We start from the raw sequence: 72,089 nt of genomic DNA, 5'->3' as shown, positions 1-72,089 counted from the left end.
AAAAACATTTATCAAATCATTTATCCTTTCAACTTCATCAACCAAAATACCCTGTATATTTTCTTTTTATAAAATTTAAATATAAAAAGACATTTATGTAATTTAACTAAAATAACCAATTTTTTCAAACAAGCTCATTGTGTTCATTGTTTTGTATGGATGAAAGATTCTAGATTTCAAAAATTTGTTGTTTGACTGGTTCAGTATTCTCTCTTGCAACAAGAAACAAGCAACCGCAATCGAAAGCCAATTGAATCAAATTGCAAGAGCAATGTACAGCAAACCTCCTGCTCATGGCATGATACTAGTTTCCAGAATCCTCAGTGATCCAAAATTACGACTCCTTTGGGAATCTGAGATGAAGGTAAAGGCCCTCTCTCGAGTCTAACATTGATTTTGAAATCATAATCTGAAAAATCATTTCGAATTCTCCTTGGAAGGTAATGACTAATCGTATAATGAGAATGCGAGCTTGTTTACGTAGGAATTTGGAGAAATTAGGCTCTCATATAAACTGGGAACACATAACCAACCAGGTTAGTAAATTCATATGACTTTTGTTAGTCAAATGTTGTTTTAAGATAGATCCTACTGACAAAAAAAACTGCAGGTTGGGATGTTTTGCTACTCTGGCCTATCAATTGATCAAGTAGTTTACATTGCGAAAAAATTTCATGTGTATATAACCCATGATGGCCGAATAAGGTAAAGTCGATGTATTTAATCAAAATTAATGGTTGGTTTTAATGGGTACTAGAAATTGAGATTTTGATTTTTTTTCTTGAGAAGTATGGCCGGTGTAACGGCAGAAAACGTCGAATATTTAGCGGAAGCAATACATGAAGCTACCAGAGTTAACAAATGAGGATGTTTGTACAATATTATTATCAATAATCTTACTGTGTACCCGTTTCATTATTCACTGTGTAACTTGAATAGTATTATTGTTTTTGATTGTTAGATAATCGATGCCAAATGAACAATTTAATTGTGCAGGACATGTGACTCTTTGAGTTTCTCATATTGAGAAATGAAGAAATTGAGAGGAACAAATCTTAAATATATTTGTCTAAAAAAGAAGATAGAAGTTGATAAAAATGAAAACTCAATGAGTGAACTTAAAAGATAAGAATTGTGAGACATTTCCTCTCCAAGAGAAGATGGACGATCCGCTGATATTTAGGTAGAGAAGATGAAAAAAGGAATGTGAGGATTTGTATGGGTTTCATAGACTCACATTGAATTACTATATTGCATCTATTTTACTGCCCTCTACCTGATTAACTCCACAAGTTGTATGATGATATATTTTGATCTTATTTTCTTTGAAGTAGACAAAGCTAATTTCTATTTAAGAGTTCATCAATGATGTAATATATTTTGATCTTATTTTCTTTGAAGTAGACAAAACTAATTTCTATTTAAGAGTTCATCAAGGATGTAATTTATTATTTGTTTAATGAGAGTACAATTACAAAAACAAAATTAAAGTTGAAAGTGAACCCTTTTTATGTTCACTTGAATATGGCCTTCTTGATCTGTTGCAACTCCCTAACAACATCGGTCATGTTCATCCTATTTTGGGGTAGCTCTTCCGTGCAAGCCAAACCAATCTTCACCATTGCAATCAGACAATTGTCCCTCTGACCAATAACAATGTCACTTTTTAAAATTACTGGATCCATTACAAACTCAATTGCGTTTCCTGTTAAGGCTTGACTAGTAAAGTTACGAATGTTAAAACCATCCACAAACATCAAATCAGTAGGCCTCTTTCCCGTTAACATCTCTAGTAACAAAACCCCGTAGCTGTAAACATCTCCTTTCATAGACATTTCACTTCCAAGACCGTACTCTGATTAAGATTATAAAATAAATTAGGCCAACAAAAAAATAAAGACAGGATTTGTTCTATTATCGGTTAACATACCTGGTGCTGCATATCCGACAGTGCCCAACACTCCCATCGAACTACTGTGATGGGAAATACCTATTTCTGGATAAAAAAGTCTGGCCAGTCCAAAATCTCCAACATGTGCAACCATTTGTTGGTCAAGAAGAATGTTACTTGGCTTCAGATCACAATGAATAACTGTGAGTTCGCACTGATTATGAAGATAATCGAGTGCAGAAGCCACATCAATCGCAACTCTTAAACGCTGGAGTAGATTAAATTCAGGTCTGCTAGTGTCTTGAGATGGATGCAGCCATTTCTCCAGATTCCCATTCATCATGAGTTCGTAAACTAAAGCTTTGAATTCGTTACCTTGAAAATCAATGCTTGAACAACATGTTACGATCTTGATCAGGTTCCGGTGTCTAATGCTCTTTAACGCTTTACATTCTGCAATGAAGCTCCTCGTGGCACCTGGGTTTACAAGGTTAAGTACTTTGATCGCAACATCTCCGATCTGATCAAGAACTCCTCTGTAGACGAAGCCGAAACCGCCAGCACCAATCAAATTGCTGGAAGAGAACCCATCCGTTGCAATGAGGAGCTCGCCGTAGGATATTTGCACAAAAGACTCCTTGGGCAGCAAATCCAAAGAGGTGGATTCCCTTTTCCTTTTCCGCAAGTAAAACACCAAGCTTGAAATTATGATTAGTATTCCTAGTATTGAAGCACCCACGATTGCATAGATGCGTTTGGATGAAAAGAAGAAGTTACGATTCAGTTTCTTGACCGGACATCTTGGAAGTTGTAGAGAAGGTATTCCGCCGCATAACTTATCGTTCCCATACACGGATACTGAACTCGAGTTTGCAAAAGCCCCATGTAAAGGCAATTCTCCATTGAAATCATTGAAGGACAGGTTAAGGTTGATCAAGGAAAGTTTCTCCAAGAAAGTTGGGATTTGTCCCGATAGATTATTGCTCGACAGGTCAATGATTTGAAGTCCTCTCATGAATTCCATCGACATGGGAATAGATCCTTGGAGCATGTTTCCTTGCAGGAATAGTGATTCGAGGCTGGTACAACTGCTTATAGTGCTAGGTATCTCGCCGGACAAGTCATTATTGTTTGATATGTCTAACGCCACCAAACTTTTGAGTTCTCCGATCTCTGAAGGAAGTGGGCCGGACAGATGATTGTGAGATAAGTCGAGAACAATCGATAGAGATGAAACTTGGAAAAGTTCTTTGGGAATGGTTCCACTCAAGTTGTTTTGTTGAAGAGTCAATGATGTTAATCTTTGGCAGTTGCCAAAACTGGAAGGTATCTTCCCCTCTAGGTTATTGTTACTGAAATCGATCAAATTTACCAAAGAAAGATTTCCAATTGAATCCGGAATAGTACCCGAAAGCTGATTTCCATGGAGGACAATTCTCTGCAATTTTTGAAGTTTACCTATGGTACTAGGTATCGGCCCAGTGAATCTGTTATTAAACAAGCCTAACAAAGACAAGTTAATAAGCTTTCCGATGGTTGGAGGAATCATACCTTGCAGTTGGTTACCACCAAGGGCGAAGAAATGCATATTTGATGATAGATTCCCTACAGAATCGGGAAGCACTCCTCCAAACTGGTTCATAATTGTGTTCAACCGTTCCAAACTGCTGCAATTAGTAAGCGACTCGAGGAAATGCATTTCGTCAAAATCTCCACTCCCTAAATTGTTATACATTAAACTAAGTATCTCAAGATTCACTAATTTGCTGAAATCAACTGTCAGTTTCCCACTGAATTCGTTATGGGAAAAAGCTAGCGTCTTGGCTTTGGTAAGATTCCCTATTGAATTTGGAAGTTGTCCGGTAAAGCTGTTAATTTGGAGTTGAAGGACTTTCAAATGCGGAAACATGTTGCCAATGTAGGGCTGAAGACTCCCGTGAAGATCATTAAATGATAAAGATAATGTATTCAAGTTGGAGAGGTTATACAATGATGAAGGGATCATACCAGAGATCTGATTACCACCCAATCCAAGTTCTACGAGGTTCTTTAATTGCCCCAAGTTATTTGGAATAGTTCCACCAAAGTGATTATATGCAGCAGACAATACTTCAAGAGAAGTGATATTGCCCAGAGATTTTGGAATTGCTCCAGTTAAATTGTTTTCATATGCGGAGATCCTCTTGAGCATCGACAAGGAGCTTAATTCTTCAGGGATGGTTCCCACCAGATTATTGTTTGCAATATATAGATACACGAGGCTAGAGCAGCGCGACAGGCTGGAAGGAATCCTTCCCTGGAAACTGTTCGTTTGGAGCACCAATACTTTCAGCCTGTACAAGCCACCTATTTCATTTGGGATTTCCCCGTGGAAAGTATTGTTGTATAGCACCAGTCGTCTAAGAAAGGTGAGATTTCCTACATGAGGAGACAAGGTGCCCGACAAACCCAAAGAGGTTAGATCAATGAGAGTGACCCTCTTGTGCCTTTTACCGCAGACCACGCCTTCCCAATTGCAGAAATGGGAAGACTCATTCCATGAACTCAAAGCTCCCCCACCAAAAGGCTCCAGGATCTTGGACTTCATAGCCAATAGTGCAACATGATCGGTTTCGTTATTATTAAGAGCATCAGTAGTAATAAATATTATGATGATGAGTGCCCATTGTTGTAGCACCAACAAGAACCTCATTTTTTGAAGTGTAAGAGTATGCATCACACATCAGCAGACTATGGTAATAAATACTAATTGAGAAGTTAAAGCTTAAGAAGTTTTTTACACGAAACAAAGTAAGATGGGGGAGACTTGACTTTTGACTAATTGGAAATTTGTAATAACAAGAGAAACTACAAGCTTGTGTTGATTTGTTGACATAGAAAATTTGAAATCACAGTCACACATGAAGGCAATGCGTAAGGTAAGGTTGATCAATTTAGGCATACATGATGTTTTTTTTTGTGTACTATTCAAATGGATTGGTAATTAAGTTGAAACTTTCTGACAATTAACAATCTTAAGAATATTGACCAACTCAAACTCCACGCTAGTGTTAGTTCAAATTAGCTGGATAGTTCACAATTTGTTTTTTAAGTTCTTCGATCTTAAAGTTTTCAAAAACCAATATATATTCTATGTCATTTTACATTTATTTAAATTAAATATTAAATTTACTATTTATTGTTTCTAGTTGCAATTTTTTTTTTATTAGAAAATATGTAAAATTTACAAGTTGTTTATCATTTTTCTATGTTGAAAACTAGCCGATATTAAATCCTATCTTAAATACATTTAGGTGATAATCATTAAATCTTTATTCAATGTATTATTCACAGTACTTTTTTAAAGTTATTCAATCTTTGTCAGGTTGTAGAGAATGCATTATTAGTGTGTATATATATAATCAAAATTTATTCTAATAATATGTCATTTTACATTTATTTAAAATATATATTAAATTTATATATTTATTGTTTCTTATTAAAGAACCATTGTTTTGTACCCTTAAGCCATATTTATTAACCTAAATTGTTTGGTTAAAATATTTTATATAAACAGTATTAAATGTGATATAATTTATAAATCAAACTAGATAAACCAGTTACAAAGAAGGATACAAATAATAGTTTCATATTAAAATTTTTATTTTCAAAAACTTTATCCACCTCTAGAAACCTCATCCACCTTTTTCAATTATTCTCATAAGAGAATTGCCATAACGTCCATTTAATCAAATGGACAACATAAAACAAACAAGCTGTTGAAAATTATTTGGCCGGGTATTATGTGGATTTCTGAATACTTCTTTAATCTAAATTGTCACAATAAATAAATAATCCTCAAAGCATGACATTACCCAACTTCTCTCATAACTGGAGAGGTTTATGAAATGATTTTGAAGATTCATTCACCAAGATACCGAACCTATTAGACAAACCACATTGTCATGTAACTCCTTATATGGTGGATGCATTAACTGATAGGTCAAGAAAGGATTAAACATCTTAGTTCCCCTGTTACATACTCTTGTTTCTGAGGAAGAACTTTCTCCTTTGTGAATAGAGAGAAAAAATAATTACATATTTCAGCAAAAGACCACCAACTAACAATGCCGAATTAAAATACCAAGATGGAAATATATAAGTATTTTGTGAGAAAGAGATCATCACTAAAGAAATAAATTTAGATAATGGCAAACACAGCTAGATTTTGTTTTAAGTTTCAATAATAAAAATGCATTAAGTGAAAAGTACAAATAAGCAATGATAAAGAGAAATGGGGAGACAATTCCTCAAATTCCAAGCACAGTATGTGGCAACAAATAGAAACCAAACATCAAACAAAATGTAATAAGATGCATTCAAGCTTTAAGTCTTTTGGCAAATAAATCTTCCTATTTTTGGAAGTCACCCAGCTTCCAGATGAGGGAGTGTCAATTCATATGCCATATAAATATAGAGAAATAAAAAATTAAGTAAATATTAATTTAACAATTAAATTAAATATATATAAATATAAAAGACAAAAATATTTTTAACATTTTATACAATATTTTTATACTACCAACCAAACACAAAATTAAAAAATCTATATAATTTATACCCTCCTATACTTTCAACCAAATACAAATAACATATCTATATATATCTAATAACGCTTAATTTAAAAGGTTGGAGGTGTACATCACGCTCCCTCCAAAATTATTCACATCATCATAGTATTTTCTCTTTCTTAGATATATATATATATATATTTCTCTCTCTTCATTTATCTTTATCAATTAATTGTTTTTCTATCTCTTACCATATATTCACACTAATAATATATAAAATATATATTTTTTCATCAATTGTATTAACTTTCATCATTAATTATTCTATGTCTGTTACTCTTTTATATATATATATATTAATATTTTTTTATTAATTATTTTAAAAATAAACCTAATGATTCTCGTCTAAAATATTATATATATTAATCACGGCTCTCTCTAAAATGATCAACATCATCATCATATGCATTTTCTCTTTCTTAAATATATATATATTTCTCTCTCTTCTTTCTTTATTTGTTATAGAAAGTGGTTGATTATACATATTCTGAAAAAGTTTTTATTTGTTATTGATGCAATGGCTATTTTTTTCTTGAGTTTTTGTAGACGTAATGTTGTCATTTTCATAGGGAGAACGAGGCTTTCAGTTATTTCAAAGAAGATCCATATTTGTGTAATGTGGTATGAACTCTTGAGCTCAAGTCTAAACTTCTTATCATATATTTTTATTAGTTCTTGAAATATAACTTTTCTTCTCTATTATATATGTTTCGTCTCTCCTTAAGTCTTATTTTGTTATTCAAAAACAGATGAGAGCAAAGTTATCTAGAGACTATATATATATATATATATATATATATAATTCCCGATTTGTTTGGTTGGTTTCAAGTCCTTTTGGTCATCACTTTAATATGTTGATTTTTAATATTTCAATTGATGTTTTGATGGAGATGATGGGTTCATTGGATTCAAGATTAAACAACTTTGATTTTTTTTATTAGGTTTTGGCGATAATGGTGCTATCATGGTTATGCAAAGTTGTTTTTGGTGATAATCGTGTTATCATGCCTGAAGGTGTGAGCATTGGTAAGTCAGTGAAATTTAGATCATTTTATCATAAAATTTATTTGTAAAAAGATTTTTTAATTTTTCTATTACATTAATTCTTGATTTTATTTGGTTTATTTCAGGTACTTTCAGACATTATATGTCATTATACTTCTAGATGCAAGCTATTGTCTGAATGTTTGTTTACTTAAAATATTTTAATTTTGAGATAATTGTGTTTAGCTTTAGATTTCTTATGTATACACTAACTTGGAATAATTTGTTTAATACTCATAATTTTAATAAAATAATAATGTGTTTTATGAATTTAATTTTATTGTGCAACTACTATTTTTATCTACTAATTTTATGGTATATTTTAGTTTTTTATACTCCTATTTTTATTAAAAAAATGTTAATAAAAATAAACTCAATAAATATAACCTACTATCTATATATATTAATATTTTTTATTAAATATTTCATCTAAATAATTTGATTATTTATAAAAAATTCAAATATAATAAACCCTTCTCATCTAAAAAGTCATTTGAGATTTGTATTAAATATTAATATTAATTATGAAAACAATATATGGAGATTTAAATTGTAAAAAAATATACTTACATTACATTGAATATGTTCACACTAATGGATAATAAATATTATTATAACCTCTAATTAATTCAGTTTTATTCTAATTTATAACTAATTATTATAAATAAAATTAACTGATAATAAATATTATTATAACCTTAAGAAGATCCATATTTGTGTAATGTGGTATGAACTCTTGAGCTCAAGTCTAAACTTCTTATCATATATTTTTATTAGGTCTTAAAATATAACTTTTCTTCTCTATTATGTTTCGTCTCTTTTAAGTCTTATTTTGTTATTCAAAGACAGATGAGAGCAAAGTTATCTATAGACTATATATATATATATATATATATATATAATAATTCCCGATTTGTTTGGTTGGTTTCAAGTCCTTTTAGTCGTCACTTTAATATGTTGATTTTTAATATTTCAATTGATGTTTTGATGGAGATGATGGGTTCATTGGATTCAAGATTAAACAACTTTGATTTTTTTTATTAGGTTTTGGCGATAATGGTGCTATCAATCATATCAATCATGGTTATGCAAAGTTGTTTTTTTTGGTGATATATAGTTATTTTGTGTATTAATTTTAAAAAAATTATTATTATTTTAAACAGTCATCAAGACTATTTCTAAAATGATTTTTAAGAAATAAAAATTGAAGGATTACTTTTTAAATGTAAAAAAAAGTCTTTTTTTTTTACATTTCAATCATATTTTCAATAATTCTTAAATGTAATTAACGATAATTATGATGAAATATATTTTTATTAATAAAATTCACTTTTTATTTTATGACAGTCTTATCTAGAAAAATTATATATTTCTTAAAACAGATTAATAAGGATAATTTTTATTGAGATTATAAAGTACAAATCAATAACCATAACTTTTAACATAATTGTTTTAATGGAAAATTAACAACAATCTTTATCCGTTTAAAAAAAAGTCAATAATGTTTTTATTATCGTATTGATTGTGGATTATGTGGAGTGATTAATTAATGGTATTTTAATTTTCATATAATTATTTGTTGGGTATAAAATAAATAATTAAAATTATGGAACTTGTATTTAATGTAAAAAAATCAAATTATTGTTAAGGGACTTAAATTGGTCTAATTTATTTTATATAAATATGTATTAGAAAGAAATGAACCCAAACAACTATATTATTATTATTATTTTTAAAAATTTGGGATATATATATAATAACTTGTAGAACACCTACATTTGGGTAGAGTCGGATCTAAGCGTTGGCTAGGGAAGCGTCCCTTAGTAAGAGGAGTATTTATGAACCCTGTAGACCATCCCCATGGGGGTGGGAAGGGAGAACCCCAATTGGTAGAAAAAAAATCCACAACCCCTTGGGGTTATCCTGCACTTGGAAGAAGAAGTAGAAAAATGAGCAGTTAATCCTGTTGTGAACAGAGCTATTATTGCAAACATATGTGAATACAACCAACTATCATTAAGAATTTCATCTTTAGACCAAAAACAAGCAAGGGGTGGAAAACCACAAAGAGAAGGTGTACCTAAAAAAAAAGCGTTTTTTTTATAATTGGCACGTGTTTTGTTAAACCCCCCAATAAGAATCATATTCTGACTTTTATCTGACGAATATCCAACAATAGCTTCCATTGAATGAATAACCGAACCAGATGCTAAAAACAATAATGCTTTCGAATAAGCATGAGTAATTAAATGAAATAAAGCAATTCGATAGGATCCCATACCTAAAGTAAACATCATATAACCCAATTGAGACATTGTAGAATAGGCTAAACCCCTCTTAATGTCTTTTTGAGCCAGAGCTAAAGTGACTCCTAAAAATAATGTTATTATACCAATTAACGAGATTAAATTCATTATATAAGGTATGGTTATGAAAAGAGGAAGAATACGAGCTACAAGAAAAATGCCCGCTGCTAGCAGCATGGATAAACGCTGAAATAGGAGTAGATCCCTCCATAGCATCGGGTAACCACACATGAAGAGGGAATTGTGCAGATTTAGCAACTGCGCCGGCAAATAATTGAACAACACACAAAATAACCAATAAAACATCAACCTCATTATTTAAAATATTGAATATTTCGAATAAATCCTGAAATTCAAAACTACCTATTATCCAATAAAAACCTTAATTTTTTTTTTATATTTTCACACAAAGAAATTTTATATTTTTTTTAATAAAATAAAAAATTATATGTATTTTTTATTTATTTAAAAATTAAATATTTTAAAAACAAATAACATTTCTCTCACCTATAATTTATATATATTAATTTACTTTCCTAATTTTTTTTCTTTCTCATCTTTTATATATATATATATATATTTATATTTATATATATATATATATATTAAATTAGTAATTATATAAGAGAAAATTTGAGAATTATTATTATTATTATCATAATTATTTTTATATATATTAATTTTTTCTTTCTAATTAATATTTTTTTATTTTCTTTTTATAACTTTAATAATTAATTTATATTTTATTTTCTCTTTATATTATTGGATAGATTTCTCGGGGCTCCAATTATTTTTAATGTTTAATTCAATCCAGATGAGATTGATGCACAAGAGGATGTGACGTTCGTCGCGTCGTCTTCTACTAACCTTCCACGCTGTAACTACATATATCTTTAAGTAATAATTAATTTATATTTTATTTTCTCTTTATATTATTGGATAGATTTCTCGGGGCTCTAATTATTTTTAATGTTTAATTCAATCCAGATGAGATTGATGCACAGGAGGATGTGACGTTCGTCGCATTATCTTCTAATAACCTTCCACGCTGTAACTACATATATCTTTAAGTTACACATTGATTTTTCTGAGTTTCGATTGATCTTGTATTCTGTTACACTTTTTGGTAGACGACATACCAGAAAATTGTTTTGTTGCAGGACATTGTAGATGGTGAGTGCATCGTCTTCTTCCCCTGATGAGACGACGATGGCGATGAAAACGACGAGGAAGAGGAGAGATGAGAAGAATCGGAGGAGTGACGTGATAGTTGTAGGATACCAAGTGTTCGACGAAATGACAAAGAGAGATTCTTACTTTCTCATCTCCTTTAATAAATAAAACTTTTATATAATTTTCAGAGGAGAGTGCACCTTCCACCATTTTCTCAACTTTTAATTTCTAAAAGTTGTCTAAATAAATTTTATTCTTCCTAATTGCTTAAAGTTTGAGCCAATTTTAAACCTTTTTATAATTGAATCTAGGGTTAATTATGAGATTATATAAAAATTCATCACTTTACTTCCAACTCTAGGCATTGTTTAATTCGATTATGACATAACAATTGTTGTCACAGATTTGTCTGGTTTACTCGAGGGAGCTCAGCAAGGTTTTGGTTTAATCCATGAATTTCTTAGTCACATAGAAAGATGTTTTGTTTTGGTAAAATGAAACTATATATTCATTAATGTCATCATACTGTGCTGCTGCTTATTTATAACCATTATGAAAACCAGGTACAAGTTATTGATGGTTCATCTGAACAGCCAGAATACGAATATGATTCAGTTCGGCTTAAAATATAATTGTTTATTCTAGAACTTTCTGAAAAACCATGTTGGGTAGATTATAAATAAATTGATCTTCCCGAAGCATATGAGAAATGGGCATAAAATAAATTAAATTAAAACGGTTAAAAATAAAATTAAAAATGCTAGAGGTATGTTTCGAACTTGCAACCTAACAGAACAAGTACAACTCTTTAACCAACTAGGCTACAAAGACTTTATATTTTAAATTCAACACCAAATTTGATAAACGCGGGACATTTTAACATTAATATAAGTTCAACATTTTAACTAACTAATCTATATATATAATGATGCTTAATTTTTAAAGTGTCCGGATTGCCGGGTCGAGAGCTGTGGTTAATTTGGATACTTGGGTCGGATTGTGGGTTTACCCGTTTTTAAATTTAAAACGGTTAAAAATAAAATTAAAAATGCTAGAGGTATGTTTCGAACTTGCAACATAACAAAACAAGTACAACTCTTTAACCAACTAGGCTACAAAGACTTTATATTTTAAATTCAACACCAAATTTGATAAACGCGGGACGTTTTAACATTAATATAAGTTCAACTTTTTAACTAACTAATCTATATATATATAATGATGCTTAATTTTTAAAGTGTCAGGATTGCCGGGTCGAGAGCTGTGGTTAATTTGGATACTTGGGTCGGATTGTGGGTTTACCCGTTTTTAAATTTAAAACGGTTAAAAATAAAATTAAAAATGCTAGAGGTATGTTTCGAACTTGCAACCTAACAAAACAAGTACAACTTTTTAACCAACTAGGCTACAAAGACTTTATATTTTAAATTCAACACCAAATTTGATAAACGCGGGACGTTTTAACATTAATATAAGTTGAACTTTTTAACAAACTAATTTATATATATATAATGATGCTTAATTTTTAAAGTGTCCGGATTGCCGGGTCGAGAGCTGTGGTTAATTTGGATATATATGTGAGAGTAAATGGATACTTGGGTCGGATTGTAGGTTGACCCGCCCATAAACTTAAAACGGTTAAAAATAAAATTAAAAATGATATAGGTATGGTTCGAACTCGCAACCTAACAAAACAAGTACAACTCTTTAACCAACTAGGATAATAACATTTTATATTTCAAATTCAACACCAAATTTGATGAACGCGGAACGTTGTAATAATATATTTTTATCCAGAATACGAATATTCTAGAGATATAGATTATAAATAAATTGATCTTCCCGAAGCATATGAGAAATGGGCATCATTCAAGGAAAATATTAAAGGACGTGACATTATATGTTTTTTGTATTAGTGCTGCCACTGGAAAGGGTACCCACAAAGTGATACTTGTAGCTTATGAACTCATACTGGCTCAAAGAGAAGACAGTATAAATAAAGTTCTTACCCTTTATTTAAAAGAAATCTTAATATCTCTAGAATATTTAAAATCTTATATTAATGTTTAGATACAAAATTGTTTCCAAATATTGCTCTCTTTTAGAGTGGGATGTCTCAATTTTCATTGTATCTCAACTATGGACATCTTTCTCTATCTATAAATTTATTAACAGTTTTTCAGAAGTATATTACACACGTGTTTATGAATGAACCTATAAACATATTTTTGTTTGTGATGATGATACAAAGCATAAAATCTTTATTTTTTTTATGTTAGATTCTCTTTTCATTACTAAACATGAATTGATAATTATATAACTGACAACTTTTCATTTCAGTTACATAGATTCAGAAAGATGTTTGGTAGTTTATAACAAAATGAATCATCCAGAAGCACATGAAAAATGGGTATCATTCAAGGAAATTTTGAAGGACGTGGTATTAAATGTTTTTGTATGAGTGTTGTCACGAGAAATGGTACACTAGAAGTGATATATGCAACTTATAAACTCATATTGGCTCAAAGAGAAACAATATAAATCAAGATCTTACCTTTTTTTTAAAGAAATCTTAATGTCTCTAAAATATTTGAAGTATCATATTAATGTTTAGATACAAATTTGTTTTCAAATATTACTCTCTTTCAGAGTGAGAAGTTTCTATTTCATTGTATCTCAGCCAAATACATCTTTTTGTATCCATAAATTTATTAATGTTTTTTCAGAAATATAATGCAAAAGTGTTTATGAATTAACCTTTAATCAAGTACAACTTTTTAACCAACTAGGCTACAAAGACTTTATATTTTAAATTCAACACCAAATTTGATAAACGCGGGACGTTTTAACATTAATATAAGTTGAACTTTTTAACAAACTAATTTATATATATATAATGATGCTTAATTTTTAAAGTGTCCGGATTGCCGGGTCGAGAGCTGTGGTTAATTTGGATATATATGTGAGAGTAAATGGATACTTGGGTCGGATTGTAGGTTGACCCGCCCATAAACTTAAAACGGTTAAAAATAAAATTAAAAATGATATAGGTATGGTTCGAACTCGCAACCTAACAAAACAAGTACAACTCTTTAACCAACTAGGATAATAACATTTTATATTTTAAATTCAACACCAAATTTGATGAACGCGGAACGTTGTAATAATATATTTTTATCCAGAATACGAATATTCTAGAGATATAGATTATAAATAAATTGATCTTCCCGAAGCATATGAGAAATGGGCATCATTCAAGGAAAATATTAAAGGACGTGACATTATATGTTTTTTGTATTAGTGCTGCCACTGGAAAGGGTACCCACAAAGTGATACTTGTAGCTTATGAACTCATACTGGCTCAAAGAGAAGACAGTATAAATAAAGTTCTTACCCTTTATTTAAAAGAAATCTTAACATCTCTAGAATATTTAAAATCTTATATTAATGTTTAGATACAAAATTGTTTCCAAATATTGCTCTCTTTTAGAGTGGGATGTCTCAATTTTCATTGTATCTCAACTATGGACATCTTTCTCTATCTATAAATTTATTAACAGTTTTTCAGAAGTATATTACACACGTGTTTATGAATGAACCTATAAACATATTTTTGTTTGTGATGATGATACAAAGCATAAACTCTTTATTTTTTTTATGTTAGATTCTCTTTTCATTACTAAACATGAATTGATAATTATATAACTGACAACTTTTCATTTCAGTTACATAGATTCAGAAAGATGTTTGGTAGTTTATAACAAAATGAATCATCCAGAAGCACATGAAAAATGGGTATCATTCAAGGAAATTTTGAAGGACGTGGTATTAAATGTTTTTGTATGAGTGTTGTCACGAGAAATGGTACACTAGAAGTGATATATGCAACTTATAAACTCATATTGGCTCAAAGAGAAACAATATAAATCAAGATCTTACCTTTTTTTTAAAGAAATCTTAATGTCTCTAAAATATTTGAAGTATCATATTAATGTTTAGATACAAATTTGTTTTCAAATATTACTCTCTTTCAGAGTGAGAAGTTTCTATTTCATTGTATCTCAGCCAAATACATCTTTTTGTATCCATAAATTTATTAATGTTTTTTTCAGAAATATAATGCAAAAGTGTTTATGAATTAACCTTTAAACATATTTTTGGTTGTGATGATGATACAAAACATAAACCCTTTATTTTTTTATGTTGGATTCTCTTTTTATTACTAAACTTGAATTGATAATTGTATAACTGATCACTTTTCATTACAGTTGCATAGATTCAGAAAGAAGATTTTGATACAAGAGAGAAAAATATTATGGTTAAATATAGTGACGAGAATAAAGTGACAGTTATAATGTAGTTAATTGTGAAGAGTGTGTTATGAAATGATTTTAGTTGTATCAGATTTCAGCACGTATTGGAAGTATGTGGAGTATACAAGTCTTTATCTAAAGGAGGTGACACCGTTTTTGTTGGAGAGGTTAAATTTATGTTTTAACATTAATATAAGTTGAACTTTTTAACAAACTAATTTATATATATATAATGATGCTTAATTTTTAAAGTGTCCGGATTGCCGGGTCGAGAGCTGTGGTTAATTTGGATATATATGTGAGAGTAAATGGATACTTGGGTCGGATTGTAGGTTGACCCGCCCATAAACTTAAAACGGTTAAAAATAAAATTAAAAATGATATAGGTATGGTTCGAACTCGCAACCTAACAAAACAAGTACAACTCTTTAACCAACTAGGATAATAACATTTTATATTTTAAATTCAACACCAAATTTGATGAACGCGGAACGTTGTAATAATATATTTTTATCCAGAATACGAATATTCTAGAGATATAGATTATAAATAAATTGATCTTCCCGAAGCATATGAGAAATGGGCATCATTCAAGGAAAATATTAAAGGACGTGACATTATATGTTTTTTGTATTAGTGCTGCCACTGGAAAGGGTACCCACAAAGTGATACTTGTAGCTTATGAACTCATACTGGCTCAAAGAGAAGACAGTATAAATAAAGTTCTTACCCTTTATTTAAAAGAAATCTTAATATCTCTAGAATATTTAAAATCTTATATTAATGTTTAGATACAAAATTGTTTCCAAATATTGCTCTCTTTTAGAGTGGGATGTCTCAATTTTCATTGTATCTCAACTATGGACATCTTTCTCTATCTATAAATTTATTAACAGTTTTTCAGAAGTATATTACACACGTGTTTATGAATGAACCTATAAACATATTTTTGTTTGTGATGATGATACAAAGCATAAACTCTTTATTTTTTTTATGTTAGATTCTCTTTTCATTACTAAACATGAATTGATAATTATATAACTGACAACTTTTCATTTCAGTTACATAGATTCAGAAAGATGTTTGGTAGTTTATAACAAAATGAATCATCCAGAAGCACATGAAAAATGGGTATCATTCAAGGAAATTTTGAAGGACGTGGTATTAAATGTTTTTGTATGAGTGTTGTCACGAGAAATGGTACACTAGAAGTGATATATGCAACTTATAAACTCATATTGGCTCAAAGAGAAACAATATAAATCAAGATCTTACCTTTTTTTTAAAGAAATCTTAATGTCTCTAAAATATTTGAAGTATCATATTAATGTTTAGATACAAATTTGTTTTCAAATATTACTCTCTTTCAGAGTGAGAAGTTTCTATTTCATTGTATCTCAGCCAAATACATCTTTTTGTATCCATAAATTTATTAATGTTTTTTCAGAAATATAATGCAAAAGTGTTTATGAATTAACCTTTAAACATATTTTTGGTTGTGATGATGATACAAAACATAAACCCTTTATTTTTTTATGTTGGATTCTCTTTTTATTACTAAACTTGAATTGATAATTGTATAACTGATCACTTTTCATTACAGTTGCATAGATTCAGAAAGAAGATTTTGATACAAGAGAGAAAAATATTATGGTTAAATATAGTGACGAGAATAAAGTGACAGTTATAATGTAGTTAATTGTGAAGAGTGTGTTATGAAATGATTTTAGTTGTATCAGATTTCAGCACGTATTGGAAGTATGTGGAGTATACAAGTCTTTATCTAAAGGAGGTGACACCGTTTTTGTTGGAGAGGTTAAATTTATGTTTTTCTTCTTCCAACGATTTTGTATCTTCTTAATGATTGAGTTATGAAAACACATTTTGCATATGGAGATGACATGGAATGACTCTAATGGACCAGATGGCCTAAATAGAATTAAAATCTTAACTTTCATCTACACAACATGTAAACATAACTGATCACTTTTCATTACAATTACATAGATTTGAAAAGAAGATTTTAGCACATATTAGAAGCAATTTGGTATAGAAGTCTTTGTCTAAACTTGGTGTAATGGAGGGTGACACCGTTTTTGTTGAAGAGATTAAATTTAGCTTATTCCAACGATTTAGTATTTCTTAATGATTGTTATGAACACATTTTGCAGAACACCACTAAATTTACATTAAAAAATTTCATTCTTTAACATTAAAAAGAACAAAACTTATAAAATTAATAAAGAAATTAAAATAGTGTAAGTTCATGTTTATATTTATATAAGAATATTTAGTTCTTATAAGTTCGTTTATAAAAAATTAAAATATTGTAAGTTCATATATGTATATATATTTTCTTTTAATATAAATATATATTAATTTTATATAAATATTTTTTTTTATTATATATAAACATATTGAATTAAATATCATATAAAAACTTCATTTATATTTTTTCCCGTACAACGTAGGATATATATAACTTATACCTCTTAATACCCTTTATAATTTATAACCTCTACAATTAATACATATATAACTAATACCATATAATAAACGCTACCTTATAAAACAATCATTTCCCTTTTACTACATTACTTACTGAGTTTGTTATCTTAGTCATTTGTTCAATATATATATATATATATATAATTTTAAAATCAAATCAATAATTTTTATTACATCCTTTCTTAAAAGGAATGAAGATTTTTTTTAGATTAAAAAGTTAAATTTTATGGGTAATTAGTATAATTGAAATGTCATCAATATATAAATTACAATAATGCGAACTAATATAAAATCATGTTTATGTCGTAGGATTATATTTGTCATTAATATAAAATGAGGTTACATAGGTGGTATTTTAAATTTTATAAAGGGATTAAATTAGAAATAACCAAACAAAAATAACTGATATCTATATATATATATATATATATATAATGATGCTTAATTTTGAAAGTGTCCGGATTGCCGGGTCGAGAGCTGTGGTTAATTTGGATATATATGTGAGAGTAAATGGATACTTGGGTCGGATTGTAGGTTGACCCGCCCATAAACTTAAAACGGTTAAAAATAAAATTAAAAATGATATAGGTATGGTTCGAACTCGCAACCTAACAAAATAAATACAACTCTTTAACCAACTAGGATAATAACATTTTATATTTTAAATTCAACACCAAATTTGATGAACGCGGAACGTTGTAATAATATATTTTTATCCGTGTGCATCGCACGGGGATCTTCCTAGTCATATTAGTTATTTTGTAAAAATAATGGTCCCAAATTGATGTATTATCATTTTCTCTCCACAAACCAGGAAAAAAAAATCACGTACTCATCAAAATGACTGAACCATTTTTTAAAAAAAAAAGAGAAGATTCAAAGATTATGAATTAATACACACTTTTAATTTCTCACAATTTAAATTAGAATCTAATTCAATAATTCTAACAATTGATATCATAATTTTTTTTAAGAATATGTATAATTCAGTGTAAATATATATGTATGAATTATTAATAATTTCAAATTATTCATAATATGTATATGTTGGTTTTGATAATTTTAAATAATTTGATGAAAGTATTGTATGTTAGAATTATCCGAATTAAATCCTAATATAATGTGTGAGAAATTAAAGAATGTTGAAGCGTACCTTAATTTGATGAATCATGAATTTTCTCTTTCTTTAGAATGAAAATTGTCTTTAATCTCCTATTTCCTTAGACTTTCTTTAGATGAAATGGTTCTTCCAATTTGATGAGTACCCTTCTAGAAATTAATAATACGCGAGGTCAAAAATACGATGGTGCTAGCTATTTGTGTGGTTATTTTTTAAAGATTGCCCTTATGCATATTATTTGCATTGTTTTGCTCCGCTAGTATTAGTTATAACTACTGAAAATAAGATCTCTATATGACTTTTCATTTTGAATTTAACGACTATTTTCAATCTTATTATATTTTTAAAATGCAATACTAAGTTACAGTCAGGTCAAGCTAATTAAATTGTTAATTCTATCGTTGATGATAAACGTGAGATATAAAGAGGAGCCAATTAGATTTGTACTTTGCACCGAGTAGGAACTTAGCTTCAATAATAGAGGTATGCATACTTAGTTTTTATTATTATGTTATATTGTTTTTTATAAAAAACAATTAGCCCGGGTAGATTTTAGATCCTGACTCCGCTCTTGCATACGAGGATGATGTAGTGTTTGATGAATTTTTTGGAATCTCTAAAACTCGTTAGGGACAACCAAATTCAATATGAAAAGAAGTCTCTCATGATCACAAATCTATGAATAAGATAATTATAACAACTTCAAGCCACTTCATAGATAACTATAACTATTGTGCGGAATGCAAGAAATTGATGAACAATGAAGTATAGAAAAACAGATGAAGAGAGATTTCTTATTGTCAAAAATTAAGATGAAAAGATTACAGCAAAATGAAAAATACTAAAACTATAAAATGCTGAAAACAAGAAAACGTAAACACATAACTTAATTAAGCGCAACTGCAAAATAAATGTGATATAATAGAATTAATATAAACCACAAACATTTGATGGTTGATATTAATTCCTATACTAAAGGCAAAACGTTACAAATCTCTACCTTGCCTTAGAATCACCCAACAAGAAGAGCCTTATCAGGCTACTTCCAACTGTCAACATTTAGCAGGTCCAAACAATGAGTGAATTTGTTAAGTGGGACCGACTTCGTGAACATGTCAGGAGTATTATGATGTGTGCTAATCTTCTTCAACTTGATTCTCCTCTCAGTACAAAGAAAATGATAGAGAACATCAATATGTTTGGTTATATCATGATGTACTTGATCTTTCGCCAAACAGATAACACTTAAGCTATCACAAAAAATAATTGCATGATCATGATGGATACCAAGGTCACTGATTAATCCTTTCAACCATATACTCTCCTAGCTGCTTCAGTTAGTGCCATATACTCAGCCTCGGTAGTGGACAACGTCACCGTCGACTGTAATGTTGCCTTCTAACTAACCACAGAGTCACTAAGGGTGTAAACATAACTAGTCATTGATCTTCTACCATCGATATCTGCAGCATAATCTGAGTCCGAATAACCAGTTACGAGACACTGGTTATTACTCCCATAAATTAGACCAACATCGAATGTGCCTCTCAGATAGCGAAATATTCGCTTTACCGCTTGCTAGTGTTCCTTACCAGGTCGACACATAAACCTACTAATAACACTTACTGAATATGCAATATCAAATCTAGTGCATACCATGACATACATTAAACTACCCACCACATTAGCATACGGTACATTAGACATGTATAACTTCTCAACATCAGACTGGGATACGAATGCAGATAAATGATCAATAACAACTGCAAGAGTATTGAGAGCCTTTGTTGTACTCATCCCGAAACGAGACAATATTTTCAAAATATAACTCTTCTGTGAAAGAAATAACTTCTTTTGAACTCGATCTGTTACTATTTCCATGCCCAGAATTTTTCGTGCTCCACCTAGATCTATCATCTCAAACTCGGAACTGAGAAGGTCTTTCAGCTTTTGAATCTCCGACATCTTCTTGGCTATAATTAACATGTCGTCTACATACAGGAGTAAATAAATCAAAGAACCGTCACCGATTTTGTTATGATAGACACAACAATCATATGCACCCTATTGTAACCATGTTCAATCATGAAATTGTCAAACCTCTTATACCACTGTCGATGAGACTATTTAAGTCCATACAAAGACTTCTTCAGATTATAAACATGTGTTTCCTTACCAGGAAAAAGAAATCCTTTAGGCTGACTCACCAGTATATCCTCCTCAATCTCACCATGTAAGAAAGCCGTCTTCGCGTCTAATGCTCGAGTTCCAGATCCTGATGTGCTACTATAGCTAGTAGTACCCTGATAAAAGTGTGTCGGACTACAGGTGAGAATATCTCATTGAAGTCTACGCCTTCCTTTTGACTGAATCCCTTTGCAACTAATCGTGCTTTATATCTGGTCCCTTCAGCACTAGAGGTTCCATCTTTCCTTTTGAAAATTCATTTGTACCCAATGACTCTTCTTCCCTTAGGTAAAGTAACCAACTTCCATGTATTATTTTTTTGAAGTGATTCCATTTCCTCACACATGGCAGCAATCTATTGCGCAGAATCACCACCATTAACAGCTTCATTATAAGAAGATGGCTCGTTATGTATGACATCTTTAGCTACCTGAAGTGCATAACTTACCATTTCTTCAGTATCATTCATAGAGGGACTGATTGTCCTACTTCTAGGGATAGTTGAGATCTTTCTTCCCTCGATTGAATGAATTAATCTGTTAGGAGCTTTAATTTACCTTCTAGGTCGTGTTGCAATGTCAGATTGATTTTCAGGTATTTCAAATTGATAAACTTCCTCAGATGGCTTATCATTATCGTGTTTCATGTCAGTTGTCCCTTGAACTGGAGTCACCTCAAGCTCCACATGTTTCTCGGTATTATTATTTTCTCTAGAAAATGATGGCTTGATAGAGGAGTTAAGTATAAATTTCTCATTAAATGTTAAGCTTGAAACTATAACTTAGCCTTTCGAGTTCTTCAATTCAAGAAACGAGTTCTTGATTGATGGGACCGAATATGGAATTCTATAATCAAGCGCAGCGGAAATAATATGAGAAGAGAATTCGAGGTCAAAGAGAGAAGAAACAAAGGTGAGAAGAGAATACTACTACAATACACCTAGTAGTCCAAGATAGAGGTTGAAGACCAAAAGATAATTAAGAGTAAGAACTTTATGAAATAACATAATTTGGTTTGAGAAATATAAGATAAGGGAAACGAAACAGAATTATTAAACAAAAACATAAACTGGCCCATGTGCACAATAGGACCGAGAAAAGGGTGCTGGAATTATTCTAAGACCGATGCCTTAATTTGTAGACCGTAACACATCCTTGCTGAGGATTACTCTACCTTCAGAAGATGACCAGATTCTCTATCCCTTGACTCCATCTCCATAACCCATGAAAATACCCTGTTTTGCCCTTGACTCCATCTTACATAACATGATAGTAAGATGTGCACCCAAAAACTTTCAAATGAGAATAATCAACGACGTTACCAGACCATACCTCGTAAGGGATTCTACAATCAATCCCAGTATGTGGTGCACAATTTATCAAATAGCAAGACGTTAAGACAACCTCGCTCTAGTACTTTCTCGCCAATCTAGCATTAGAGAGCATGCTTCTAACTCTCTCTAACAGTGTTTGATTCACCCTTTCTGCTACATCATTCTGTTGTGGTGTACCTCGGACAGTGTGATGTCTTGCAATCCCCATATCCCTACAGAACTCAATAAACTCAGATGAACAAAATTCAAGTCCATTATCTGTTCGCAGCCTCTTAACCTTCTTTCCAGTTTGATTCTCCACTAGTGCCTTCCAATGTTTGAAGGTCTTAAATACCTCGCTCTTATGTCTCAGAAGATACAACCAGGTCATCCTTGAGTAAATGTTACAAAATAGCTATAACTTCCTATACCTTCAACTTGAGCAGGACCCCAATAATCAGAGTGAATATAATCCAGTGTGCCCTTAGTTTTGTGAACTCCCTTACTGAACTTACGGCGATGCTTTTTCCCAAAAATGCAGTGTTCACACAATTCAAGGTTGGTAACCTTGTGGTCAGATAGAAGATCCCGTTTAGACAGAATTTGCATCCCCCTCTCCCCCATATGTCCAAGTTGCATATCCACAACTTGGTTACATCAGGGTGTCGATTCATAAATTTGGATGCGACCGTAGCGGAACCTGTCAGTGTCTTACCTTGTAGTATATACAAGGTATTCTATTTGATACCTTTCAATATTATTTTTTAACCTTTACTGATGCACAATGTTCATTCTTCACTGCTAAACTTGAAACCTTTAGCATCTAAACTGCCTAAAGATATTATGTTCTTCCTCAGTTGAGGAACATGCCGAACGCCAATTAAGGTCCGTATCTTACCATCATCAGTCAGAATCTTGATAGTCCCAATACCCACCGTTTTACATATGGCATCATTTCCCATGACAACGTTTCCACCATCATAATCTTCATAGGTATCAAACCATTCTTTGTTCGGACTCATATGATATGAACATCCTGATTCCAACACCCACGTATCAATAAGGTGTAGAGAAGCGTTGGCTACAATGGCAATGTCCTCCTCCGAGTCGGTGTCTCTGTCTTTATGCGCTATAGAAACTGTAGAATATTTTCCCATTTTCTTAGGACAATTATTCTTCCAATGACCAGATTCTTTACAGTAATTGCAGATGTCTTTAGCACTAAAGCCCTTAACTTTGTATTTTTGATCCTTCTTCTTTCCAGAACCTTTGTAGTTGACTGTGCTGGAAATCAACCCAGATGCTTGACTGTCTACAATTTCACCGCTCGCCTTATGGCGCAGTTCTCTAGTATGAAGTGCTGAACGAACTTCCTCTAGAGTTACGAAGTCTTTACCCACAATGAACGATTGAACAAAATTTTCAAACGAGTTGGGTAAAGATACCAACAGAATTAATGCATCATTTTTATCTTCGATCTTAACATCTATATTTCTCAATTCAAGTAATATAGTGTTTAACTTATCAAGATGTTCACTAAGAGACTTACCTTCAAGCATACGAAGACTGAACAGACGTTGATTTAATAACAACTTGTTAGTTAGTGACTTTGTCATGTACAAAGCTTCTAACTTCGACCACAGACCGATTGCGGTATCTTCATATGATACCTCAGTAATCACTTCATCATCCAGACAGAGTAAAATCGTTGAGTGTGCCTTCTCTTCCAAGACCTCAAGCTTAGTAGTGATTTTACTAGAGGAAGACTCCTTTCCAGGACCTGCAACTATCTTCGCCTTTTCCTTCGACAATGGTGCCCAAACGTCTTATTGTTTAAGCAAAGCTCACATTTTGATTTACCATTGACCAAAACTATTTCGCCCTGTGAATTTTTCGATTTTCAGATTCATTGAAGACATCTTCTCGCCAGAAAACAAATAGTGATAATCTAATCGGATCTAACCCGCTCTGATACCAATTGTTGCGCGGAATGCAAGAAATTGATGAACAATGAAGTATAGTAAAACAGATGATGAGAGATTTCTTATTGTCAAAGATAAAGATGAAAAGATGAAAAGATGACAGCAAAATGAAAAAGACTAAAACTATAAAATGTTGAAAACAATAAAACATAAACACCTAACTTAATTAAACGTAACTGCAAAATAAATGTGATATAACGGAATTAATATAAACCACAAACAACTGATGGTTGATATTAATTCCTATACTAAAGGAAAAACGTTACAAATAACAACTTCAACCTGAATGAACCATTCCAATTTTGCCCAAGATATTGGATTTCATCACTTGAGAGATTTTTCAAAGATTTCCTCAAAACTTGTAAAAGAATTTTAACATGTTTTTAATTCCATGTGTAATTGAAATCAAGAGTTCTAATTTATTCCTATATGTTTATTCCCAAAGCTAATACTGCAATGGGACTTCACTTTCTGTCTAAAGGCTAAAGCTAATACTGCAAGTCTGTGGGTCATGCCGTGCATCAAATCCAAATTCCAGCTCCAAGCCCATACGACCAGTTCCACTTTCTACCTGGAATTCCAATCCACGACCCCATTGTTGACCTGACCCACGAGTTAAATCATAATTCATTGGGACATCTTTGCTTTTCAAACATTTAGCAAATTATTTATTTTAACCATTTTCAAGTCCTAAATAAATTCTAAAAATCCCAATAAAATATAAAATGGTTAAATAATTATTTCCAACAGCAATGCAAAACAACAATTTGTTTAGGTCTTCTTTGTAATTAATTTATTTTTCTAAAGGCACTTGTAGTAGATGTTCTATTAGGTGTTCTATATCTAAAATAGAAATAAAAAAGTAAAAATTACAACAAATTTGATCTACATCAAATGAGCTATACTTCAAAAAAATTTAGTCCAAATAAAAAGTAGTGTTCTATATATAGAACACCACTTTTCATGTTCTATACTCAAAACTAGCGGCAATATTATTCTCTCTCATCTTTTTTTCTCAAAACTGGCGGGAACATTATTCTCTCTCATCTTTTTTTTCACATAGCGGAGAAAGCATAGGTTCTTTCCAACACTATAAGTTCTTTTCTCCTCCAAACGTAAGCTTCAAAACTTTAGCTATAGAGATGAAAAGAGATAACGATAAGAGATGCTTGAGCTATAGAGAGATCTAGAAAACGTTAAAGCTCTACAGTGATCAGCATGAGTGAAAAGTTCCTTAGTTTTTCTCAAGATACAGATTTTGACCTCTTCTAGCTTTCCAACCAGGTATCCCGTCTTCCCCTCTCTTTTTTTTTGTGTGTTGTTTTCTAGGGCCTATTTCCTAGATCGTAGATTTTGCTTTTGAAATTTCTGTTCGTTTTCTTTTTTTATATCTACTCAAGTTCCTTGGCTTGTTATAGGAGTGAATGATAAATTGTTTTCGATCTCTCTAGGAAATCAATGATTAATCTCGTTTGTAGGATACATAGGTATGAATAATGACATTTCTGGAATTATGCGTATGGCGAGAGTAATTGATGATGGGTTGAGCGGTGATTTTTACCTATATGAAACAAACGATTTGAACACCTCAATCGAGTTGGAGGGATTGCATAAAGTTCATAAGTTCTGAAGTATAAGTGCGTGTTACAATGGGAATCGGAGGACTTGAAGGAATTTGTTTATATTTAGAGATATTCGGTTGTTGGTGAACTTCCTGCTCATCCTCAACAATCATATTGTGCGTGATAATACATGCCAACATGATGTTCTTGATTGTGGCACGGTCATAAAACCGTGCAGGACCACCGACAATTGCAAATTTGGCTTGTAGCACACCCAAAGCACGTTCAACGTCCTTTCTAAAAGATTCTTGAGCAGTAGTGAAATATTTGGTCTTACGATTCAATGGTAATGTAATTGCTTTGACAAATGTTTCCCATAGATGATAGATCCCATCAGCTACATAATAACCCATATTGTAGTCGTGACCATTAATCGAGTAGTTAACTGAAGGGCGCTCGCCTATTGTTATTTCAGAAAACACATGTGATCGTTCTAACACATTGATATCATTATGTGATCCCGATAACCCAATGAATACATGCCAAATCCATAAATCGTAAGATGCTACAGCTTCTAAGATAAGTGTAGGTTCATGACAATGACCTGTGAACATACCTTTCCAAGCAGTTGGATAATTTTTCCATTTCCAATGCATGCAATCGATACTACCCAACATTCCTATAAAGCCACGAGCTTCACCGACTTGAAGCAATTTTGCAATGTCATCCGAGTTTGGCTTTCGTAGATACTCTGTACCAAATATATCAATGATTGCATCAACAAAGTGCCTCAAACTTTTATGGGTTGTGCTTTCTCCAATCCGTATATACTCATCCATGAAATCATCCGTTACCCCATACGCCAATATCCGCAGTGTCGCAGTTGTTTTTTGAAGAGATGACAAACCTAATTTTCCAGCCGCATTTATTTTTTGTTGAAAGTATGGATCATGTACTTCCACTGCCGAGTGAATCCGCATGAATAACTCACATCTCATTCGAAATCTCCTACGAAATATTTGATCTGGAAAAACTAGCGGTGTAGCAAAATAATCATTGAATAAGCGTTGATGCCCTTGCAGAGTGTCACGATCAATAGATGTCCGTGATTGTCGGGAGTTTTCACCTTGTGCCTCGAGTTTTTCTCTTTCACGTTTGAAGGCTAGAATTTGAATCATATCATCGTCATCATCGCATCCGTACAAATAATCTCTCAAAAAATTATTGTTGCCACTCATTGTGTAGGATAAAGCTTAAACTGTGGTGAAGAATGAATGAACAAAAACTTTATTTATAGTTGGATTTCGAAATATGACCGCTGGAAAATAGCCGTTGAAATTTGAATTTGAAATTTGAATCTCAATTTTTTTTATAGAACATGCCAATGAAATATATGCGTTGAAATTTGAATTTGAAATTGAAATTGAAATATAGGCGTTGGATTTGAATTTGAAATATAGGCGTTGGAATATAGCTGTTTGAATTTTAAAAAGTAGTTACAATTTGTTTTTTAATTTTGCAAAAAATAAATATTTTAATGTTATAGGTATATAGATAGAAATGCTGCTGTAGAGTATTTTGAATTGAGATGTTGTAAAATAGATATATATATTTTTTAATATTATTTTAGGTATAAAATTTAGCATTTTTGGTGCAAGTGCCCTAACTCAATTATCTTATTTTTAAGTATTATTAAGACCTCGCCTACACGTACATTTATTTATCTCGATTTTATCTGTTTATTTTCTGTATTACGATTATAACCTAGATATATCTTCTAGATACAAATATTTAGTCGCATTTTTATATTTGGTTTTATCTTTAGACGCTTTGATAAAATAAATAAACGAAGTGTAAAAGATTTTTTTTTTTTTTTATAAAACGGCTAAGAGTTTATATTAGAGATCATGATTTTATGGACACGTGAGACATTGCGCCGATGTAATTTCTCAAATGTAACTAAACACGGAACATTAATTAATTGGAATATTCGAGAACACAAACATGTCCCCCCTAAATTAATTAAAGATGTTGATAGTACTAGACCCGTTATAACTTTTTTAAATTTGTCAAAAATCAAAATAATTTACTGTATTTTTTTTTTGTTATAATTTAAACAATAATAAAATTATGATTAAGAAAAAAGACTATAATAAATGAGGGAAAAAATATATATACATATAGAGCTTCATAATTTATAAAATAATAATTATACCAGATAAAATAATTTCGATTTTATTTTGATAATTTCTTGTTAATTATTAGTCTACCTTTCCCTAACATAACAGCCCTTCCAAATAAAACACCTCCATAAACTCGCGAGACGGACCGTTCCTACAGAGCCTTGACCTCTTGTACTCGTAGGTCTAAGATGAGTGTAGACACTCATATTGTACCCCTAAGTTTATAATTAAATTTAGGTCTATCTAAATAAATTTAAAGTAGTAAATAAAACCAACAAAATAAATGAATTTTATCTACTTAATTAATTTGTGTTTGGTTTTGTTTTTACAGGAAAAAAAATTATTGAACGCCAAGTCAAACGAGGTATAAGCGCAGCATGCCACCTAGATCCTAAACCAAATTAGGCCTTGCAGAATTAATGATGAAAAAAGGACCAAATATATAGCTTGATTGAGGTCTTTGGGGGATTTATTTAAAGCCTCGTGGATCACGATACATAAAGGGAAAGATGACAATAACAAAAGGCAAGGAGGGGTTGAAAAAAAGGAGGGGTTGAAAAAAAGGGGAGGCTCTTAGCTGATCTTATGAGGAACATAGCCGAAGGGGACTCCTAGCCTCAATCCGAAGTTGCTCGACCTCGTTTGATCTCGCTCGAAGATCCCGCAACCAAATAAAATAAATGCTAGTCGGTGACGGGATGTAAATGAACTGAGCTGCTCGCGAGCTATTCGAATCTCGGCTCGGCAAAAAGCTTGTTCGAGCTCGTTCGTTAATCTTAACGAGCCGAGCTTAGGCTCGTTTAAAAGCTCGAAAATTTAAACGAGCCGAGCTTGAGCTTCTCGATATTCGGCTTGTAAGCTCACGAACATGTTCGTTTATAGGCTCGCTTATAGGCTCGCGAACAAGTTCGTTAATAGGCTCACGAACATGTTCGATTATATAAATTATAAAAAAAAAATTAAGTAATATATATATATATATTAAAATAATTAATATAATAATAATCTTTAATTAAATTTAAATTAATAAATATATATTTTTTAAAAGATACCTCTAGAACTATGTAGAAGAACTGAAAGAGGGTCATTCATCCTTCTATCTCTCATAACTCTCTCTTCTCTTCCGTCTAGGTTTTCAAGGTTGCAGCTCACAAGGAAAAAGAAAAGAGTTTATTATTCCCACCATTCTCATCATGCTCTTAGTTGACTAGAAAGAGAAGGGATTGACTAGATTGCGTACAAGATTTCGAGACACTTTGCTAGGAATCTACACTGTGTATTGATCTCTTTGCTTTTTCTGCTGTCCAGGTTTTCTCGCTTTTCTTTTCTCTCCACGGACGTGTCTTTAATGTTTTGATATAAGATTTCAATCATTCCATGTTTCAGCTTTGTATGAATTTTGTAGATCTACATGAATTCTATACTGATATTAGGGTTTGAGGTAATTTATTTATAATATATGATTTTTGCTGTTCAGATTCGATCAAGTAGAATGATCTGTCTAGTTGATCCGATTCCTGTCTGAGATTTAAAAATGTTCTTAAAAGAATATCATATATATATATGATCTTTTATGCTCTGAATCGAGCAAGTAGAATGAATGATCTGTCTAGTAGATCCGATACCTGCCTAAGATTTCTGCAGAAATCTCTTTCGTTTTTGGTTCGGATGGACGAACTAAGATGTAAATTATATCATTAGCTGCATACTTTTCATTGCTCATTAATGGATCCTGTTGTTGTGCTAAGTTGTCTTTTGAGGAGGGTTTTATTTCAAGGGGAAAGTAGAGTGAATGAATTTGCTCCTGATCGATTCCATTACCTGAAATTGGTCATTTGGTTAAAACTGTAGAACGATTTATTAGTATTGAAGGGATCTAGAATTAACTGTGCCCTAATAACTGTCCAGTTGACATATTTTTGATTCAGGTGATGGAATCGGTAAGCCTAATTACTATGGTGTATATTTGATATCCTTTTATTTATGCAATAGTTAAAATATATTGACTAGCAAAAAGATTGCGTTTTCTTGCATCATTATGTTGATTTTCATTTTAACTTGACTTTTTTGTTCACTGTTTATGATTTGCAGAAAATTGAAATTTGGAGTCCTACTATTTGTGAGATTGGAGTGTAGTTTATACTTGTAACTTGTAAGTTCCTCTTTCTTCTTGTTTGCTGCTTCTTAATAGACTGAAGTTTTTTTTGCATTAAACCTTGATGATGATGTGTTATATATAATGTAGGTATGTTGATTTTGTGATAATAAATTGTAAGATGTTGCTGGATGAGAATTGAGAACAAAATATTTTTGATAATATGATAGTGTAATGACATTTTTCAAAGTATACTACAACTAAGCAAAATGCTTTATAACATAATCCTTTATTTTATTGTCTAGTGTTAAATATTTATTTATTTTGTAATCATATTATGAAATGAAAATAATGAATACTGATGATGTGTTATTTATGATATAGGTATGTTGATTTTGTGATAGTAATCTATAATGGTAAGATGTTGCTGGAGGAGAGCAAAATGCTCTTGATAATATGCAAGTTTTTTGGTCTTTTTTGAAGTATACTCCAACTAAAGCAAGATGCTTTATCTTATTAGATGATTGCAAAATACTTTTGATAATAGCAAAATATTTTTTATAATATTTGTGTGTTATGGCCTTTTTAGAAGTATTCTAAAACTAAAGCAAAATGCTTTTTGTAATTATGTTATTAGCTAGTGTTTTATCATTTTGATAGTTTATTTCCACTAATTTGTTACACATAGCAGTTGAAAAGTATATTTACAATTTTTACTTTAATGTTGCATTCATTTCATTGTTTAAGTTATAAACGAGCTTTAAACGAGCTCATAAACGAGCTTTTTAAACGAGCTCTAAACGAGCTTTCTAAACGAGCTTTAAACGAGCCGAATACGAGCGGCTCGTGAGCTCAATTAAATTCATACGAGCCGAGCTCGAGCTCGATTATAAAAGCTCGAAACGAGCTCGAGCCGAGCTCGAGCCCGAATATATAACAGACGAGCCGAGCTCGAGCTTGATACTGTTCGGCTCGGCTCGGCTCATTTACATCCCTATCGGTGAGTTTGTTACCTTAGTGCATTTGATAGACCTTCTTGTAGAGTTAACTGAAAATTCATTTTAATGTCAATTGTTCTGAAATTTTGACACGGCCTAGATGACATGTATATCTATAACTTTTTTTATGCATATTTTTTTAAAATTCTAAATTTAATAGGTCATAAGCCAAAACTTTAATGTTCCTAAATTGAGAATTTCTTAATATTTTCTGTCACGTTTTGGTATATTGTCAATCGTGCATTGGATACTGATCTAAATTGGTTGATTTTTTAACATATTATGCACATCACACATATCTACCACTTTGTGTATATCTCAAATTTATTCTATATAGAAGTAGGAATTATGATTCTCACATAATGAGTTCAAAATTTTGGAAATTAAAGTGTACGATTTTTTATTTCGTCCATCTCACTCTCACATCTTCGAATTAATCTTTTCCCTACCCTTTCGAGGGTTTTTCTATGCATCTTCCAATTTTAGGATTCGCCAAACGTCTTTCATTTTAAAGCGTGAAGGGATCGGTTCCTAAGAGTAGATTTACCATTCAAATGCTTTATCTTTAAGTGCGATCTGGAATAATAGTATACAAAAAATACCAAGTTTTTTCATGGGATATCTAACGCAAACAAAAAAATGTGATTAATTTGATTTCGATCAAGGGGAAGTTCATAATAGTGAACCTGAAATCTCTACGAGTATTTTCAAATTCTATAAGGGTTTGTTTAAGGAGCCATTTAAGGTCAAACCTAAATTGAATGTTATTACTTTTGATTCAATTAGTATAACGCAAAAAGATATGTTGGAGGCTCGTTTTATGTTGAAGGAGGTTGAGGAGGCCATTAAGGGGTGTAGATGTGATAAAGCGTCGGGATACGACGAGTTTACTTTGGCATTTTTTTAAGAAGGCGTGGCCTTTTCTTAAGATTGGAATTATGGAAGCAATTAATCATTTTATCAATTTTATCATTTGAAAAGAGTTAGAACTCTACATTGATATGTTTCATTCATAAAGCTCTAAGGACGGTTGATGTGAAGAATTCTAGGCCTATCAGTCTCGTTTCGTCTGTCTATAAGATTGTCGCAAAATGTTTGGCCAACAAGTTGCGAAAGGTGTTAGAGACCGTCATATCTTGTAATTAAATGACGTTCATCAAAGATCGTCAAATCTATGATGCCATATTAATAGCCAATGAGTGCATTGACTAAACTAATTTAAGAGGTGAACAATATGATTTTGTCAACTTAGACATCGAAAAAGCTTATGATAATGTCAATTGGGAGTTTTTGTTTAATGTAATAGACAAAATGAAAATGGGTGCGAAATTAATTGGTTAGATTAGATTTTTTCTCTCGACCGTTAAGTTTTTTGTAATTGTTAATGGGAGTTCTTAGGGTTTTCGAGAGATCCTAAGGGATCATATAGGGTGATTCATTCTTTTTTTTTGTTCATCATTGTTATGAAAGCTCTTAAAAAATGATGGTTTTTAAAAAAAATTAGGACTCATCCGTGGAGTGAGTTGTGGGGTCAATAATATATCATTTTGCCATATCACATTTGTTTTTCCACTAATGACAAGCTCTACATGGTTCAAACTACCTATATGAATTTTAAAAACATTCATAATGTAAAGTCAGTTACATAAATGATATTTTAAATTTTATGAAGAGATTAAATTAGAAATAATCAAATAAAAATAACCGATATCATGTTATTATTTTGTAAAGTTAATGATCCCAAATTGATGAACTATCATTTACTATCAACTCCCCGTCAACCAGAAAAAAAATCATGTACTCATTAAAATGAAAGAACCATTCTTTTCATAAAAAAAAAGAAGATTCAAAGATTATGAATTAGGACACACTTTAATTTATCACAATTTAAATTAGAATCTAATTTGATAATTCAAACCATTGTATCATAATTTATTTTTTTAAGAATATGTATAATTTGGTGTAGATATATATGTATGAATTTATTAATAATTTCAAATTATTCATAATATGTATATGTTGGTTTTGATAATTTTAAATAATTTGATAAAAATATTGTATATTAGAATTATCCGAATTAGATCCTAATATAATATGTGTGAAATTAAAGATTGCGAAAGCTTACCATAATGTAACTTTTCTTTTCGAATCTAACGTCTATTTTCAATCTGATTTCATTTTCAAAATGCAATACTGAGTTACAGTCAGTTCAATCTAATTAAATTGTTAATTCTATCGTTGATGGTGAACGTGAGATATAAAGAGGAGCCAATCAGAATGATACTTTGCACCGAGTGGGAACTTAGCTTTAATCGTAGAGGTATGCATACTTAGTTTTTATTATTATGTTATACTGAGTTTTTTATATAAAAAATAACAATTAGCTCGGGTAGATTTTAAATCCTGACTCCTCTCATGCATAAATTGATGATAATGTAGTGTTTGATGAATTTTTTGGAATCTCTAAAACTCGTTAGGGACAATCAAATTCAATTTGAAAAGAAGTCCCGCGATCACAAATATAAATATATGAATAAGATAATTATAACAACTTCAAGCCACTTCATAGATAACTATAACAACTTCAAGCCAAGATCATTCCATAGTGCAATCCAATTTTTCCCGAGAAATTGGATTGAGAGATTTTTCAAAGATTCCAAAAATTAACATGTAAAAGAATTAAAACAGGGTTTTAATTCCATGTGTAATTGAAATCAAGAGTTCTAATTTATTCCTATATGTTTATTCCCAAAGCTAATACTGCAATGGGACTTCACTTTCTGTCTAAAGGCTAAAGCTAATACTTCAAGTCTGTGGGTCATGCCGTGCATCAAATCCAAAGTCCAGCTCCAAGCCCATACGCCAGTTTCACTTTCAACCTGGAATTCCAATCCACGACCCCATTGTTGACCTCACCCTCAGTTAAATCATAATCCATTGGGACATCTTTGCTTTTCAAACATTTAGCAAATTATTTGTTTTAGCCATTTCAAGTCCCAAGTAAATTTTAAAAATCCCAACCAAATATAAAAGTGTTAAATAATTATTTTTCAATATAAATATACAAAAAAATTTGTTTAGGTCTTGTTTGTAATTTATTTATTTTCCTAACTCTCAATTATCTTATTTTCAAGTATTATTGAGACCTCGCATACACGTACATTAATTTATTTATATCGATTTTATCTGTTTACTTCTGTATTACTATTATAACCTAGATATATGTTCTAGGAACAGATTAATACAAACATTTAGTCGCATTTTTATATTTGGATTATCTTTAGACACTATGTTGAAATAAATAAACGAAGTGTAAAAGAAATATTTTGTATAAAATGGCCAAGAGTTTATATTAGAGACCATGATTTTATGGGCACGTGAGACGTTGCGCCGATATAATTTCTCGCATGTAACAAAGTACTGAACATTAATTGATATATTCGAGAACGCAAACATTTCCTCCCTAAATTAATTTAAGATCCCCTAAATTAATTTAAGATGGTGATAGTAGACGTTATAACTTTTATATCTTTCTTGTACGTCGTTTGATCTCGTTGAAAGATCCCACAACCAAATAAAATATGAAGAGTGCTTAATCTTCTCTTGAAAATGTTAACTTTCTAGTTCACTTTTCATTTAGGGTTTGTTTATTGGTCGATTGGTTCGAAGGCTTGGAACTGTGAGTCCAACTTAATATTGTTATTTGATTTTGGATTTTTAATGATTTGTTTGTTATTGAAAGGCTAACATTTTATGTTCCTCATAAAATTGAATTTCAAAAGAATTTGTAGCGGGTGGTCTATTTGGCATATCTTGTAGGTACGTTTGAATTTAATTATTTTTTTTTATCATAATATGAAATAGAAGCATGCTCTAGAAACATAATCATTCAAAACTAGACACATGTTTAGGTTTGGATTACCTTAGACAAATGCCCTATGATTAGATAAATAAATAAGATGTAAAATGATATTATTTTAAATGACCAAAAGTTTAAAGTAGAGACTATCGTTTGATGGGCATGTGAGACATAGCGTGAGTACCCTTTCTCACGTGTAACCAAGTATCAAACATGGAACAAATTCTCTAAAATGTGTTTGAACACACAAAATATTTTTTTATCCTAATTTCTCGAGTAGTAAATTAGGTGGTGACTCTAAAAAGTCAAATCTAGTCTAAATCGATATTTTTTAAATGCACTCTAGTCGATCCTGCCATTTTAGTTTCTCGACTAGGTGAGTTATGAGGTGCGATTATTAAGTAAAAAAAACTATTGGGAGTGGTCATTTTTTGGCGACTCTACTAGAGATAATAATGGATGATTATCTTGAAATAAACTTCTAGTCATTCTTAATAATAATATTTTACACCTTCAAAAAAATTCTAAAAAGTAAAAAAAATCCAAAGGACAAAAATAATACATAAAGGCGAAAAAGGGTACATCACCCAATTTCGTCTTTCTACATGCATTGCTTCTAATCTTGGACACATCGCCATTTATTTTGAGGTAGTACACGATGTGCGTTCTGTGACGTCATATATACACCTATAGTATTAAGATTAGTCAATGAGGAATGACGATCTCTTCCAAATTTGAGCGGTGATATAAAAGAATGAACCTAGGTACATGAGATCAACCATTCTCCCCGACGATGAGGTCCCTTTCAAGGGATATGCATCATGGGGATGAATAGAAATTCCCAATTGAGACGATGCTTCCTTTTAGCCGGTGATTTTTATACTCTCCGATGGGGTAAGTTGACTCTCTCTTATGATTTCTCCATAAAAATAAAATCTCGGTTATGATTCCTAAGTCCGAGTCGTTCTTCGTTCCCGAACGCTCAAGCCACGTCAAAAGCCCTTAGCCATGAAAGGCATTATCAACCACAAATCATATGCCTCATATTCTTCCAAGTGAAACGACACAAAAATGATGACGGTCGTTAAGAGAGATCTAAAACTTATGGTTAACTTTCTAAAAGAGGCATGTAAAAGTTAACGAATAAGAGGAAAGACCAAATGACGAGAAAATGAGGAGCTCAAAGAAGACTAGATCTTCTTTATCTATCCATTGAATGTAAACCATTTTCTATAATTTGCAACATATTGTGTGCATTTGTAAGGTGATGACGAGGTTTGAATACTTGTAATGGTTTATCTTGCTTAATACTAGCCCCCACATTTAAATACTTTCATTTTAAAATCGACGAGTTTGAAAGTGTGTGCCTATTTCCCTTTAGGACACATACATGCATAAATGACGACACAAGTTGTCATATGATTGGTGTTACTTCTCTTCTTCACAAACTTTCTAGATTTATAGGTTCTTCATGACGAACCAAAAACAAGATCCATTGATTGAAATAATCACCAAAGTCGCATAGTTGATTAGGTTTCACATGCACAATATTTGTATTTCTTATAGGCATTGAAGGATCATCACTCCATAAGACGCATTCATGACATTTTGAATTTCCCTTTCTTCGAGACAAGGACGATGTCATCTAAATGAAGATATTTTTCGATCCACACAACGATCATAAAAAACACAAAGATGAGAACTGAAATTATTTACCCAAAGTCATATACATTGTATGTTCTACATGACAAATGTAATCTCATTTTATCCTTTTGAATAACCTTTGAATTAATTCAAACAAAAATATTAACTAGAAAAGCTAACCACGTAGAAATGAAGCAATGTATTGTGGATTGACAAGTATGCAGAAAATGCAAACTTGATGTAAATTTCAGAGATGATGTACTGCATTGATGGGAGACCTATTATAGTTTGATGGAGCTTTGACATGTTATCATATGTATAAAAGATGATATCTCGAAGCAACTCAAGTATGCGGAGATGTTAAGGACAAATACGTGATTTAGGGTGGTCACGCATATTCATCAACCTTCAATTCATGACAAGATATCATAATCATAATTCACAACTTCAGATCTCTAGAGATCAACTAATTAAAGATCAATTACAAGGACGAGACTGAACAACACTCCTCATATGTCTTTTACGTTTTGTATTTTCAACAAACTTGAAGCGACCTCGTTATATCTTTTGAAGAATTTTTTATTCTATTCGAACAAAAGGGGTATCTAAAACAACCAACCATATAAATGGAGTAATGCATTGCGGATAATCAAGCATGTGAGAAATGCTAACTCGGTATAAAAAACGAGTGATGATGCACTCCATCAATAAGAGGCCTATTATAGTTTTGACGTGACCCTAACAAGTTAATTAAAATCGAAAGATCAAATATAGGCTTGCTTAATTGCTATTCACCCTTGAATTCTCTTTTTCGTTAACAGGGTATTTCAGACCACTCACCCTCTTCTTTGTGGTTTGATAAACTAACTTTCCACACGTTTATCGCCAAACAAATTTCAGATCAATCAATCGACATTTACATAAAATCCATGAATTTCAAATATTAAGGATAAAAAATTACATTATCAGGAGTTCGGAGGACCTTATTCTAGTTCGATTTTGTGGCATAGCTATACCTCTTACGGTACATTAACCTTTCAACCTTTTTCACTGGCCTCAATTATTTAATGATAAAGGGAGTATCTTTTGACTTCATCCCACTGCTGAAATCTCATTTTGTTCTTCTTTATTTTCAATTCATGTGTAACAAATTGGGAAACTAGTCCTTGAACAATTAGTATGTATTTGTTTTAGATAAGAACTTATTTTAAAGATGAATTTTGGGAAAATGGGTGATTTTAATTTTTTTTAAATCGTGAAGGGTCTAAAAAACAAATTAGGTTCAAGGGATTATTTCAAAATTTAATGGACTAATTGATTCATTTTAGTTTGTTAATAATATTCATAATGTCTCATTTTGTATCAATGAAGAACGAAAAATATGCTTAATATTATTGAGATGGGTAATAAATATTTGAATATTTCTCAATCGGTATTTGAATGGGTAATACAAATCTGAATATTTCTCAAATGAGAATTGAATGGGTAATACAAAATGTGTTTGAAATAAGAGAAGGAAAGTCGGTCTTCTTTTGAGACGGTCCAAAAGCGACACTCAAAGTGAGACTCCGAAATTGTTTTGATCTGAGATTCGTTCTAAAATGAGAGAGATCAAGGCACATTAAATCGCAAAAAAAGGGTGAAAATCCTAGACAAGTGCTAAGGGAATTTTCCAAACAAAATTAGTGGAGAAATCCCTAGACAAGTGCTGGAAGAGATACCATCCGTTTTTATTAATCCGAAGGATGACATAAAACCTCGTGCAACGTGTTGTAATGTATCACATCCTTGCCCGAATGAGATACTTGCATCACTAGTCAACACCTTAGCCAAAGTTAAAAGCCTATACTACCATATTTCACAGAAGAAGCTAAATTTACATCTTTCAAGATTCAAACCCTCGACAAGGCAACCAACGAGCACCGAAATCGGGGTATATTGATAATGTGATCGTCAGATTTTATTTATCCATCCTCTAATTCTTTTAAATGAAAAAAATAAAAACTAAAGTAAATGAAATTATAAATTAGGTTGGTCATATTTGATGATCAAGATTCTACCATGTTTATTTTTTTATGATGTCAAAAATTGATTTTACGATACAGATGCTCATGACATCCCCTCTATGCCCTACGGTAATAATTTTTAGAAAAATTGTTGAGATAATAGTGAGTGGGCTATTAAGTTGTTTTATAAATAAATTGTTGAGATAATAGTGAATGGGCTATTTAAGTCATTTTATAAATACTACTGTTTATTATATTATTCTCAATACTTTATAATATTGAACCTATTTTAATCATGTGATGTCTCAAATTTTCTAGGTTCTCTATTTAATTTTTTTTATTGTCTTTTTATTTTCGGATTAATTTAGAAAATATTTTTGAATATTTTAAATAAATCGGGAATTGACTTTTTAAATTATAGATTCGCCACCTAATATTTTTAAAATTAGGAAATTGGTTTGTGTAATTAAACACGTTTTAGAGATTCTGTTTTTGATTCGGAGTTTTGTTACATTCGGGAAAGGGCTATCGTGCTTACTCATTTGTGTCCGTCAGAATTACTGTATATTCTTTAAATTTTTGGCTAATTTTAAAATTTTATTATTTTACCCTTTCATTCTAACGATGTATTAAATACTTATTATTTAAGATGTTCAAATTTAAATATTTAAATCATACATGTAATATAATTGAATTTAAAATTAAATTGTTAATTAACTTTCAGGCTTTTGTTCGAAATCAAACAAAACTTCCGTCAGTACCGTTCCTAAATTAATAAGACTTAACATTTTTAATATTTAAAATTTTCAAATGGAATTAAATAATTACATTGAAAATTAACACCAAAAGTTCGGTATAAGACTCCCCTGCACTTGTGAATGATGATCAAATATGTAGCCAAATTTGTTAATCTATTCATCCATTATATATTATTGTTTTTTTTGCTGAACCGATATCACGGAGACAGAGCCGGCCCCGACTTTTGGGCTACCTCAGCCTACAAAATTAGCTTTTGGTGAGATTAGAACTCATGACTAAAGGATAAACTTAAATTTTCATCCTAAACCAATAGGTTAAACCATTTTATGATTATAAAATACTAAAAATCTCTTCTTTATTTTATTTAATGGGCTGCCCTAGGGAGTGGGCCCCCGTAGTCCAGGGGTTTGCCGGGCTTACCCTAAGGCCAGCCCTGCACGTAGATTGTTTCCAATTTTCAAGGAGAGACTTTTGAGTTGAACAGAGGGAAAAGAAGATCATTAAGAGTTGGGATCATCTGCGGAGGTCCTTCAGCGGAGCACGCTTGATTTATACATATAAAGTGAATTTAATTACTGAAACTTTGATATGTATTTTCATGTGAAGTGCTACTACATTGACAACAATCTCAAATTCAAAATTTGTGATAAACATGTTTTCTTTGCTAATGAATATAGTTCTAATGATAATAAACTCCAATGGTTTGACTAATATTTTTTCACATGATTTGTAGGTTGATGGGATCGGCTTTATCGATAGAGACGGGGGTCTGGCTAAGGATGAAGACTTATGAAAAACGGTTTGAAAGAAATCCTGTTAAGGATTTAATTCGCTTTCTATTCTACGTAAACACTTGTAAACACTTGAAATAGATTCAAGGCGGAATTGTTTACTTGGGTTTGAAGCACAAGATGAAATATGAAAAGATGACAGAAATGAAAGAACACAGGAGTTTGTTTATGGATGTTCGGAAAAACTCTCCTACGTCACCCCTTCTTCCAACCACCGGAAGGATTCACTATAATATGATTCAAATCAAATACAATTTACACACACTTAGCTCACTATTGAACAGAACACTTTCTGTTCAATTACAAGATGAAGAATATCACTCAGCTAAAGGTGTTTTGATTCTAGCTCTCTCTTGATTCACCCACAGTACAATCAGAAAGTAGCTTCAAAGTATGAATATTCGAAGGCTTGAATTCAGTAAGCAAGATGATAGAACAATTTCTCTCTCTGCAAAATCAGATTGCATGTTCGTTGTTGTAGACACCCCATTTTTACACCCTAGATACCTAATAGAAAAACCCGGCCCAAAATAATACTCATGTTTGTTTATTGAACCGGGAAAACAAAAATAGAATCACCTCGTGGAAAACTGACCCGGTAAAGCTTAAAAGATAACGATCCAAATGTCGAGTTTCATAACGACTCTGTTTTCCCAACCCGTGACACGTTCATGTTGTACGTTTTGAAAAATCTTGAATTTTGAGTATAATGTTATTGTTTGCAAATTTGTGCAGAAAATGCTCAAAAAGAAGGAAAAAACTACCGATTCAAGTCCTGGGAGCTAGCTGAAGCTATGTTGCACTTCTAAAAATCATATCTTTTGCACCATTGATCCATCTTCAGTATATGAGCTACCGTTGGAAAGCCCTTTGAATTACCTTTCCAACGACACCAAATACTTCTCCCAGTTCTCCCTGAAGCTCAGTCCAAGTCGCCCGCAGCGAAGGTGATGCGTGAACTGATACGTTTTTGTGAGGCTAGTCTCCTGACCAACACAGACCATTTCGTAAGCAAAGGAGAACATGGGGATGTAGGCAAGAGTCTTGCCTGTCCAATGGTACCAACCTCATTGTGAGGAAAGCTCTGTGCACAAAGTTATGGGCTATTAAAGTTATGAAAGTGAAAACCGCGGGATTGAAAAGATTGAAATGGAGGGGTGGCTTTAAAATACCATAACTTTGGATAGGAAAGTCCGTTTGGGTTCATTCAAAAAGGAGATTCATGTTCGTGGTGTTAAGAACTGACCATAAAATTTTCACAATTTTCTGAGCAAAAACGCGACCGGGGTGATTCGTTTAGTGTGAAGGTGCAAAGAAAGAAAAATGGAAAAGGAGTAAAACGAAAAGAAAAAAAAAAGGGAAAATATATATTTTTTCTTTTCTTCCAAGCGTGCCCTTCAATTTTTGGGCTAATTACAATGAACCCCTGTAATAAAATTAAAAAAGGAGGGGGAAGATGAGTGGGGAAGTGAGTTTTGGAGTGGAGGAGTTTTAGAGAAAGAGAGCAGTTTTTCAGTTCTGGGAGGAGAGAGACGAGCGGTTACAAAATGTGAGAGAGTTTTGATATTGCTTCCATTGTTGAAGAAGGAGAAGGAGTAATCCGAGCTCATTTCCTTGGATGATTGGATCGACGAACGCGAAGAACGGCAGAAACTTTGGCTGAAGCTTCTTCGAATCCGGCTGATTCATTTTGTTTTCATCTCCCTTTGCTAATCAGGTAAACATTTAAACTGAATGATGTTCTTGAAATGTTGATTGGAGGCATCGGTTATGAACACCGATGCCGCTTGATGATTAGAAGTGTGATTACAGTTTGTTTCATTCAAATTTCAAGTATGTTTCCTTTGCTGCTGTAGTTATTTCCAATTGATTGAATGCTTGGCTGATATTTGTTAGATTGAGGCTGATAGATCTTTGATTAGGAGTAGTTAGAATTGAAGATAGGATTAGAAACCAGTCCCTTCTCTCTCTCTTTCTCTCGTCGTCAAGACAGACAATGGATGATCTACCATTGAACAAGATACAGATCTCATATCCAACGTCAGGCGCTTGAACCCTTCTTCTCTGATGGAGCTAGAGAGAGAGAGAAGGATCAACTGAGAAACCTAAAATCTATTTTCTAAATCCTTTGTGACGTTTATTGCCATTTTCTCTGTGTTCGTTGTGAAGAAGAGTTCTTCATATCTCTAGCTGGACTCTGTTGAATATGGCTGGACTTCGATTGCAACAACCTGAAGAACCAGAGCTATCACAGGCGCGAGTAACCGCCGCCGTCGCGTATGCTTCCAATGATCTGATCTCTGACGACGACCGATCTATCGCAGCCGACTCATGGTCTATTAAGAGCGAGTACGGTAGTACTCTCGACGACGATCAACGTCATGCTGATGCCTCCGAGGCGCTTTCTGTTTCTGCTTTCCCTGCCACCTCCGATTACAACTCGGATAAGGAGGAACCAGATGCTGAAACTATTACATCGATGTTGGGCTTCCAGAGTTATTTGGATGCTGCGTATGCAGATGAACTGGTTGATTTCCGTGAACATGGACATTCTGGTGAAGTGTGGTTTGGGGCTAATGTCATGGAAACTGTTGCTTCTTGGACAAAAACTTTATGCTCAGACATATCTGAAAGGCATTTTCAAAATCACATCGATGGTAAATCTGGTCCTGTTGAACAGATTAATAAAGATGTTACTGGTTGGAATGTTCTTGATGACAGCACAGGCAACGGGTTGCTTCTCCAAGAACTCTCTAAGCTGGAGTTTTCCAGTCTTACAGGTACTGATTACAGTGAAGCTGCAGTAGACCTTGCTCAAAAACTTTCTGAGCGTGATGGATACACAAACGTTAAGTTCTTGGTTGTCGATGTACTTGAGACAAAGCTGGAATCAAAATTTCAACTTGTGATGGATAAAGGAACTCTTGATGCTATTGGATTACATCCAGATGGCTCCATAAAGAGGGTCTTGTATTGGGATTCAGTATCGAAACTGGTAGCACCAAATGGAATATTGGTGATAACATCATGTAATAGCACGAAGGATGAGTTCGACAGTGTGTTGAAGTGTGTGAGGGTATTGAGAGATGATGGTGGTGATGATCATCCAAGTTTGAGTGTGTTGACAATGAAGGCATGGTTGGGGTTAGGACGGCATGGCGAGGCAGAGAAGGAGCTGAGAGGAATGGCAGCAATGAAGGAGATTCCTGAGGTGATCTGGGTGTCAGTGGTGGAGGCTTACTTCCAGGCATCTGGGGCAGTAGGAGCTGAGACTGTAAAGGAGATATTTTTGGTGCTTCTGGGAAAGTTCCATGTTACTGCTAGTTCTGCAATTAGGATTGTTCGCAGGTTAGCTGGAAAGGAGAAAAACTTTGAAGTGTGTGCTCAATTCTTCAGATTCGCATCAGAATTTTATGGGGTGGTGGTTATTGACAAAGCCCAAGAATATGACATAATGGTCTGTAAATCGTTGATATTGAGCGTTACTGCTGTAGTAGCTGATGCAATGCAAAAACAAGCTAATTTGCTGGAGTTCTGTTTTTGTTTTGTTATATTGCGTTTCCCTCAACTTCTGTTGAAGTTTCAAAGAGACCCTTGGGTCTCTTTTATTTCTAAATAAGCCTGATAACTTTAATTTCGAATTAATTTATTAATTCGAAATTAAAGTAGTCTCTGATCTTTTCCTGATATTCTAATTGGACCCCTAAACTTTCTTTTCCTTTTATTTTAATTTAAAACTTTCAAAAAAAAAAATGAAAATAAACTTAAGGCCCTGTTTGTTTCTCAAGTTTTACAAACGACTTTAAAATGAGGATTCTAACATTCAAACCACTTTAAAAAAATTCTCAAATTTTCCCAAAAACTCCAAAATATTATTTTTTTTCGAAAATAATTTTTCCCGGAATTTTTAGGGCCCGTTTGGAAAAATGTCTATCTTTGTAGTGTCATATCGGGGGGTTCTATAACTCCGAAAATTCCAAACACGATTCTTATGAGCTCCTAATAATATTTTCGACTATCATATGAAAGTTTTGGGAATTTTGGGAATTATTTTTTAAAATGGCTCATTTTAACGAGTTGTACTCAGAGTTTCCCTTAACTCTGAAAATTCTAAGAAAAAAATGGGGAACACTTGGGACCTTGAGTTATTTTATCATCTTCTCTCCTTTGTCCAAAGAGCATAATATTTCCAATCTTCAACCCGATACTTTGTCCTTGTCGTTCATACTTGTACGTCCTTCCTCTGGAATCGTGACTCTTGTTTTTCCTGAGAACTTTGCTATATGCTCTTCGATGCTTTTCAATGCTTCAATGTTTTCAATGCTTCAATGCTTTTCAATACTTTGTCCTCTTCAAACACCCTATGAATAGGACTAGTCCCTTGCAAATGATTAAGATTTTCTCACACAAGCAAAAGAGTTCTGAACTCAGAATGAAAACATAATAATCTTTCAAACATCATATGGCCAATTACATAGGAGTAGAGACTGTCTGTAAAGACAGGCGTATAGGACATAGCGCCGTAGGCCCTTTCCTAATACGTAACCAAACACCGGACTCTTAAAATGAATCTCTGATTTTTCTTTTCTTTAGTTTCTTTGGGAAGTAAACTAAAGTGGCGACTCTCAAGTCAATTAGATCGACACATTTGCGAGTGTGTCGATTTAAAACCTGTACGGGCCAATTCAATTCGGAAAAAAAGGGAGTGTATGCCAATCAATTAAATAAAAAATGGGCACGCGCGCCAGAGAAAATCGGAAGGGAACGGAAATGAACGCGTACAGAAAACTGGCGACTCTGCTGGGGATTACCTAAGATGTTTAGCTCAAAACATGTAGTTGGCCAAACTACCACAAAATTTCCGAAGGATGTTACGTTTATAACTTCACAACATTTTGCTTGAGGGTGTGAGAACCCATGAATAATGTGAATCTTGTATTCACATTTGCTTGATTGCTTAGTTGCTTAAATTGCACGAGGGTAAAACTCGACAAAGCTCGACGCTTTTAATTGAAGGGGTGTGCAAACAGAAGCGTTGTCATAAACACTGTTTGCACATGAACGGGCTCAAACGCTCATTTTACTTCGAAGTCGTGTAGTCAAGGAGTATCTATAGGATACTAACTACACCGACAGGCTGTGTGCCCAAAAATGTATCGCTTGAAACACTGAGATACATTAGTCTCTCTCATCTTACTTCTTCTTGATTACAGTGTCCTCCATGCTGTAAGCCAACCACAGTGTTTAAAAGATGAATGTTGAGCATGTTAGTGGAAACGTAGGCACTTATAGGGCTAACCTTAAAACGAAAAGAGAAAAGGGGTGTTAAAACGTGAGAGTCTAATAAACTTGTGTTTCCAAGAGCGTCATGCACATATCAGAAGAAAGTCTAAGGAGTTTTAGAAAGTTGTTCAAAGGCAACGCTCTCACATTTGCACCCTTTGGTGTGAATAAGATTCTACATTTGATGAGCACCATGACAGACGAGCGGCTAATGGCGCACATGCAAGGACATTGGAGCACAACATCCCGGGCATTCATCATTGGTGGGGTGCACATATGCCCTACTATGGAAGACTTCCAAGCCATTCTTCGGCCCACATCTGAGGACTTGTTGCTGATCCCCCACTCGACTACGTGACAAGACACATACTTCTTAACTTCTCCGGGTGTACTCGCGCTTATATTGCACAGTCCATCGTAGGTAGGACATGCTCATATTGGTTGCCTATTTCTTACTACGTCCCTCTAAGGGGACGCTCCTGTCACTTCGCCTCGTTGGGGTCGTCCATCTTGTGGAAACCCACACTCAGAGCCTAGTCGGTCTCTTCCTGGTCAAGACCCTTCAGGGTCTCCAAGTGTTCTCTTCGGGACCGACTCACTATTCTCAGTGGGGGTCTCCCCTCGTGCTATTGTTTGAGTGATGGATAGGCAATATTCGCTCAACTCCTCACCCTATCTTTACCCTATATTCGCCTCATGCAGCGGACAAGACTTTCTAAGACCATGATGGTGACCAGTATCTCAAACGACCATCATATTCTTTTCATCATCTTGTAGTATCAATTCGATGTCGTGAGGTTCTAGATGGGTGGTCTCCCGTTTATCATGATTCTAGAGTTGGAAGTGATCAACATCTACGACATCGCCCGTTTATTTCGCCAATTCGGCATGGTCCACACATCTTTGTGAAGGTACGTCTCTCCCAACAATAAGAGTCCCTCCTCTTAGGAGCTCTACTTCGATTATCAGTACATGTGGGAGACCGCTACATCTGTCTTGATTCCCGCGGAACATGTTAATGCCATTGTTTATGCACTTTCGCTTCATCAGCTAATAGTAGAGGGGACCATTGACATCAATTCCGATAGTAAGAAGAATCATATTTCACAGGTGGACTTAGGGAGCTTTTCTGAGATCCCCATACATCCCTGCTAAGTCGGAAGCCGTCAAGGAGCGCTCCGAGGCCATGCTCAATGGAAGCCGACCCTGATGTATTGATCAATTCCGACTCAGACGATTTAAGTGACAATGAAGAGATGGCACCCACATCTAAACAAGTTTTTAGATCCACCATGGCACTTGTCCTCGACACTAGGAAAATAATAATTGAAGAGGTCATATCCGAGAAGTTCACCAAACAAGAGTTTTCTTCTGTTGCTTCCTCTTCTTCTTCATTCCTTTCCATCTTGTTAAAACTCTGGTTGATTCTCCCTCTCCTTTCATTCCCGAGTCGGATGTTGTTGTTGAGGATTCTAATGTCCATTTTAATGCAATGCATGATGCTACTTTGAATTCAAATGATACGTTTGCTGATAACGATTTTCCGTTTGAAATGAAACGATTTTTAGAAAATGAGAATCCAGTCTCTTCTGCGGAAGAAACAATTGAAATTAATTTGAATTCGGGAGAGGATCCACAAATTGTCTTGATAGGCCAAAGCTTAGATGAAAACGAGCGTCATCATCTAGTTGAGTTGTTGAAGCTTAACAAAGACATCTTTGCATGGTCCTATAAAGACATGCCGGGCATTGACCCCGAAATTGTCCAACATCGTATTCCGTTGTACCCGGATGCCAAGCCCGTCAAGCAGAAGCTCCGGCGTATGAAACCCGATATGGTCGACAAGATTAAGGAAGAGGTGCAGAAACAATTGGAAGCCGACTTTTTTAGATGTTGTCGAATATCCAGAATGGGTCGCCAATGTGGTCCCCGTGGCTAAGAAAGATGGAAAAGTCCGTGTGTGCGTGGACTACCGTGATCTCAACAAAGCTAGCCCCAAAGATAATTTCCCACTCCCACACATTGACGTGTTGGTTGACCACGCGGCTGGTCATGAGCTCCTATCATTCATGGATGGTTTCTCAGGCTATAATCAAGTTTTGATGGCGCCTGAGGACAAAGAAAAAACTACTTTTATCACTGAAGTTGGCACCTTCTGCTACCGCGTAATGCCTTTCGGGCTGAAGAACGCTGGAGCCACGTATCAGAGGGCGGCCACCACTATTCTCCACGACATGATCCACAAGGAAGTCGAAGTCTATGTCGATGATATGATTGTCAAATCTAGGAATCGAGCGGGACACATTGTAAACCTAGAGAAGTTCCTTCAAAGGATTCGGAAATACCAACTTCGTTTAAATCCAAAGAAATGCACATTCGGTGTTACTGCCGGTAAGATGCTGGGATTTCTAATTACTCAGAGGAATAGAAGTCGACCCTAGCAAAATTGCAGCCATCACGGCCATGCCAACACCCCGGAACGAGCGAGAGGTTCGAGGATTTCTCGGGAAAATCTAGTACATTAGTCGCTTCATCAGTAAACTCACTTCCACTTGCGATCCTCTCTTCAAGCTTCTGAAGAAGGATCAAAAATTCGTCTGGAGTGACGCTTGTCAACACGCCTTTGATAAGGTGAAAGCTTATTTGCAATCCCCTCCTATCCTCATGTCTCCGAGGCCAGGAGTTCCTTTGATTCTTTATCTCACCATCACCGAGTCATCCATGGGGAGCATGTTGGCCCAAGAGAACGAGAACAAAGAGGAAGTAGCTGTCTACTACCTCAGCAAAAGGATGACCGGTTACGAGTTGAACTATTCTTCTGTGGAAAAAGTCTGTTGGGCACTAGCCTGGGTAACAAAGAGGTTGCGCCACTACATGCAAGCCCACCCAATCAAGCTAGTGTCAAGACTCGATCCCATTCGTTTCTTGTTTCAAAGAGCTCTTCTTTCGCCGCGTCTTGCTAAATGGATGATGATGATTTCAGAATATGACATCACATATACCGTGCAAAAGTCAATCAAGGGGAGCATAGTGGCTGATTTCCTAGCTGATCAACCAATCACCGTTGGAGACGATGACGAAGAGATGGTCTTTCCAGATGATGAGATCATGGTTGTTCAATCCGAAACATGGAAGTTAATGTTCGATGGTGCGTCGGGCAGACAGGGTTACGGCATTGGTATCCTTTTGATCGATCCTGCTGGCACGTATAATCCTACTTCTGTTAAGTTGAGTTATAGTGTCACCAACAATGAGGCTGAGTACGAAGCATGCATTGCTAGGATCAAGTTAGCTAGCGAGAAGAGGATTAGCAGATTAGAGGTTATTGGAGACTCGAATCTTGTAATCTCACAAGCCAATGGGGATTGGCAGGTCAAAGGCGACAATCTTAAACCTTATCATTCTTTTCTCATGCGTTTAATCGCCAAATTCGAAAGTGTTGTTTTCATCCATGCTCTAAGGAGTCAGAACCGTTTCGCTGACGCCCTTGCAACTCTCGCGGCAATGACTCAGATCCCCGAAGGAATCAAGATCAAGCCACTCAAAATCCAAAAGAGGTGCAATCGCATCTATGAGAAACTAGTGGTGGCTAACGCTAGTATCTCAAGCAAACCTTGGTTCGAGCCCATTCAATCATATATCGAAAGGGGGAATACCCTGCCCACTTTCAGAAGAAAGAGCGTCGCGCTCTCCGTCAGTTTGCCACTAGCTATGTGGTTGTGGCGGGATGTCTCTATCGACGATCTTTTGATGGACAAAACATGCTTTGTGTAGATCAGGCGGAGTCTACTACCATCATGGAAGAAGTGCATGCTGGGAATTGCGGTTCCCACATGAATGGCATGGCTCTTGCTAAGAAAGTTCTTCGGCTAGGCTACTTTTGGCAGAACTTGGAACAGGATTGCATTGCGTTCGTCAAGAAGTGTCACCAGTGTCAAATTTATGCTAATCTAAAGCATACTCCAGCTTCTCTCCTCTATAACATGACTTCTCCATGGCCATTTTCTACATGGGGAATTGACATCATTGGGAAAATCCACCCTCACGCATCCAATGGCCATGAATTCATATTGGTCGCTATCGACTACTTTACCAAGTGGGTTGAGGCTTCTTCATTCAAAACCCTCAAATCCTCCCACGTGGCAAAGTTCATTCGCAATAATATCATTAGTCGATACGGGGTTCCCCATTCGATGATTTCCAATAATGGACGACACTTTCAAGGTAATGTGCTCGAACTTTTAAGAGAATTCAAAATCGAGCATCATAAGTCTTCACCATATCGACCGCAAACCAACGGGGCAGTCGAGGCTGCTAACAAGAATGTGATCTCAATCTTGAAGAAAGCCACACAAACATATAGGGATTGGCATGAGAAGCTACCTTATACTCTGTGGGGTTACCGAACCACCGCTCGGACCTCTACAGGCGAAACTCCTTATTCGTTGGTATATGGCATGGAGGCAGTTCAACCCATTGAGTTGGAATTGCCTACTCTCAGGGTTCTTTTGGAGAGCCACGTCATCGAGGAAGATTGGCTGAAGTCCAGATACGACCAACTATCACTCATGGAGGACCGGAGGCTAGATGCCCTATGCAAGACACAAGCTTATCAACAACGCATGGCAAGGGCGTTCAACAAGAAGGTTAAACCTAGGCATCTTGTTGTAGGGGACCTTGTTCTTAGAAAGACCCGAGAGCTACAAGACCCTAGAGGAAAATTTCAGCCGCCATGGGAGGGACCTTTCATAATCAAGCAGATTTTTTCAGGTGGAGCTGTTCGCCTCGCCACTCTCGATGGCGATGAGTGTTCATCACCCTTTAATCTTGACACGCTCAAGAAATACTACTCATGAGATAAAGAAATCAACGACATGGTTTTGATTTGTTTCAAAAAGAAAAAATCATGGGGGTTTTCTCATTTCACGTGTTCCGTGATTGTCAAAGATGTTCCAAATAAGGTGAACGCCTAAGCCCATTCGCTTTCTACAAAAGGCATTTCCGGAAAATGCATATCATGAATTCAACATCTTTTCTCTGCATTTGCATACAAGCATGCATTTCATGACATTGTCTTCGAACCCCTAGTTTCTATACTAGGGGCAATTTTGCAAATGCATTTAAAAAACAAAAACGAAAAAAAAACTTTCAACGTGATTGTTAAGGTCAAGTTTCTAAAAAAAAACATGTTGAGGACCTGTTAACAAGCACATTGGGAGAATTTCTTTCATTTTCCTTTCAATCCATTGCATTCAGAATTGAAGGAAGAACTATTGAACTACCTTTGGACCTGATTCCCCATCCTCAGGGGATAGGTAGGCAACCTATCAAATAGGTTCGGTCAAAATCTTTCAAAACATTTTTATCCTTAGTGTGAAGAAGACAGTGATCTCTATTGTCATGAACCAACAAGGACATTATGAAATGAGTAAGCGTTAAGACCAATTCTTAACCGAGGACTGTTTCCAAAAGCGATTTCGAAGTCTTTCTAAAAGACTCACGTAGGGAAGTCTGGTCTGTCAACTGCCTTCAAAAATACCTTGCGATTGCTGAAAAATCTTTGTTTTTAAACCCTTTGAGACACAGCAGAACCCGAACCTAACTTGAAAGTTGAGTGGATTAGGAGAATTGTCTGGCTTCGCAAAAAGAGACATGCTCAAAAGAAAGAAATCAAGGAACAAAGCATTCATCAAAATGTTGAGATCTTGAAATCAAAGCTGAGCGATCTTGCTAGGCGTATCGATTCGGTCAGATATACCGATGCTAAAAAAAAAATCAATGGGCAAAGTATTCATCAGAAGGTTGAGACTTTGAAATCACCGCTGGGCAACCTTGCTAGGCGTATCGATTCGGTCAGATATACCGATGATACTAAAAAAAAAAAGAAATCAACGAACAAAGTATTCATTAAAAGGTTGAGACTTTGAAATCACCGCTGAGCGATCTCGCTAAGCGTATCGATTCGGTCAGATATACCGATGATACTAAAAAAAATGTTGTGAGGGAAGCAGATGAAACTCTGAAACACTCGGCTCAAGGTGGTTCTAAAAAAATGAATACCAAAGCCCTACCCCGAGCCAGAAATTCGGTCACTTGATGACCATTTCACAACAAATCGTTTGTGCAAAATGCGAGGTTTTATCAGTCAGATCTTTCTGTGTAGAGAGGAAAAAAAGAAGTCGGATTTCGTCTTGGCTGAGACAGTCCAGAACCTTTAGCAAGTCTTATACGCTGAAAATGTTTCGGTCCAGAGCTAACCACGCGACATAGAGATCGAAGTCTTCTTTCACTGTTTGTGCATCATTTTAATAAAAGGCCCTAGTCTTCACTAGGGGCATTTTTTTTTTTTAAAAAAAAAAACATTCATTCACATTTTCAAAGCCTTGTGCAAGCTGCTTCATTGTATTTGCATCACAAAGGTAAAATGCCCTAGTCTTCACTAGGGGCATTTTTCAAAAAAAAAAAAAAAAAAAAACATTCATTCACATTTTCAAAGCCTTGTGCAGGCTGCTTCATTGTATTTGCATCACAGAGGTAAAATGCCCTCGTCTTCATTAGGGGCATTTTTCAAAAAAAAAAAACCAAGAACATGCATTCATATCTTCAAGCCACGTGCTGATTGTGTCTTTATCTTTCACTTCATGTGGTCCAAATACTCTAGTCTTTGCTGGAGCCATTTTCAAAGTTCCATGCTAATACTAGTCTTCCGTTTTATGTGTTTCTTTTGTAATCCTTGGTTTAGAACCTAGTCTCTGCAATTCGGATGTTCTAATTCCTTTACTCGAGAAACTCCCACTTCGATTGTTCTTATGGTCATGAGACGTTGCTCTCTTTACCCTTGTCCGTGAACTCCATCTTTTGGGGGTGTTTACGCATTGTTGTCCCTGAGACTCTATCATTAATTGGAGAAGACCCAAACTCCGATCTGCTCTTGCAGTCGGAGGGGCTATTGACTTCTTCATAGCCATTTATTGGAGAAAACCCCTGCTCTGATCTGCTCTCGCAGTTGGGGAGGCGATTGTTTTCTTCATTGCCGTTCAACGGAGAAAACCCACGCTCCGGTTTGCTCTCGCAGCCGGGGTGGCGATTGTTTTCTTCGCTTCCATTAATTGGAGAAGACCCAAACTCCGATCTGCTCTTGCAGTCGGAGGGCGATTGACTTCTTCATAGCCATTCATTGGAGAAAACTCCTGCTCTGATCTGCTCTCGCAGTTGGGGAGGCGATTGTTTTCTTCATTGCCGTTCAACGGAGAAAACCCACGCTCCGGTTTGCTCTCGCAGCCGGGGTGACGATTGTTTTCTTCGCTTCCATTAATTGGAGAAGACCCAAACTCCGATCTACTCTTGCAGTCGGAGGGGCGATTGACTTCTTCATAGCCATTCATTGGAGAAAACCCCTGCTCCGATCTGCTCTCGCAGTTGGGGAGGCGATTGTTTTCTCCATTGCCGTTCAACGGAGAAAACCCATGCTCCGGTTTGCTCTCGCAGCCGGGGTGGCGACTGTTTTCTTCGCTACCATTAATTGGAGAAGACCCAAACTCCGATCTGCTCTTGCAGTCGGAGGGGCGATTGACTTCTTCATAGCCGTTCATTGGAGAAAACCCCTGCTCCGATCTGCTCTCGCAGTTGGGGAGGCGATTGTTTTCTCCATTGCCGTTCAACGGAGAAAACCCATGCTCTGGTTTGCTCTCGCAGCCGGGGTGGCGACCGTTTTCTTCGCTTCCATTAATTGGAGAAGACCCGAACTCCGATCTGCTCTTGCAGTCGGAGGGGCGATTGACTTCTTCATAGCCATTCATTGGAGAAAGCCCCTGCTCTGATCTGCTCTCGCAGTTGGGGAGGCGATTGTTTTCTTCATTGCCGTTCTACGGAGAAAATCCATGCTCCGGTTTGCTCTCGCGGCCGGGGTGGCGATTGTTTTCTTCGCTTCTATTAATTGGAGAAGACCCAAACTCCGATCTGCTCTTGCAGTCGGAGGGGCGATTGACTTCTTCATAGCCGTTCATTGGAGAAAACCCTGCTCCGATCTGCTCTCGCAGTTGGGGAGGCGATTGTTTTCTTCATTGCCGTTCAACGAAGAAAACCCATGCTCTGGTTTGCTCTTGCAGCCGGGGTGGCGATCGTTTTCTTCGCTTTCATTAATTGGAGAAGACCCAAACTCCGATCTGCTCTTGCAGTCGGAGGGGCGATTGACTTCTTCATAGCCGTTCATTGGAGAAAACCCCTGCTCCGATTTGCTCTCGCAGTTGGGGAGGCGTTTTCTTCATTGCCGTTCAACGGAGAAAACCCATGCTCCGGTTTGCTCTTGCGGCCGGGGTGGCGATTGTTTTCTTCGCTACCATTAATTGGAGAAGACCCAAACTCCGACCTGCTCTTGCAGTCGGAGGGGCGATTGACTTCTTCATAGTCGTTCATTGGAGAAAACCCCTGCTCCGATCTGCTCTCGCAGTTGGGGAGGCGATTGTTTTCTCCATTGCCGTTCAACGGAGAAAACCCATGCTCCGGTTTGCTCTCGCAGCTGGGGTGGCGACTGTTTTCTTCGCTACCATTAATTGGAGAAGACCCAAACTCCGATCTGCTCTTGCAGTCGGAGGGGCGATTGACTTCTTCATAGCCGTTCATTGGAGAAAACCCCTGCTCCGATCTGCTCTCGCAGTTGGGGAGGCGATTGTTTTCTCCATTGCCGTTCAACGGAGAAAACCCATGCTCTGGTTTGCTCTCGCAGCCGGGGTGGCGACTGTTTTCTTCGCTACCATTAATTGGAAGAAGACCCAAACTCCGATCTGCTTTTACAGTCGGAGGGGCGATTGACTTCTTCATAGCCATTCATTGGAGAAAACCCCTGCTCCGATCTGCTCTCGCAGTTGGGGAGGCGATTGTTTTCTTCATTGCCGTTCAACGAAGAAAACCCAAGCTCTGGTTTGCTCTTGCAGCTGGGGTGGCGATTGTTTTCTTCGCTTCCATTAATTGGAGAAGACCCAAACTCCGATCTGCTCTTGCAGTCGGAGGGGCGATTGACTTCTTCATAGCCGTTCATTGGAGAAAACCTCTGCTCCGATCTGCTCTCGCAGTTGGGGAGGCGATTGTTTTCTTCATTGCCGTTCAACGGAGAAAACCCATGCTCCGGTTTGCTCTCGCAGCCGGGGTGGCGATTGTTTTCTTCGCTTCCATTAATTGGAGAAGACCCAAACTCTGATCTGCTCTTGCAGTCGGAGGGGCGATTGACTTCTTCATAGCCGTTCATTGGAGAAAACCCCTGCTCCGATCTTCTCTTGCAGTTGGGGAGTCGATTGTTTTCTCTATCCCTAATCGTCGCGAGTGTCATCGTTTCGGTGTTCACAAAAATATAAATAAAAAAAACAAAAAAAAAATCTTATGAATGTTTGAAGCCACAAGGATCCTCCACGGATTTTGGCATGTTGCCTTCTTCATCGAGACCATCTAAGACTCGATGATTTCAATCCTTTGAAGACAAAGGGTTGTGTTGTTTTGTTGAAGAGTACCCTCGGAGGGGTACATGGTTCTAGAAGGTCTCAACGAACGACTATTTTGTCAATTGGTGAACCTAGGAGATTACGTTTTGAGTTGTAGGGTTCCTTGATGAGGATATACCACAGAGGCTTGTTAACTGATTCTTAAACTGACAGCCTATTGGCTTTATCATTGTGTTTCTCTTGTTTTGCAGGTTTTTACTTGTGAACTTTCACTTGACAAGAATTCACACGAGATCGGCTGTGAAAAGATGACTCATGACGGTCTATTATTGAATCTGATCGTGACAAGATGCTGCTTCCCAAAATTCCTATGTAAGCTTTGATACGAAACTTGTTCTGATGTCTCATTCTCTCTTACAGGTACGCCACGAGGATCGTTTCATGGCTCATACTTCTGGTTTCTTCACATGTGAAAAGGGCTAAAAGAGAAGAACCAATGAAGAACACTGTCAGGTTGTATCTTTCTTTTCCCTTTCATTCAATCAACTCGAGGTAAAAATGAGAAAATAAAAATGCGGCGCCTATTTGTTCAGGCTTGGACACACGTTTTATGAAAACAAGATTTTTTTTCTCCAAACTCTGTCCAAGAGGGGCATTCTGTAGACACCCCATTTTTACACCCTAGATACCTAATAGAAAAACCCGGCCCAAAATAATACTCATGTTTGTTTATTGAACCGGGAAAACAAAAATAGAATCACCTCGTGGAAAACTGACCCGGTAAAGCTTAAAAGATAACGATCCAAATGTCGAGTTTCATAACGACTCTGTTTTCCCAACCCGTGACACGTTCATGTTGTACGTTTTGAAAAATCTTGAATTTTGAGTATAATGTTATTGTTTGCAAATTTGTGCAGAAAATGCTCAAAAAGAAGGAAAAAACTACCGATTCAAGTCCTGGGAGCTAGCTGAAGCTATGTTGCACTTCTAAAAATCATATCTTTTGCACCATTGATCCATCTTCAGTGTATGAGCTACCGTTGGAAAGCCCTTTGAATTACCTTTCCAACGACACCAAATACTTCTCCCAGTTCTCCCTGAAGCTCAGTCCAAGTCGCCCGCAGCGAAGGTGATGCGTGAACTGATACGTTTTTGTGAGGCTAGTCTCCTGACCAACACAGACCATTTCGTAAGCAAAGGAGAACATGGGGATGTAGGCAAGAGTCTTGCCTGTCCAATGGTACCAACCTCATTGTGAGGAAAGCTCTGTGCACAAAGTTATGGGCTATTAAAGTTATGAAAGTGAAAACCGCGGGATTGAAAAGATTGAAATGGAGGGGTGGCTTTAAAATACCATAACTTTGGATAGGAAAGTCCGTTTGGGTTCATTCAAAAAGGAGATTCATGTTCGTGGTGTTAAGAACTGACCATAAAATTTTCACAATTTTCTGAGCAAAAACGCGACCGGGGTGATTCGTTTAGTGTGAAGGTGCAAAGAAAGAAAAATGGAAAAGGAGTAAAACGAAAAGAAAAAAAAAAGGGAAAATATATATTTTTTCTTTTCTTCCAAGCGTGCCCTTCAATTTTTGGGCTAATTACAAATGAACCCCTGTAATAAAATTAAAAAAGGAGGGGGAAGATGAGTGGGGAAGTGAGTTTTGGAGTGGAGGAGTTTTAGAGAAAGAGAGCAGTTTTTCAGTTCTGGGAGGAGAGAGACGAGCGGTTACAAAATGTGAGAGAGTTTTGATATTGCTTCCATTGTTGAAGAAGGAGAAGGAGTAATCCGAGCTCATTTCCTTGGATGATTGGATCGACGAACGCGAAGAACGGCAGAAACTTTGGCTGAAGCTTCTTCGAATCCGGCTGATTCATTTTGTTTTCATCTCCCTTTGCTAATCAGGTAAACATTTAAACTGAATGATGTTCTTGAAATGTTGATTGGAGGCATCGGTTATGAACACCGATGCCGCTTGATGATTAGAAGTGTGATTACAGTTTGTTTCATTCAAATTTCAAGTATGTTTCCTTTGCTGCTGTAGTTATTTCCAATTGATTGAATGCTTGGCTGATATTTGTTAGATTGAGGCTGATAGATCTTTGATTAGGAGTAGTTAGAATTGAAGATAGGATTAGAAACCAGTCCCTTCTCTCTCTCTTTCTCTCGTCGTCAAGACAGACAATGGATGATCTACCATTGAACAAGATACAGATCTCATATCCAACGTCAGGCGCTTGAACCCTTCTTCTCTGATGGAGCTAGAGAGAGAGAGAAGGATCAACTGAGAAACCTAAAATCTATTTTCTAAATCCTTTGTGACGTTTATTGCCATTTTCTCTGTGTTCGTTGTGAAGAAGAGTTCTTCATATCTCTAGCTGGACTCTGTTGAATATGGCTGGACTTCGATTGCAACAACCTGAAGAACCAGAGCTATCACAGGCGCGAGTAACCGCCGCCGTCGCGTATGCTTCCAATGATCTGATCTCTGACGACGACCGATCTATCGCAGCCGACTCATGGTCTATTAAGAGCGAGTACGGTAGTACTCTCGACGACGATCAACGTCATGCTGATGCCTCCGAGGCGCTTTCTGTTTCTGCTTTCCCTGCCACCTCCGATTACAACTCGGATAAGGAGGAACCAGATGCTGAAACTATTACATCGATGTTGGGCTTCCAGAGTTATTTGGATGCTGCGTATGCAGATGAACTGGTTGATTTCCGTGAACATGGACATTCTGGTGAAGTGTGGTTTGGGGCTAATGTCATGGAAACTGTTGCTTCTTGGACAAAAACTTTATGCTCAGACATATCTGAAAGGCATTTTCAAAATCACATCGATGGTAAATCTGGTCCTGTTGAACAGATTAATAAAGATGTTACTGGTTGGAATGTTCTTGATGACAGCACAGGCAACGGGTTGCTTCTCCAAGAACTCTCTAAGCTGGAGTTTTCCAGTCTTACAGGTACTGATTACAGTGAAGCTGCAGTAGACCTTGCTCAAAAACTTTCTGAGCGTGATGGATACACAAACGTTAAGTTCTTGGTTGTCGATGTACTTGAGACAAAGCTGGAATCAAAATTTCAACTTGTGATGGATAAAGGAACTCTTGATGCTATTGGATTACATCCAGATGGCTCCATAAAGAGGGTCTTGTATTGGGATTCAGTATCGAAACTGGTAGCACCAAATGGAATATTGGTGATAACATCATGTAATAGCACGAAGGATGAGTTCGACAGTGTGTTGAAGTGTGTGAGGGTATTGAGAGATGATGGTGGTGATGATCATCCAAGTTTGAGTGTGTTGACAATGAAGGCATGGTTGGGGTTAGGACGGCATGGCGAGGCAGAGAAGGAGCTGAGAGGAATGGCAGCAATGAAGGAGATTCCTGAGGTGATCTGGGTGTCAGTGGTGGAGGCTTACTTCCAGGCATCTGGGGCAGTAGGAGCTGAGACTGTAAAGGAGATATTTTTGGTGCTTCTGGGAAAGTTCCATGTTACTGCTAGTTCTGCAATTAGGATTGTTCGCAGGTTAGCTGGAAAGGAGAAAAACTTTGAAGTGTGTGCTCAATTCTTCAGATTCGCATCAGAATTTTATGGGGTGGTGGTTATTGACAAAGCCCAAGAATATGACATAATGGTCTGTAAATCGTTGATATTGAGCGTTACTGCTGTAGTAGCTGATGCAATGCAAAAACAAGCTAATTTGCTGGAGTTCTGTTTTTGTTTTGTTATATTGCGTTTCCCTCAACTTCTGTTGAAGTTTCAAAGAGACCCTTGGGTCTCTTTTATTTCTAAATAAGCCTGATAACTTTAATTTCGAATTAATTTATTAATTCGAAATTAAAGTAGTCTCTGATCTTTTCCTGATATTCTAATTGGACCCCTAAACTTTCTTTTCCTTTTATTTTAATTTAAAACTTTCAAAAAAAAAAATGAAAATAAACTTAAGGCCCTGTTTGTTTCTCAAGTTTTACAAACGACTTTAAAATGAGGATTCTAACATTCAAACCACTTTAAAAAAATTCTCAAATTTTCCCAAAAACTCCAAAATATTATTTTTTTTCGAAAATAATTTTTCCCGGAATTTTTAGGGCCCGTTTGGAAAAATGTCTATCTTTGTAGTGTCATATCGGGGGGTTCTATAACTCCGAAAATTCCAAACACGATTCTTATGAGCTCCTAATAATATTTTCGACTATCATATGAAAGTTTTGGGAATTTTGGGAATTATTTTTTAAAATGGCTCATTTTAACGAGTTGTACTCAGAGTTTCCCTTAACTCTGAAAATTCTAAGAAAAAAATGGGGAACACTTGGGACCTTGAGTTATTTTATCATCTTCTCTCCTTTGTCCAAAGAGCATAATATTTCCAATCTTCAACCCGATACTTTGTCCTTGTCGTTCATACTTGTACGTCCTTCCTCTGGAATCGTGACTCTTGTTTTTCCTGAGAACTTTGCTATATGCTCTTCGATGCTTTTCAATGCTTCAATGTTTTCAATGCTTCAATGCTTTTCAATACTTTGTCCTCTTCAAACACCCTATGAATAGGACTAGTCCCTTGCAAATGATTAAGATTTTCTCACACAAGCAAAAGAGTTCTGAACTCAGAATGAAAACATAATAATCTTTCAAACATCATATGGCCAATTACATAGGAGTAGAGACTGTCTGTAAAGACAGGCGTATAGGACATAGCGCCGTAGGCCCTTTCCTAATACGTAACCAAACACCGGACTCTTAAAATGAATCTCTGATTTTTCTTTTCTTTAGTTTCTTTGGGAAGTAAACTAAAGTGGCGACTCTCAAGTCAATTAGATCGACACATTTGCGAGTGTGTCGATTTAAAACCTGTACGGGCCAATTCAATTCGGAAAAAAAGGGAGTGTATGCCAATCAATTAAATAAAAAATGGGCACGCGCGCCAGAGAAAATCGGAAGGGAACGGAAATGAACGCGTACAGTTGTGTAAGGCAGAATTCGTAAGGCAGATTGTCCATTGTCCTTTAGATTTGTTAAATAATGAGTAGGAGTTAACGGTCGAATCTTTTAGAATGATACGTGGTACTCTTCCATTAGAAAGCCTCCATTGTACACAACAGGTTCTAAGCACAAGGATCGTGGCCGTACATCACTGGTAGTGCGGCGAATATTCCATCAGGGATGTACCTGCAAAACAAATAATATGAGGAAAATTCTCTTACGTGGACTTCCTTGGTTGGTTGCATATAGCTGTTGTACTAATCTTCAATAGAAACTAGAGCAAGAGTAGGGTACAGCTATAGCACGTGGGTAGGTGAAATGCTAGCTTCAAGCATACTGCTTAAGCTGAGCATTAGACGTATTTCAGTTAGACGGATTGTAAAATCAATCTAATGAAATAAAACATCACCTTCTAATAGTAACATCTATTAGACTGTCTGGTCTAAATGAATTAGACTCACGTCTAATTATCCAATAACCATTAAACTGCACGTCTAACTCCACTGAGTTAGACTGCACGTCTAATTTCGGTTCTATCTCAGACTTGTCTGAAAGAGTTAGACTCACGTCTAACTTTCACTAATTAGACTGCCCGTCTAATTATCCCATAACCATTAGACTGCACGTCTAACTCTACTGAGTTAGACTGCACGTCTAACTCTACTGAGTTAGACTGCACGTCTAATTCCGGTTCTACCTCAGACTTGTCTGAAGTAGTTAGACTCACGTCTAACTTTCACTAATTAGATTGCCCGTCTAATTATCCAATAACCATTAGACTGCACGTCTAACTCCACTAAGTTAGACTGCACGTCTAATTCTGGTTCTACCTCAGACTTGTCTGAAGGAGTTAGATTCACGTCTAACTTTCACAGTCTATTAGACTAGACGTCTAACTCCGATGAGTTAGACTGTACGTCTAATTCCGCATAAATTAGACTATCCGTATAATTGCAAATATATTAGACTAGACGTCTAACTCCGATGAGTTAGACTATACGTCTAATTCCGTTTATTCATTAGACTACACGTATAATTCTGAATATCTATTAGACTATCCGTCTAATTACAAGTCTATTAGACTACACGTCTAACTCCGATGAGTTAGACTGTACGTCTAATTTCGAACACATTAGACTTACGTCTAATTCCGTATATATTAGACTTACATCTAATTCTATATATTCATTAGACTACACGTCTAACTCCGATCAGTTTGACTGTACGCCTAATTCTATATATTCATTAGACTACACGTCTAACTCCGATGAGTTAGACTGTACGTCTAATTCTATGCATTCATTAGACTACACGTCTAACTTCGATAAGTTAGACTGTACGTCTAATTCTATGCATTCATTAGACTACACGTCTAACTCCGATGAGTTAGACTGTACGTCTAATTCTATGCATTAATTAGACTACACATCTAACTCCGATGAGTTAGACTGTACGTCTAATTTTATGCATTCAATAGACCACACGTCTAACTTCGATGAGTTAGACTGTACGCTAATTCTATGCATTCATTAGACTACACGTCTAACTCTGATGAGTTAGACTGTACGTCTAATTCTATGCATTCATTAGACTACACGTCTAACTCCGATGAGTTAGATTGTACGTCTAATTCTATGCATTCATTAGACTACACGTCTAACTCCGATGAGTTAGACTGTACGTCTAATTCTATGCATTTAATGTTAAAATCGGTCTAATGACTCTCATTAGAGCCATGTCTTATTAAATATTGTTTCAATACACCTGCATCAAAACTTATAAGTTATTTCATCATCAAAATCTCAATGGATAAATTATTTCAACACTTAGTCAAAATAATTTGACCCAACATAGGTATATTCAGATACTCCTGTAGATTTTGATTACAAACTTGAAAGGTGAACTTTTAGCCGTAACACATAGTATTAATGATCTGAAGGCAGTTAATTTTAACTTTTTACAGCCTTGTCTAAGATTTCTCATCCTTATCCGACTTTACAGAACGCCTTGTTCCCTGAGTGGATATAGTTTTCCCAGTTATCCAGCCGATTTGGTGAAGATGGTGGCATTCAGGTATTGTTCATTCACCAAACAGTAATGATCATTTGCTATCAAGAGAGATGTTGTGTGTCAAGTTTAACATTAAAAGTGATCCATTATGTTTTCCTTATCCCAGCAAAAATAATACAGATTGCTGCATGCTTAAGTTCAAGAAATATAATATGCGTATTGTTGTTTAAGAGAAATAATCATATGCACATTGGTAACTGGTTAGCATAGATATGTTAGAAATTTTAATTTAGATCTTTAATCCTTAAGTCTATAATTTTTAATACTCTATGTTGATAAATTGAGATAAACTGTAATTGCGGAAACATACCTGAATCTGGAAAGAACAACGGTTCATTAAGCCATTCTTCGTTATTCTCTTCTTCTTGATCTTCTATTGATCTTGAATCTTCTCTTAATTTTGGATCTTCTTGTTCTGGATTTGGATCGGAATGTGGATCTGGATCGGAATGTGGATCTTCTTGTTTTGGATCTGGACATGGATCAGAATATCTGATGTGGGTGGGGTTTCAGTCTTCCAACCCTTTATCGATAGTCTTATTGAGTGATTTTTGAGAGATGAACATAATAAACCTTATTGTTCGATGAGAGAAACAAATTAGATAGGCTATCTTTATGGGTTGGGGACCTAGCCCTAATATACCCATTTATTATTCGGCCCATCAACGAAATAATAAATGATATTTGTGCTTCTACACAAATAATCCCCATATTTATTATAGATGTCTAAATAAGCCCCGTAATCTTTATAATTTAATAAATCACTTTCATTGGGCTTTAATCTTTATTATGATAACAATTAATATACGATTATTAAATAATATATGTACCTAAATATTGTAAATAATTCCAACAAGATAATGATACCTGGTTGACCCAATACTGGATAAGTTGCTGCATCAGAAGATCTACAAAATAGAGCAATGTAGTGATGAAGGTTTAGATATAGGACTCCAGATACAGAAAGAAGGCAGGTAGGTGGGTAGGTAGCAGCTGAGCAGGAGAAGTAGTAATGATATAAATGTCATACACTATACGCGCATATAAGAGAATATGCATAGACGACAATAGCAAGACAGCCAACGAGTTTTCAGTAAGGAAAGTAGGTATCGATTTTCAAGCTACAATAGCAGCAACAACAGCAACACATCCAACGATCAACAAAGAGTGAGACAGAATTGAGAAACTCAAAAACGTACCGTGAGAAAGGCTTTTAACCCAAGAGTGTCATGAGCATATTGTCACGGGCAGAAACTCGGTCACCGAATATTCTCTCATCCCGCGCAGCACTAGGCTAGATTGCCTCAATCCTAGCTAGTCAGCCTCTTAAAGATGCAAGAAGGTGGAACAATTTGAGAGAGAAAGAGCTTGGAGAATATCTTGTTTATTGCTTACAAGAGAGAGGTATTACAAGTGTTGAGTGTTTTGAACATTGGTTGTTGAGTGTCTTGGTTTTTGTCCAAGACTTGTTTATATACAAGTGTATGGATTATTCTAGATCCTCCTAGACCTAGTGTTTTCTAGACTTCTATTACCTAACCTAGACCCAAGAATTCCTAGATATTTCTAGAGAATTCTACTAGCACCTATACATGAGAACTCCTAGAGAATTCTAGAGAGTTCTCCCACCTTACATACAAAATGAACTTCCTAGAGAATTTTAGAAAGTTCCATGACCATACTTACAAAAAGAGGAACTCCTAGAGAATTCTATAGAGTTTCATGACCTCATTCACAAAAAGGGAACTCCTATAGAAATCTAGAGAGTTCCATGACCGACCAAGACCTAGGAACTCCTAGAGGATTCTAGAGAGTTCCAGAAATGACCACGAAACCTGATGTTAGGTAATAGAGGACTTCATATTTTAGAATTAAATCAAACATTCTCTTTAATCTAATACAATCAAGACTGATGTTAAAAAGTTATCAGAGATCATATTAGTACTACATCTAGGTAAGCTATATTAGTACTATAGTTTTCAGTAGAGAAGGCTAAGCTAAGAACGGTGAAGCGATTCTTCAAATATTATCTTAAATATACCTACCTCCAAACAGAATAAACTCTAAGAAGAAGAAGATTACCGACATCTGAATCACATAATAATATAAAAAAAACTCCGCTCAACAGACATAAATCCTAACACTTAAACAATAGAGAACATACCTCAAGATTGAAGGAATTAGTAGATAGACTAAATAAAGAACAGTGATCTACAAAAGATAAACAAAACAAGGACAATGGAACTATAATAACTTAAGTTAAGAGCTAAGAAAAAACATTATAACTCATCTTCATCCATTCAAATTTAACCTTACCTTGTTACATCAATATTAAAATAAGGCATCTGACTGCATGTAAATCAATCAATAGAACTAAAGTATCATCCACACTTATAGATTGAAGATTGCATGTTCTATAATATATAGATAGATTCGAATTGCAACAAGCTATAAACAACCGTCTCAAGAAATCATTAATAATAAAACTTAATAATTATGTTATAAAAATTTAATAATTAAATTTTAATGTTAATAAAATTATAAGTCTAATTTAATTTAAAAAAAATTAAGATAGTGAAATAAAATATTTATATAGTAAAAAATAAAACATAAAAATATTAAAATTTAGAATAGTTAAATTTAAATAATAATTAATTAAAAATCAGATGTATATAAAAAATTAAAAAAAATTGTTGTGTGTATAAAGGTTGAGATTTTTTTTGTTTCTTTTGAGTTTTAGCACGCTTAATATGAATTGTGATATAAGGGTCGTCGAAAATATGTTTTATTGTAGTGTGATTACAAATAGTATTTAAATGCTATTAGATTACCGTTCATACATTACATTATATTTTAGTTGAGTTTTATAAAACGTTAATGTTTAGTGTAAAATAAATTACAGTTGAGCATATACGACGTTACATTTCAGTTCATCAGAAAGTACACTTAGGTTTATCAATCAATTATACTTCAGTTTTTCAGAATTTATATTTCAGTTTAAAAACTCATTATAAATGAGTATTTTTACAGTTCATTATCATCACTTTAAAAAGAATATTACAGTTCATACTATGAAAAATCATTTGGTTTATAGTCTTTCAATAGTTTTTTTAATAGCGAAGGGTGTCTCGTTTCTCTTCCACTACTCAAAATTCAACTGTATTTTTTATTTTATTTTGTGCAACATTCTATTTAATTGAATTGGATTTCTCGTTAATACTCTCATTTTTTTTATAGACACTCTAATTATAATAATTACAATATTGCATCTATTTTACGGCTCTCTACCAGATCAAAGAGTTGCATGATGATATATTTTGCTCTTATTTTCTTTTAAGTAGACAAAAATAATTTCCACTTAAGAGTTCATCAATAATGTAATTTATTATTTGCTTAACGAGGGTACAATTACAAAAACAAAATTAAAGTTGAAAGTAAAACTTTTTATGTTCACTTGAACATGGCCTTCTTAATATGTTGCAACTCCCTAACAACATCGGTCATGTTCATCCTATTTTGGGGTAGTTCTTCCGAGCAAGCCAAACCAATCTTCATAATTGCGATCAGACAATTGTCCCTCTGACCATTAACAATGTCACATTTTAAAATTATTGGATCCATTACAATCTCAATTTCTTTTCCTGTTAAGACTTGACTAGTAAAGTTACGAATGTTAAGACCATCTACAAACATCAAATCGGTAGGTCTCTTTCCCGTTAACATCTCTAGCAACAAAACCCCGTAACTGTAAACATCTCCTTTCATTGACATTTGACTTCCAATACCGTACTCTGATTAAGATTATGAAATAAATTAGGCCAACAAAAATTAAAGACAAAATTTGTTCTACTATCAGTTAACATACCTAGTGCTGCATATCCAACTGTGCCCATCACTCCCATCGAACTACTGTGATGGGAAATACCCATTTCTGGATGATAAAGTCTGGCCAGTCCGAAATCTCCAACATGTGCAACCATTTGTTGGTCAAGAAGGATGTTACTTGGCTTCAGATCACAATGAATAACTGTGTGTTCGCACTGATAATGAAGGTAATAACTGTGTGTTCGCACTGATAATGAAGGTAATTGAGTGCAGAAGCCACATCAATCGCAACTCTTAAACGCTGGAGTAGATTACTGTTGAAGAATATTGTAAGTTGAACAGAGGATGTTCTGTTCAACAGAGAGATAGTTAACTCAGTAATCTGTATTTGATTCAAAGAAGTTAGTGAAATCCTTCCGGTTGTTGAAAGAAGGGGTAATATAAGTGAGTTTGCTCCGAACATCCATAAACAACTCCCGTGTTCTTTATTTTCTGTTATTCATCTTTCATTGGTTCAAAGCTTCAAATCCGACGAACACTTCCGCACTTAAAACCGTTTTTCAAGAGTTCGAAGGATTTGCGAAGAATAGAAATATATTTTAACTTCTAACAGAGTTAAAGTCGAACTGAAGTGTATAAATTATTATCAATAGTCAGACCTTAGTCTTTATTAATTACACCGATCCTAACATGTTAATACTTTAACTGCTAGACCCCGCTAGACCACTTATGATTGTTAAAATAATTTTATGTATGTATATATAATTTGTAAATTACATTTTGAATGACTATATATATTATATAAAATTTTCATACTCGTATAAAAATAAATATAATAAAAATAAGAGTAATGATAGGGGAGAGAAATATGGTAGCGAATGAGATAGCACGTAGAACCTTGATTAGACTTGCTGATAAAACATAAAATTAAGATCTGAATACTTAATACTACTTATGAATACTTAATGATTAAAATATCAAGAGATAAAAAATTAAATTAACAAACAGAAACATATGAAATTTGTATTCAATATTTTAGTTAGTTAGATAATATCTAAACAAATACCTCTAGACTACTTATATTAATGATATTAATTAATAAACTTAATATAATATATTAATATAATATATTGAAGTATATAATTTAATATATTAAATAATAAAAAATTAAAATAAATATTATATTTTTTTTTAACTAGTATATATTAAATTATAATTTGTTAACGTAATATATATATATATATATAAGAGATAATAAAATATATATATTTATCCCAAGAGAAAAAGGAAGTTTATTTACTTATAATGTGAAAAAATTGAAAAATTAATACGATTTTATATTTATATATATAAATAAATATGAGAGATAATATATATATATATATATATATATATATATATATTTCTCTTATTTTTTATTTATTTTATAATTAGTTTAGATATAATCCTATTTTTATTTAATAATGTTCGAAAATAATCTCGTAAAAAATAATTAAATGAATTATGATAAAGAAAATAAAAAGAGAAAAAAATGGAAAAGTTATACGAATTTATAATATATAACAGTAATTTTATTAAATTTAAAAGGATATATTTGTATTTTGATGATTTATTTTTTAGAGTAGCGCATTAAGTTTTTTTCCTCTTTTAAAATAAGCTTCATATTTGAGCTTATTATTTTTAACGTGTTTTCACTTAAGTCTATAGTAATAAGTTATTATAAATATGTGTTATAAATATACTTATTTTAAATAAGTCCTTAATATATTCAAATTAAGTGATAAATTAAGTTATCAAAGCCTAAGTATATATATTTAATTTTCTCTTTTATCTCAATTAATAATTTTCTCTATCTTCTCGTTACTTAATTTAGCTAACTTATTTACAGGAATTGTGTAGAAGAACTGTCAAACTAAAGATGCTTGCTCTTTAAAGGGGAATTTCTCAATAAGTAGGGGAAAACATGTATAACAAAAGTAGCCTAAGGCAAAAATAGTAACATTCTCATTAAAGATTATAGAGAATAAAACAACCAACAACATTAAACATACATCTGAGAATTCAAAACACAATAGAATTGTGAATCATCATTCTTTACAAGGCATATCGTATTAAAATGATAAAAACACCACATATTAGAAGAATCCATAAAGAAAACACACCAGTCATGCTTTGTAATTGTAAAATAAAATCATATATCTGAAACAGCGAAGAACTTATGTGCGACTTTCTTGGATTGGTTGTCAAATTAGAACTATATAGACGCATTAAGATCAAAAATATAAAACTCGTAACGGAAAATTGAAGGAATATGAAAATATTGAAGGAGTAACCGAGTACCTTTGTTAGTCCAAGGTTGATCACTAGGTTTCGAGATGAGATCGTCGGGAATTTCAAGCTTATCCTCAGCCATCGATCTGAGATGAGTGATACAAGATCCAAAAGGAAGGAAAGAAGATCAGGATTCAAGCATGGAAGCACAAGAGTACGGAGATTTAAGACCGGAAGTAAAGAGAAATGGCACGTAGAGACTAAGAAACTGGAGTGAAGATGCAGGAGGAGGCTCGCAAAGCACAAGGTGGTGAGGAGAAAGAGGGAGAATGCAGCAGATTAATGTAAGGGACAGTTCCTGAGCCAACTTCCTAGCGATGTAGCCTTCGTGAGCGAATTTCCCGACGAGCTTGGTGAGATCCGTATATGGAAAAAAAGGGGAGTAGGTTTTGGAAAGGGAAAAGTAAGAGAGTTAATTAAATGAAAAATATTGATGGTATAAAAACCAATTGGTATTATGGCTAAACAAACACAAAATTATCGCCCATTTTTTGTGAGATTTTTTAGGGCTATACCGATTGATTTTAAAATCAATTCATATTATATATGGGATTTTACCGATTGATTGTAGCACCAAAGTATTATTAAAATAATAATTTTAATAATACTGATTTGTTTTAATATCAATCGGTATTATTCTAATAATACAATACTGATTGGTGTTACAACCAATCGGTGAAGATGGTCGTCATAAACCATTTTTTACTGGTGACTTTTATTGTTCATATACCCACCACTTTATAGGATGAGTTACTTCTCATCAATACAACACCTTTGGAAATTGTGTCATATGTTAAAACAATCCTGATTGGAACAAATGATACGTACAACCATAATTGAATATCCAATCATCTTGCAATCTTGCATCGCAAACAGAAGTAAGTTCACTATTTTCGACTTCAACAATACTGGTTTCGCCAAACTATTTTATTTATTTTTCAGTTAGAACACATCATTTAGAAAATGTTAGAAAATTTAATGAATTGTAATTCTTGATTTAGAGCTCAATAGCAACCTATGATTTTTCTAAGACCTTCAAATTAAATTTAGACTTTTCTGATTCGAGGTGAATTGATCAAATTCACATCGATAGAAAGCGTTTAAATAACCTTAAAATCAATTCCAAATTTTCAAATCCGAAAATTGCGCATTATATGAGAGCTGAAGAACTCAATGTTATATAAAATTAATTTTGTTTGTAACTTGAATTACAAACATAACTGATAACTTATTGTTGATTAGAAATTAATTTTGCTTGTAACTTTATGTTGTGCGGAATGCAAGAAAGTGATGAACAATGAAGTGTGGAAAAAAACAGATGAAGAGAGATTTCTTATTGTCAAAGATGAAGATGAAAAGGTTACATCAAAAGAAATAAACTACGACTATAAAAATGCTGAAAACAAGAAAACGTAAATACTAACTTAATTAAGCATAACTGTAGAATTAAATGTGATATTAATTCCTATACTAAAGGCAAATCGTTACAAATCTCCACCTTGCTTTATCACCCAAAAAAAGAGCCTGATCAAACTACTTCCAATTGTCAACATTTAGCAGGTCCAAACAATGAGTGAATTTGTTAAGTGAGACCGGCTTCGTGAACATATCAGCAAGATTATGATGTGTGCTGATCTTCTTCACTTTGATTCTCCTCTCAGTACGAAAAAAATGATAACAAATATCAATATGTTTGGTTCTATCATGATGCACTTGATCTTTGGCCAAACAAATAGCACTTAAGCTATCACAAAAACAATTGCCTGATCATGATGGATACCAAGGTCACTGATTAATCATTTCAACTATATACCCTCCTTGGTTGCTTCAGTTAGCGCCATATACTCAGCCTCGGTAGTGGACAATATCTTCGTTGACTGTAATGTTGCCTTCCAACTAACCATAGAGTCACCAAGGGTTTAAACATAACCAGTCATAGATGTTCTACCATCAATATCTGTAGCATAATCTGAGTTCGAATAACAAGTTACGAGACACTGGTTATTACTCCCATAAATGAGACCAACATCGGATGTGCCTCTCAGATAGCGAAATATTTGCTTTACCGCTTTCCAGTGTTCTTTACCAGGTCGAGACATAAACCTTCTAACAACACTAACTGAATACGCAATATCAGGTCTAGTGCATACCATGACATACATTAAACTACCCATCGTACTAGCATATGGTACATTAGACATGTATAACTTCTCAGCTTCAGACTGGGGTGCGAATGCAGACAAATGATCAGTAACAGCTGCAAGAATATAGAGAGCCTTTGCTGTACTCATCCCAAAACGAGACAACATTTTCAAAATATAACTCTTCTGTGAAAGAAATAGCTTCTTTTGAACTCGATCTCTTACTATTTCCATGCTTAGAATTTTTCGTGCTCCACCTAGATCTTTCATATCAAACTCGGAACTGAGAATATCTTTCAGCTTTTGAATCTCCGACATCTTCTTGGCTGCGATTAACATGTCGTCTACATATAAGAGTAAATAAATCAAAGAACCATCCCCAATTTTGTTGTGATAAACGCAACAATCATATGTACTCCTATTGTAACCATGTTCAATCATGAAATTGTCAAACAACTTATACCACTATCGAGGAGACTATTTAAGTCCATACAAAGACTTCTTCAGACTACAAACGTGTGTTTCCTTACCAGGAACAAGAAATCCTTTAGAGTGACTCACCAATATATCATCCTCAATCTCACCATGTAAGAAAGTCGTCTTCACGTCTAATTGCTAGAGTTCCAGATCCTGATGTGCTACTATAGCTAGTAGTACCCTGATAGAAGTGTGTCGGACTACATGTGAGAATATCTCATTGTAGTTTACGCCTTCCTTTTGACTGAATCCCTTTACAACTAATCGTTCTTTATATCTGGTCCCTTCAGCACTAGAGGTTCCATCTTTCCTTTTGAAAATCCATTTGCACCCAATGACTCTTCTTCCCTGAGGTAAAGTAACCAGCTCCCATGTATTATTCTTGTGAAGTGATTCCATTTCCTCACACATGACATAAATCCATTACGCAGAATCACCACCATTAACAGCTTCATTGTACGAAGATGGCTCGTTATGTATGACATCTTCAGCTACCTGAAGTGCATAACTTACCATTTCTTCAGTATCATTCATAGAGGGACTGATTATCCTACTTCCAGGACCAGTTGAGATCTTTCTTCCATCGATTGAATGAATTAACCTGTCAGGAGCTTTAATTTGCCTTCTAGGTCATGTTGCAATGTCAGATTGACTTTCAGGTGCTCCAAATTGATAAACTTCCTCAGGTAGCTTATCAATATCGTGTGTCATGTCAGTTGTCCCTTGAACTGGAGCCACCTCAAACTCCACCTGTTTCTCGGTATTATTATTTTTTCCAGAAAGTGATGGCTTGATAGAGGAGTTAAGTATATAAACTTCTCATTAAATGTGACATCCCTGCTAATGATTACTCTACCTTCAAAAGATGACCAGATTCTATATCCTTTGACTCCATCTCCATAGCCCATGAAAATACCCTGTTTTGCCCTTGGTTCCAACTTTCCTTCATTAACATGATAGTAAGATGTGCACCAAAAGACTTTCAAATGAGAATAATCAACGACGTTACCAGACCATACCTCGTAAGGGATTCTACAATCAATCCCAGTATGTGGTGCACGATTTATCAGATAGCAAGCCGTTAAGACAGTCTCGCTCCAATACTTTCTTGCCAATCTAGCATTAGAGAGCATGTTTCTAACTCTCTCTAATAGTGTTTGATTCACCCTTTCTACTACACCATTATGCTGTGGTATACC

The 72,089-nt window shown here is 34.5% G+C and overlaps 7 protein-coding genes across 7 annotated transcripts in view; 3 read left to right on the top strand and 4 right to left on the bottom strand.

The window, feature by feature from the left end:
* Positions 1–911, top strand: part of LOC124920057 (aspartate aminotransferase, mitochondrial-like) — a 3,265-nt gene extending 2,354 nt beyond the window's left edge. The window contains exons 7-10 of the mRNA XM_047460456.1: positions 205–364; positions 441–536; positions 611–705; positions 790–911. Coding sequence (XP_047316412.1) covers positions 205–364; positions 441–536; positions 611–705; positions 790–865 — 427 coding nt within the window. The 3' untranslated portion in view covers positions 866–911. The remainder of the gene's footprint in view (positions 1–204; positions 365–440; positions 537–610; positions 706–789) is intronic.
* A 603-nt stretch (positions 912–1,514) lies between these two features.
* Positions 1,515–1,835, bottom strand: LOC124909950 (putative receptor-like protein kinase At3g47110). The gene has a single exon (XM_047450580.1). The coding sequence runs from the start codon at positions 1,833–1,835 to the stop codon at positions 1,515–1,517; it is 321 nt and encodes a 106-aa protein (XP_047306536.1).
* A 32-nt stretch (positions 1,836–1,867) lies between these two features.
* Positions 1,868–4,583, bottom strand: LOC124909939 (putative receptor-like protein kinase At3g47110). Its single transcript, XM_047450569.1, has one exon. The coding sequence runs from the start codon at positions 4,581–4,583 to the stop codon at positions 1,878–1,880; it is 2,706 nt and encodes a 901-aa protein (XP_047306525.1). The 3' UTR covers positions 1,868–1,877.
* Positions 4,584–26,034: 21,451 nt separating this feature from the next.
* Positions 26,035–27,246, bottom strand: LOC124909930. Its single transcript, XM_047450560.1, has one exon. The coding sequence runs from the start codon at positions 27,244–27,246 to the stop codon at positions 26,035–26,037; it is 1,212 nt and encodes a 403-aa protein (XP_047306516.1).
* Positions 27,247–42,481: 15,235 nt separating this feature from the next.
* LOC124909922 lies at positions 42,482–43,962 on the top strand. Its single transcript, XM_047450553.1, has one exon. The coding sequence runs from the start codon at positions 42,550–42,552 to the stop codon at positions 43,960–43,962; it is 1,413 nt and encodes a 470-aa protein (XP_047306509.1). The 5' UTR covers positions 42,482–42,549.
* A 13,415-nt stretch (positions 43,963–57,377) lies between these two features.
* On the top strand, positions 57,378–58,862 carry LOC124909906. The gene has a single exon (XM_047450538.1). It carries the CDS (start codon positions 57,450–57,452, stop codon positions 58,860–58,862), a length of 1,413 nt encoding a protein of 470 aa, XP_047306494.1. The 5' UTR covers positions 57,378–57,449.
* Positions 58,863–62,083: 3,221 nt separating this feature from the next.
* Positions 62,084–68,354, bottom strand: LOC124909896 (probable LRR receptor-like serine/threonine-protein kinase At3g47570). Its single transcript, XM_047450527.1, has 6 exons — positions 68,282–68,354; positions 65,982–66,188; positions 65,571–65,907; positions 62,984–63,024; positions 62,427–62,588; positions 62,084–62,154 (listed from the first exon to the last, which is right to left on the bottom strand). Exons 1-6 carry the CDS (start codon positions 68,352–68,354, stop codon positions 62,084–62,086), a joined length of 891 nt encoding a protein of 296 aa, XP_047306483.1.
* Between the last annotated feature and the right edge of the window lie 3,735 nt (positions 68,355–72,089).

Source organism: Impatiens glandulifera, chromosome 1, assembly GCF_907164915.1.
Source record: "Impatiens glandulifera chromosome 1, dImpGla2.1, whole genome shotgun sequence".
In the NCBI taxonomy this organism is placed as follows: domain Eukaryota; kingdom Viridiplantae; phylum Streptophyta; class Magnoliopsida; order Ericales; family Balsaminaceae; genus Impatiens; species Impatiens glandulifera.
Note: the sequence above shows the minus strand (reverse complement) of the source record. Positions and strands in the feature narration are given on the sequence as shown.

Excerpts from the sequence above, each read along its gene's own strand:
- LOC124909939 (XM_047450569.1), bottom strand. The coding sequence starts at position 4,583 with ATGAGGTTCTTGTTGGTGCTACAACAATGGGCACTCATCATCATAATA.
- LOC124909906 (XM_047450538.1), top strand. The coding sequence starts at position 57,450 with ATGGCTGGACTTCGATTGCAACAACCTGAAGAACCAGAGCTATCACAG.
- LOC124909896 (XM_047450527.1), bottom strand. The coding sequence starts at position 68,354 with ATGGCTGAGGATAAGCTTGAAATTCCCGACGATCTCATCTCGAAACCT. Across the intron at positions 66,189-68,281 it reads TCAACCTTGGACTAACAAAG|TGCGAACACACAGTTATTAC; the intron begins GTACTCGGTTAC and ends CTTCATTATCAG. Across the intron at positions 62,589-62,983 it reads TCCAGTATTGGGTCAACCAG|ATCCAAAACAAGAAGATCCA; the intron begins GTATCATTATCT and ends ATCCATGTCCAG.
- LOC124909950 (XM_047450580.1), bottom strand. The coding sequence starts at position 1,835 with ATGTCTATGAAAGGAGATGTTTACAGCTACGGGGTTTTGTTACTAGAG.
- LOC124909930 (XM_047450560.1), bottom strand. The coding sequence starts at position 27,246 with ATGAGTGGCAACAATAATTTTTTGAGAGATTATTTGTACGGATGCGAT.
- LOC124909922 (XM_047450553.1), top strand. The coding sequence starts at position 42,550 with ATGGCTGGACTTCGATTGCAACAACCTGAAGAACCAGAGCTATCACAG.